Source organism: Glycine max, chromosome 4 (genome assembly GCF_000004515.6).
Source record: "Glycine max cultivar Williams 82 chromosome 4, Glycine_max_v4.0, whole genome shotgun sequence".
Lineage (NCBI taxonomy): Eukaryota > Viridiplantae > Streptophyta > Magnoliopsida > Fabales > Fabaceae > Glycine > Glycine max.
The window spans coordinates 46,215,093-46,286,060 of record NC_016091.4 but is presented as its reverse complement, the minus strand read 5'-3'; the positions used below and the strand labels follow the sequence as shown (position 1 = coordinate 46,286,060).

General features: G+C 31.3%; 7 protein-coding genes across 30 annotated transcripts in view; 1 reads left to right on the top strand and 6 right to left on the bottom strand.

Moving 5' to 3' along the window:
* LOC106798602 (extensin-like) overlaps window positions 1-492 on the bottom strand; it is a 750-nt gene extending 258 nt beyond the window's left edge. Inside the window, exon 1 of the mRNA XM_014775214.1 lies at window positions 1-492. This exon is cut by the window's left edge and continues 258 nt beyond it. Within this exon, the coding sequence (XP_014630700.1) occupies window positions 1-492 (492 nt within the window).
* A 586-nt stretch (window positions 493-1,078) lies between these two features.
* Window positions 1,079-2,134, bottom strand: LOC100798671 (ethylene-responsive transcription factor ERF113). The gene is made up of 2 exons (XM_003522404.4): window positions 1,927-2,134; window positions 1,079-1,629 (listed from the first exon to the last, which is right to left on the bottom strand). Exons 1-2 carry the CDS (start codon window positions 2,132-2,134, stop codon window positions 1,079-1,081), a joined length of 759 nt encoding a protein of 252 aa, XP_003522452.1.
* Window positions 2,135-5,894: 3,760 nt separating this feature from the next.
* LOC102663110 (uncharacterized) lies at window positions 5,895-12,376 on the top strand. 8 transcript variants are annotated; one of them, XR_005891188.1, is made up of 9 exons: window positions 5,895-6,098; window positions 6,223-8,212; window positions 8,347-8,442; window positions 8,877-8,951; window positions 9,051-9,138; window positions 9,238-9,724; window positions 10,182-10,254; window positions 10,371-10,507; window positions 11,043-11,464. XR_005891188.1 is itself a non-coding variant. In XM_026128274.2 (9 exons), the coding sequence occupies exons 5-9, from the start codon at window positions 9,643-9,645 to the stop codon at window positions 12,203-12,205; spliced, it is 600 nt and encodes a 199-aa protein (XP_025984059.1). In that variant the 5' UTR covers window positions 5,900-8,212; window positions 8,347-8,442; window positions 8,877-8,951; window positions 9,051-9,138; window positions 9,238-9,642; the 3' UTR covers window positions 12,206-12,376. The 8 variants fall into 8 exon arrangements, 1 of the variants encoding a protein (XP_025984059.1); XR_003266835.2 differs by having other exon boundaries at window positions 5,900-8,049; window positions 8,147-8,212; XM_026128274.2 differs by adding an exon at window positions 12,025-12,376 and having other exon boundaries at window positions 5,900-8,212; window positions 11,043-11,169.
* A 3,378-nt stretch (window positions 12,377-15,754) lies between these two features.
* Window positions 15,755-24,610, bottom strand: LOC100798141 (protein BONZAI 1). Of its 6 annotated transcripts, none has more exons than XM_014774835.3 (17): window positions 24,227-24,598; window positions 24,026-24,073; window positions 22,965-23,113; window positions 22,814-22,862; window positions 21,209-21,265; window positions 20,714-20,899; window positions 20,497-20,631; window positions 20,149-20,210; window positions 19,948-20,050; window positions 19,754-19,868; window positions 17,804-17,935; window positions 17,525-17,601; window positions 17,306-17,443; window positions 17,060-17,224; window positions 16,637-16,750; window positions 16,402-16,498; window positions 15,755-16,223 (listed from the first exon to the last, which is right to left on the bottom strand). In XM_014774835.3, exons 1-17 carry the CDS (start codon window positions 24,374-24,376, stop codon window positions 16,132-16,134), a joined length of 1,869 nt encoding a protein of 622 aa, XP_014630321.1. In that variant the 5' UTR covers window positions 24,377-24,598; the 3' UTR covers window positions 15,755-16,131. The 6 variants fall into 6 exon arrangements, 5 of the variants coding, with proteins under 5 accessions (XP_014630321.1, XP_014630322.1, XP_014630323.1 ...); XM_014774836.3 differs by having other exon boundaries at window positions 17,804-17,932; XM_014774837.3 differs by lacking the exon at window positions 17,804-17,935 and having other exon boundaries at window positions 24,227-24,596.
* Window positions 24,611-30,289: 5,679 nt separating this feature from the next.
* LOC106798439 (uncharacterized) lies at window positions 30,290-33,490 on the bottom strand. Of its 10 annotated transcripts, none has more exons than XM_041014970.1 (5): window positions 33,394-33,490; window positions 32,600-32,933; window positions 31,855-31,974; window positions 30,802-31,715; window positions 30,290-30,718 (listed from the first exon to the last, which is right to left on the bottom strand). In XM_041014970.1, the coding sequence occupies exons 2-5, from the start codon at window positions 32,924-32,926 to the stop codon at window positions 30,712-30,714; spliced, it is 1,368 nt and encodes a 455-aa protein (XP_040870904.1). In that variant the 5' UTR covers window positions 32,927-32,933; window positions 33,394-33,490; the 3' UTR covers window positions 30,290-30,711. The 10 variants fall into 10 exon arrangements, with proteins under 10 accessions (XP_040870904.1, XP_040870908.1, XP_040870910.1 ...); XM_041014974.1 differs by having other exon boundaries at window positions 32,651-32,933; XM_041014976.1 differs by having other exon boundaries at window positions 30,290-30,557; window positions 32,651-32,933.
* A 2,148-nt stretch (window positions 33,491-35,638) lies between these two features.
* Window positions 35,639-42,301, bottom strand: LOC102662882 (U5 small nuclear ribonucleoprotein 40 kDa protein). Its single transcript, XM_006578671.4, has 7 exons — window positions 41,976-42,301; window positions 40,525-40,936; window positions 40,171-40,327; window positions 38,298-38,342; window positions 37,639-37,804; window positions 37,164-37,531; window positions 35,639-36,191 (listed from the first exon to the last, which is right to left on the bottom strand). Exons 1-7 carry the CDS (start codon window positions 42,105-42,107, stop codon window positions 35,870-35,872), a joined length of 1,602 nt encoding a protein of 533 aa, XP_006578734.1. The 5' UTR covers window positions 42,108-42,301; the 3' UTR covers window positions 35,639-35,869.
* A 9,951-nt stretch (window positions 42,302-52,252) lies between these two features.
* On the bottom strand, window positions 52,253-60,957 carry LOC100797616 (protein MEI2-like 1). 3 transcript variants are annotated; one of them, XM_006578667.4, is made up of 15 exons: window positions 60,457-60,957; window positions 59,486-59,613; window positions 59,181-59,232; window positions 57,899-58,231; window positions 57,158-57,570; window positions 56,894-57,052; window positions 56,592-56,708; window positions 56,353-56,501; window positions 56,005-56,087; window positions 55,521-55,922; window positions 54,406-55,036; window positions 54,004-54,088; window positions 53,840-53,908; window positions 53,536-53,715; window positions 52,253-52,944 (listed from the first exon to the last, which is right to left on the bottom strand). In XM_006578667.4, exons 2-15 carry the CDS (start codon window positions 59,561-59,563, stop codon window positions 52,780-52,782), a joined length of 2,916 nt encoding a protein of 971 aa, XP_006578730.2. In that variant the 5' UTR covers window positions 59,564-59,613; window positions 60,457-60,957; the 3' UTR covers window positions 52,253-52,779. The 3 variants fall into 3 exon arrangements, with proteins under 3 accessions (XP_006578730.2, XP_006578732.2, XP_006578731.2); XM_006578669.4 differs by having other exon boundaries at window positions 59,181-59,229; XM_006578668.4 differs by having other exon boundaries at window positions 55,521-55,919; window positions 60,457-60,956.
* Window positions 60,958-70,968: the final 10,011 nt, after the last annotated feature.

Here is a 70,968-nt window from a genome sequence, read left to right as displayed (position 1 = left end):
TGCGGTGAGCCTGGGTGATGGAGTTGGCTTGAGCGGCAGAGGCAACAACGGAAGTGGTGGAGGCGGTGGCAGAGTCAGCGTCGGAGGCAACGACGGAGGCGACAGCAGAGGCGGTAACGGTGCAGGACTTGGTTGTATGGTTGCGAAGCATGGAGGCCGAGTCGGTATGGAAAGCAAAGGCGACAGTGGTGATTGCGCAAAGGAAGAAGATGGAAGGTGGTGGCTGATTCTCAGAGGCAGTTTAAGGAGAAGGGCGTCCAGTTGAGAGTCGAGGCGGCGTGTAGCGGCATCAAGTTTGGCCAAGGCGGCCTCAAGGCGGTCCTCGATGGCGGACGAAAATTCAAGGTGATGTGGTGGTTGTTGTGGGGGGGTAGTGGAGGGTTCCGTACGACGAGGAGTGTAGGTGGTGGTAAGCAGCCATGGAAGTGGTGTATGGTGAGTGGCAGCCATTGAAGGCAGCCATGGGAGCTCCGTACGGCGAGCGACAGCCATGGAAAGAGGTCATGGGAGGTCAATGAAAGCACCATTGTTACGAGCTTGGAGTTCGAGGACCAAGCAGCCTCCTACGAGAGAAGAAGAGAGCGGGAGAGAGAGAGAACTAAAGAGGAACTTTTCTGCTATATTTTCTCATATATATAGCTGCTATAGAGGGGGCAAGTCCCGACAAGCAAAAACGGAAAAGATAAACGCAATCCGAAATATCCTAACAGCAAATATGCCTTTATTCCACTACTTACGCATCTTCTAGAAGACACGATGCTATCACATGGATTTGCGCTTTTCCTATGTACGGTGCATGTATGCATGATGCATGATGCCAACCATGTTGTACGTTCCTTCCCCTTGGACCTTTGGTGCTTACCTCCTGCAGACCCATATTACTATCCCTATCAATATCATTGTAAACAATACAAAAAAAATGATATCTTTGAAACAGAAGTATTATAGAGAGAGAGAAAAAAAAAATGAACTAAGAGTCAAACAAATATGGGTCCAGGATAATTAGAAACCGTGAGTTGTTGCGGGACAAACATCCATAGAGTTGTTGCGGGACAAACATCCATATATCATATCCTCTTCAATGTCCACCCCTCCAATTCCCAGAATGATTAGAATGAGAAGAACCTCCAAATTGCATCGAAAATTTCAGCAACTCTTCTTGCTGCTGCTGAGACAGTGCAGTAGAAGAAGACGAAGATGCAGACTGCTGAGAAGAAACAAACATGTTGTCTCCCCCATAGAACCGAAGCATATCTTGGTTACTGAAGCTGTTACTCCCACCACTCATGAATTGTTGCTGTGCATATTGAAAGTGACTTGGCGAATAAGTTTCTTGAGTAGTCAAGTGTGGAGCAATAGGGTTAGAATTAGTGCTGCTTGATGACATGTACTGATTTGTGAGGTAACCAAATTCGCTAGCTGTGCCTTGAACCCTTTCAGGGAAATTGAGCTTTGCTTTGCTTCCTTTGAATCTGAGAGCAGCTTCATCATAAGCAAGAGCTGCAGCTTCAGCAGTTTCGAATGTTCCAAGCCATACCCTCGCTGCTTTCTTTGGATCGTGAATCTCTGCAGCCCACTTTCCCCATGGACGCTGCCTCACTCCTCTGTAGTGTCTTCTTCTTACACTCCCTTCACAATTAACAGTTGGATTATTCAGATTTCAGATAAAACTTCTTGATAATAATGTTCTCTTTTTTTTTCCCCCTATTTTCTTCCACAAAGTTTTTTCTCTTCTGTTTTTATAATGTTTCTTGTACAAAAAATTATGAAAAATGTTAAATCATATGAATACATTAATTGGTATAAAGATACATGAATGATAATGTGTTTACTACAAAACTAAATTTGCTTCATCAACCACACTAGTTTCTAAAGTGCATTTGTCCAATTTTGAGAGAAATTCTCACCTTTTTTTTATCACCTTACCCAAGAATCTATTTAAAGTCACTAATAAGAGCTCAAGGGAAGACAATTGAGATCCAAGATCAATCAAGTAACCATAGAATTGATCTCGTAAAGAAATAGTAGGACTGGCATTGAGGCAACTTTGTGCACATCCTCCACCCACCAAGAGGTTAAATGTGATGGAAAGAAAACTCATAACAACAACTAATATCCTTATATTCCTTCCCATTTTCATAAGAACCCAAAGACCACCACCATGTCCTTGTGTAATAGTAACATATTCATATTTTGTTTTTCGCGAAAAGATATCATCCTTCCAAAGGGAATATGGGTTCTCATAAGGATGAGAAAGGTCGACTGGTTTGAATTTCCTCACCAATTCCATCCGATGTCATTTAGCTAGAGCATTATTTGATCCTCTAATATTTCAAGAGAGGAGGAAAAACATCTTTGAAAACATTCATGAGAAAATCATAACAAAAAAAAAAGACTCATCACAACATTCTTTTATGAGATCCTTCCATAACCTCAGTCGCCACAAGTGTTTTTATCACCATCTATCATATTTAAGCTTAATTACACATTTTATCATCTAACTATCACTATTTCGTAAATTTTAAAATCCAAGTCTTCAACATTTGCACACTTCATAAAAAACTTGAATCATAAAATTAGCAAAATGATATAAGTTTGGTGGTAAAATGGACAATTAAACATAATTAAAATTTATTCCTTGAAATTCAATTCATAGTTATCCATTGAAAATGACTAAATACAAATACAGACATAAAACATTATCCTAAAATGAAACACTCAAATATGAAATGAATGGATCGATTTCGAAATAAATATATTCTCTAATTTTTAATTCGTCAAAGCCTACATGTTTGCTACAACTTAAATTTTCAGTTTTTAGCTATTTTTGTTAAAAGTTAGAAAAATAATTTCAGCTTGTTTGGATATTTGGACAATTGTATTGCTAAAAAAAATTTCAGCTTGTTTGGATATTTTAGCTTAAATTTAGAAAAAACTTTTCCTAAAAAAACTAAGTTATTTTTATTAATATGAAAATTTCTAGCTTAACATTATTTTCCAACAATTTTTTTTTCTATTTCAATTATTTTTATACTATTTTATCATAAGAACTTTTTTTTCTCGCAGGGAATACACGCCATTAGAAATATTTTAAAATCAGTTGTATTACGAAAAAAGTTTTATACAAACAATTAGACATTATGTTTTTTTCATATTAGTATAGTCTTTGTTTAATATATACATACATAAGTTAAATTATTGTTATAATTAAATATTGCAAGTCAATACTGAAAATATGATATATTATAGAAATAGATAATTTCGTTAGCATAAAAAAAGATATTAGTACATTACGGTATAAACTGTAAAAAACAAAGAAGTACATTACGGTATATTTGTATAACATACTGTTAATCTAGCAAGATTCATAATAAGTTAACAAATAACAGTTCGAGTTTTTTAATGATATATAAAATGATGATTAGGAGGAAAAAATTACTCAAAATACCAATTAAATTTTTCGGCAAAAATTAATTAGCTTGATGATAGGTTGTTATTGTTATTTTTCGGCAAATATTACTTCCATCATCATAATTGTTATTGTTATGGTTACTATCACCATCAATTGTTGTCATTATGTGTCACCATCATCACCAACTCAATGATGATAGGTTAATGATAGTTAAAATATTTTAAAATATGATTTGTTTGTTAAATCTAGTATCATCATCGTCACCAACTTAATGATGATAGGTTGATGATAGGTTAATAATAGTTAAAATATTTTAAAACATGATTATTGTTTTTAATTTTGATATGATAATTATCATTAATTGTTCTTATTTTTTCAAATAAGAAAATGTTCTCACAGAATTTGTATATTCTATGTATATAATATTTATTTTGCTTGTGTTAATAACTCATTTACAAGATTAATTTTAAATATTTTTTCTCAATTTAAATATTATCGTAGTAAAATGCTATTTTTGTATTTTTTTTAAATTATTTATTGCGTAAGATTTTTTTCCACTTCTATGACTCATGATTTGTAAATACATATTGTTTTAGTTTGCACATTTTTATTTTCTTAGAAAATTTTAAAAAATCGTGTTCCAAATAATATGTCGGTCCAATAAAAAAATATAATGAAAATTTTGTTAGAAATGTAAGTTATTCTTAAAATAACGTTAGTATATAGATGAATACATTTTGTCATCTTTTTCATTAAACTGGTGTAGTTTAATTATTAGTATAACATTGGTAGTGTAAGACAACGCCTAAAAATATCAATGAAGATCAGTTCAATTGGTAAGAATATGCTTAATTGCACATATCCCATATATTCCTCCTTATCGTAATAATTGTTGTAAAAGAAGAAAAAAAAATTAAAATAATTATTATTTTAATTTTTTATTATAACATTAATTATTTTGTATTTATATTTCTTATAATATTAATGATATAAACTAAAAAATTAATTAATTATAAGAAGATTAATTTTGTAAAATTTTTATTATTTTTATCTATTTATTAGTATTTCTTGTAAAATAACATAAGAATATAATTATAACGGGACAAAATAATTAATATTTTTACATGTTTTTTTAACTTTAATACTTTCTTTTATCAATTTAATATGTGTTTAACTTTGATAAGTTTCCGAAACTTAATTTTCTTAAACTTTTATGTAAAAAAAAAAACATTTTCTTTCATGAAACTAGGGGTTAATTACATATATATCCTTAACGTAATAGTTTTGAACTTCGCATTAATTACACGCAAAGCCCATGGAGTGAGTTAAAGTGAATCACGTCTTGTGATTGAAGTCCTTTCTGTTCCTTTTCTTTTATAGGTGATTCTTAGGCACTTTTTCTTTTATATATTCTTTTACTAATTTGCACATAATAGTTTTCACTTTTCACACACACAACGGATTCTTTTAAAGCAAGAATTATACAATATTTTTTCCCACGAGTTTAATTTGTTCTTTAGAATTTGATTTTCAAATGTAAATTTAAAAACAAAAAGTGCTTTGTTAACAATAGAGTGAAAATGATTTTTAACTAATTTTTAAAATACTTTTAGATTTATTTTTAAAACAAAAAATAATAATTTATAAATTAAATTTTTGGTTTTAGGAGAATAAACTTCCATTATTACTATCGTGGTCACCATACCACACAAAAACATAAAGTAATTTTATTAGGATATGAAACTTTTAAAAGTTGAAAATCAAACTAAAATTAAATTTAAAAACTAAAAGCTTCTCATTGTTATTTTTAAAATTTTGTGAAACTCAACTAAAAAAACAACTTTAAATGAGTCTTATATCTTATTTAAAATTGAAAACAAGACTTTAATTTCTACACACATTTAGTGTAAAAACTTTTGTATTTGTCAATTAATAAAGAAATCACTCTTTATATGACTTTTAAAATCATTTTTATAATTAAAAAAATAACAATCGTATTACATATAGATATAGCAATGAATCACAATAGAAAAAAGTTTTACACTCTCAATATATATAAATTAAATCATCAATATCTATATACTAAAATTGAAGTATGACAAATATACTAAAATGTCTATGGTTGAGGTGTTGACATCTGTCCATTTTCTTGGTTTTATGATCATTTTATACCCATCCAGCTTTACTTGATTTTGTGTCACCTCGCTGTCATGTGTCTTCTTTTGAACTTTTTTTTTCTACTACCAACTGCCAACTCCATATCTATATACTAAAACTGAAGTATGACAAATATACTAAAATGTCCATGATTGAGGTGTTGACATCTGTCCATTTTCTTGGTTTTATAATCATTTTACGCCCCTCCAGCTTTGCTTGATTTTGTGCCACCTCGCTGCCATGTGTCTTCCTTTGAACTTTTTTTTTCTGCTGCCAACTCCACATATCATTCTGAAATTGGTGGATTTCAACTTCCGTTTAATTTTGCTTGATAATTTGTCTCAAATCCTAAATCTTTCTCTTTCCTCCGTTTATCTCTTTTTTTTTTTTTCAGAAACTGAAATTTCCCCGGAATGCTGAAGCCACCCGCTTTTCGCAATGCATTCTTTGTTGTTCTTCTCCTTCATTTGCTGCTCGCTTTGGTCTCTGCAACGAGGATCTCACAGAACCACTTGGAACACTCTCACCAGTTTGTGTTGTTTCCTTTCACTCTTCTTTCTATTCCTTTTGTGTTTTTTTCGCTTCTTCACGTTTTGCTTAGAAAATGCACCCCAGAAAAAGAAAAAGCAAAAAATTAATAGGTTTTATTTTAGGAACAGGCTACAGTAACAACAACGGCTTTGGCAAAGGAGTTGTTGGAGAAATTAAGAAGAAGATAGAGGTTCTTTTATTTTGATTTTATTAAAACGGTGTTTATGTTTTTTTGTCTGATTTTTTGTGATTTTTTTGGATGCTTCGTTGCTATTTTTTCCTTAAACTCATATTTATGATATTATTTAGAGTTTTACGGGATAATCTACGAGGTAAGCTATAATTTTTATGTATTTTCTTCGGTGCTTAATTATCTGGATTTGCATGCAAGTTCTACACCTCACAGTATCTTTTTGCGATTTTTATTTTTGTGATTTTTATTTGGATTAGGGTATTTATGGCTCAGTGGTATTTTTAGTGCTCACAGTTATGCATTTTCTTATCATGTTCATTAGGACATTTATTGGTTGCATGTTATGTGTTTGATCAAATGTCAATATGATATTTTTGGGTATGTTTTCTTATTTCTTATTTTAATTTTAAATTTGTGGCACTTTTAAAATTATTTATTTGTGATGCATTAGTACTGTTTAGAACTTTTAATTTTCCATGTTTAAAAATTTATCTTTTGGTCTCGATGTGTTTTGGAAGGGGATTGACGCATTGATTTGGTTTAATATCCTGGGTGAAATATGCATGTCGCCTACGCTTCATAAGATGATAAAAAGAGTAATGTCTGCATACTTCCACTCTGGATCAAACTGTAACTGCATCATCTTTGTCATCATTGTAAATTTGTTTCACTTGAAACTGTATTTAAGTTAAGTGGTTTAAATTATTCTCTTCCGCATATGAATAAGGTGTACGTATTACTTTTCCTAATAAAAATTGAAAGGACGGTGGTTTGCATCTTGATTTAAGTTTTAATTTCATGTCGTATTTGATTTGTAAATGGGATGAAAGATAAAACCACAACAATAATGTACTGTATAATACTCTCATGAGAAGGAATTATATGTATTCAAATAGGAGAGACATAAATGATTTCCATTGAGTGCTACTTTTATCTGAGTCTGCAGTTTGCACCATACCTTTCACAAATCTTTAAAGAGTTAACAATTTATTTATTGATGGTGTAAAGGATTTTTATAATGTCATCTATTCATAAATTCCTATATTTGATAAGTTTATTGACTTTTTGATAAAAAAAAAAAAACACACCTATCAGGATTTCTGATTAATTAATTATATAGACAATTTTACAGGTGCCTATAATTTAAACTAATATTCAAATGTCTCATTTTTAATTGTTTTCCCCATCTAGCCAGTATGGATAAAAATGATCTTACGTCAATTTTGGTAGATGTGAGCAATCTCTGCTGTTTTTTTTTTAAAAAAAAATATTGGTGTTTCAATTATTATCTAGGATTTTCAAGGGAAAGAAAAACCATGTGTGAAATGTTCTGTTTCTGTGTCACAAGCCTCTTTCTCTAATCCATAACTTTAACTTTTCTGAAGACATCCAAGAAGCTTTCAAACAGTTGGCACCTGCATGGTGATGGTACAACAACTATTTTACTGATAATATTAGCTCAAAAAAAAATTTACTTCTCACCAGCATTTCTTTGGTTAACATCAATTATATTTTCATTCCAGCATTTTAATATATTTGTATTTAGAATTGTGTATTTATATTGATTGGAACATATATAGTGTTCCTTTTGTTTTTCTTCGTTGAGTTTGTGTTAATTAACTCCACGTTGTTATTGATTTTTCTTTATTATATTCTCGAAATTTCTTAGATTTGGTTCTATCTAATTATCCTAGACCCATTGATTGCATAAAGATATTCATAGGGGTAGGGGATTTAGCGAGAGAAACGCCGATTGGTGAGTGTTTTCTATTTGTATTGCATTGGTTTGTTTTCTTTTCGAGTTTACCAATGAGCATTTGTATAATTAACTATTTTTTTAAAATTTTGTGTAGCACAATTCATCAAGCACTTTGGTATATATAGTGATTGAGGACACTCACATTATCAATGGCAAGCAGGTGATAATTGACACGCGTTTGAATTTTGAATCTTTTTTAGTATTGATTATTAAAGAGTTAAAGGAGGGAACATAACGAAAGGGAAATGAAAGCTGATGCATTGAATGGTTTTGTTTGTATGGTTTTGTTTGTAGGTGAAGATTAAGCGGACGAGACCAAGGGGGGCTGCTGGCTGGAACTCAAAAGACTGAAGATTTTTGTGGGTGGAATTCCTTCGACTGTGACTGAAGGTAGTGTTTCAATTGAGTTAAGTTTTCACCTGTTGACAATGAGGTGTTGATGTTGTAGATGCCTTAGTGTTATAAAATTTAAAATTTGAGCATGAATATATATATATATATATATATATATATATATATATATATATATATATATATATAATTCAAAACAGAGTACCACAACCAGATAGTTTCATAGGGAAATCTCCGTCTCCACTACCCATATATAGGTTAGATGTTTGTCAAGCAATTTTCAGTTTTAGATTTATAATATTGTATTAGAGTCTTATTTGAGGTAGTGTAGTTTGAAAAATATGTTTAAAGATGCAGCTTCTAAGGGTACTACCGAGTAAGTCAAGTTTTGTTGAAATTCCACCCAAATAATTTTTTTTTCTTAGTTTGTGTTCCATAGCAACGATTATTAATTTCTTATAAATCATTTGCAGAAGGAAAGCTTAGTGCAGGTGTAAACCATGGAGTAAACTACTACAACAACCTCATCAATGAGCTCATGGCTAATGGTCATAATTCATTAATATCTATTTCTATAACTCTTTACATTGGATTAGTATCTTGTCCATATGGTTGTTAACCATATATAATCACCATAAATCATGCAGGTCTGCAACCGTATGTGATCGTTTTCCATTGCGACGTTCCCCAAGCCTTAAAGGATGAGTATGGTGGTTTTTTAAGTCCTCACAATGTGTAAGTGAAATCAGTTTCCTTCCATTGTACGAATATTGAGAGAAATTTTTAGTAAATCTAAGGATATGATAAACATATATAATTCATATGAACATGCAGAGATGATTTTAGGGACTATGCTAAACTTTGCTTCAAGGAATTTGGCAATAGAGTGAAACATTGGATTACTTTGAATGAACCGAGGAGTGTGAGTAAGAATGGCTATGCAAATGGCAGGTTTGCACCTGGTCGGTGTTCTGATTGCCTGTGGTAAATGCAATGTGATTGTCGGTTGAGAGTTTAGCATTTTGTTCTTTTTTTTGTTTTGATGTTTTTGATTTTGTTTTTGCTTATATGAATGTGATATTTAAGATGGTTTCTTATTTTCTGTAGCCAACAATAATGTTCATAGGATTATCCCTTCATGGGCTTTATGCCATCTTATTATTCTTGCTGATCCTCTTTTTCTTTTCCTCCTCACTTCGGAAGGGCAGGATGAATATGAAAATGACGGGTTTATAGTGGATGAGGACGAAGAGGAGGATGAAGAAGAAGATAGAACAGAATCTGATGATAAGCCACAGAAGAAAAAGAAGAGCAAGGAAAAGTCAGTTTTTATCACTAATGTATTTTTTACCTCTGTTTGTGGTTGAAGTTGATGAATTTATATGTTTAGAGAAGAAAGCACAATGATTGGTAATATATAAATATTTTTTTATTAATTTAGATATATTTGTATGTGTGTATGTGTATTTATTTGATAATCACTTGCATGCATCAAGTAGCTGATAGGTTTTTTCCTTAAAACTATTCACATGTTGTGTGAATGACATACTTACACATATAAATCTTTTTTTTTTTTTTTTAAGTTCAAAAATGCGCATGGCTAGCTTCTGCCCTTCCTTTTTTCTTTGGTACCCCTTGGTTCATTCTGTGTCCCTTTGGAGGGAGATCGACATTTGATTGAATTTTTTTTATTATTTGCTTTTGTCTATACTTGGTTGAAATTTTAAACATCAATGATGTTAACATTCATATTTGACAAATTAATCTCACTATTTTAGGGAGGAGTATGTCCTTGATGAAGATGATTATGAATTGTTGGAGGACAATAATATCAATATTCATCGTTGGAAGGTTTTGAATTTTTTGTATATGTGTTTCAAATTTTTTTTTATTAATGTTGGCTTTCAGTGGATAAATACCATCCTTTATATACAAATTTATTGACAATCATTTTTATGATTCATAAGGAGAGCAAAAAGTTTAAGGAGGGATACCGAGGAAGAGCCCTTTGGGCTGTCTGATGAGGAGGAGTTTGTTGGGAGTGGTAAAGTTGGGCGAACTACTGAGGAGAAGCTTAAACACAGTTTATTTGGTGATGATGAAGGTATGCTCAGTGTCAGTCATTAGCATTTTAAGATCACAATTCACAAACAAGTAGAACTAATGGTGTCAGTCATTAGCATTCTAAGAAACAACAAATGAAGCCTAAATAAGAATATAGTAATATTCAAATGAAAGGTAAATATTATTATATAGCATATGTACCAAGTGTCTGATCAGTATGAGTAGCTCCAATCTCCAATTCCATGGAGCAGTTAGAAGACAAGTTGTTGAGGTGTGAGTGTGACATAGCGGGAAAAGCCTTCTCTTCCTGCAAGACAATTGAATTTGGTTTTAAAATTCATATATAATATATATAGTATCTCTTTTTTTTAAAAATAAAAATAGAATTTAAAAGAAGTTAAGATTAAAGTATGGTTGTTAAAAATTGAAAAGGATGATGTACATAATTAAATTTTAAAAATTGAGTTTTTTTTAATGCCAGTTTAGTGAACATGACAATCCATTATTTTAAGAATATCTTATCACTTTCTCCTATTTTCTGCTGTTAGTAATTAAATTGACAAAATATTTAAAAGTGTGTATGCAGGCATCTCAAAAGGGTTTAATAGGGATTACCTTGAATTCTGACTGGTATGTGCCGGTTTCTAAAGAGAAATCTGATCAAGATGTTGCATGTAGGGGCCTTGACTTCATGTTTGGATGGTAAGTTTATACTCAACATTCATAGCTTGAAGGGAAGGAAAATTGACAGAGACGATATTTATTTTTGAAAATATGATCATGTAGTATCTGCTGGTATACTACATTTAGTAAGAAAAATGTGTGCAGGCCGTGATTGACAGGGTTACCAACTTGAGGAAGGACATTATCGAAGGTCACACAGGCAAGAACTTCATTGAGGAGAACAGTTGGAAGTATGCATTGTTGGATGAGCGACAGCGTGAAAAAAAATTGATTTCCTTTGTTAGGGAAAAAAACTGAGTACGGGATGATCCAAGAAATTAAGCAAAGTAATTTTTGAAGTATTGAGTACTATATATATATATATATATATATATATATATATATAAAAGATAAAATATAAATCAATATCAATAAATAAATATACTATAAGTTTAATCTTGGAAGTTGTCATTTGTTTTATTTCTCTTTTGACATGTGACTTTTTTTTGGTGCAATTCCATTGTTTCATGTTTACTACTTATGTTCATGAGAGGGTCATCAAAACAAAGGAGATAGGAAGGCATGCATTTAGTGGCAATGAAGGGACCAACCTCTCTGTAGACAAATAGTGGAGAACCTTTGGATAATTAAGGGGATAGATCTAGAATATGTGAACAAAGAGGAAGGGGGGTCTTCGGCGTTGGACAAGGATATTAAAGCCCAAGTATATGTGTTAATAGTTAATGATGTTCTCAATTCTCAGTCTTGTGCTTCATCCTTTCTTTTTCTTTTCTCCTTCCAATTTTGAGTGTTTTGAGGTTGTTTGTGAAATCTGGTGCAATAATTTGATAGATGTGATCCTATTTTTTGTTTTATTTTACTTTTGTTTTGAAGGTATGGCAATATTACTAAGACAGATAAGAGATATGGCTCTTACATTTCTTGGGTTCCTGATTCTTTGTTGAAGAAAGTGTTAAATGGAGAGAAATATCTGAAGCTCTATAGCTACCATTACCTGATAAAATTCTATTCATTGCACTCTGTATTTCAGCTTCTAATCACAGTCCATTCTTGATTTTGCTAGACCAAATCATGATGGTCTGTACAGAGCTATAGACATCTACTTGAAGGTAGGATTTTGTTAATTCTTCATGGTTTTTGTGGCTATTCCTGCTTAGTTCATAACTTTTGGTTGTTGTGTGTCTCAAGGAAAAAAATTAATCATAGAGTTGAAATATTAGATTTATAATTTATTTTCTTCTCTAATCCTTTTTATTTGCTTTCTGATTAAAAAACAAACTAAGAAATTACAGTAGAACAGAGACTACATAATAATAATAATAATAATAATAATAATAATGAAACAAAATCAAAATAATTTCCAAATTTTTTTTCCTAATCTTTTTTATTTTTTCCCTAATTAGAAAACAAATTAAAAAATTATAGAAGAACAAAACCTATATAATAATAATAATGAAATAAAGCCAAAAATTATTTCCTATATCTTATTATTATTATTTAGTCTTTATTCTTCTATAGTTTTTTAGTTTGTTTTCTAATCAGAAAATAAATTGTTGCTTTTTTGAGTGAATGTGCAACGGGAGATGCAATATCACTAAAAGATAATTATTTTTTCTTTCATTTTATGTTATTTTTATCATGTTTTTCTTTCTTTTATATGTTACAAATGATAAACATACATGACATTATCTCTTTTGTGATCCCTTCTTTCCACCATGCATATGTCAGGACAGCCACGGGATTTTAAGACGTTAGTATTCCTCTCATTTTTTTGCTTGAATTTAATTTTTTAAAATTTTTTCATGAATTATTATTATTATTATGTAGTCTTTATTCTTCTATAGTTTCTTAGTTTGAATGGCAATGAGAAAAATGCCATAGGGATGGTGGTGAGTCCTATTCTTTTGCATTCTCTTTTAAATTTAAGTTGTTTAACTATAAATTAATAATCAACTTATTATTATGTAACCTGACAAATGTAAATATGGAGTAATTTGTATTATAATTGACATGATGTCATGTGTTTATAAAAAAAAATATTTGACTTATTTAAAATTTCAATTCTCAATTTGACTACACTTTCTTTTTTCTTTTTAACCCCTTTTAGTTTTAAACATTTATTTTCTTTATTATGTTTGAACTTTATGATTAAATCATGAAACATAGATAAATAATGTTTTTGTTCCTAAACTTACAAGATAGATTTTCATTCATTCCATTAGTTACCTCACTAATCTTTCCCGGAGACCAAGAATTCACTCATTGTTATATTGGCATCACCAGAATTTGTTTCTTGGAGCAGCTGCATGATAGCTATAAAAGAACCCTTTTATAATTACATTGTTGTCTAGAAAGTGAAACTACTATCAAATTAACTTTATTTCATGAGTTTTTATCAAGCTGGACAAGTTAATTAATTGTAGATGATAGTATATAAGTAGTTAGCCTTTCTTCAGTGCTTCATATCGATGCCAAATTAATTTGCATTACAGTTTGAGTAACTCTGGTCATATTATCTCTTATGAGATGAATATCTTTGAAATTTGCGTTAATCAAGCGACCGTGCGTATGCAAGTTGCATACTAGTTTTAAAAATAAATCAAGTCCCTCGTTAAGGATATGAGTTTTTTCAAACCAGGTCATTGTATTCGCAAACAAAAGGAATTTATTCATCAAGAACATTAGGACAAATCAAGAAATACATATTTATGCTATGAATAGAAAATCCCCGAAAAAATTCCGCCGTCATTACAACCAAAACTCTCTCACCTAACTGACCTAAGTAATAAGACTACTTTACATATAATTTGATTAATTTCTCCTAACGAAATAAGACACATAAAGCTTTGTCTCAAACCCAATCACTACTCATCATAAAGAAAATATATATATAAAAAAAATCACTACCACGCCAACCTGCTTCAACCAAAAGTAGCAGTTAAAGTATTTTTGTTGATCATTTTAAAAAATATAATTTCAAATTCTCTTACAAATTTCAGTTAAAAATCTTATTGATTACTATTAAATTAAGAAAATATTGAGTATTGTTATATTTTTAAAATGTTAAATATATTTATATTTTATTGAATAATTTTTTTGTTAAAAAATAGAGTTTTAGAATATCTTAAGAAAATATAACATCATTCATTTTGTTACGTAACAACAAAGCCAAATACATACATCTTAGTCAAGCCACGTTTACTATATAAACCAGATTACGACTTTTTAATTTCAAAGGTTGGATTTTAAATCATTCAAAAAGCTTTTTTATATCTAATATGCCAACTTATTTAAATTTCAGTAAATCATAATAGCATATATTGAATTTTTCAAAATCGTTAATCTACTCATTTACATATAAGTTTATACATTAATTTATTTAGAAGTAATATTTTTAAATATTTAAAATGTCTTATTATATACTAGGATTTTAAATAGACTTTAAAAATAAATTTAAGTTTAAAAGTCCGAATTACACCTTAATAGAATCTTTATTAGGTGAATTAAAAAAGTCAGACTTGTCAAGTCTAAAATTTTGAAAATAAACCAACAACCTCAAATATTATAAAGTTCAACTGTACTTTCTTAAATTATAAAATTAAGCATGCTCATCAAAGTCAACATGATATTTTTGTATTATTTCTGTCCTCTAAATTCTTAAATTATAAAATTGTGCATGTTCTTTAAAGTCAACATGATATTTTGTATTAGTTCCGTCCTCTAAATTAATAATCAATTTTCAAAAATTCTATATACGATTTATTTTCTATAACTTTACGAGTATTATGTTTAATGATACATTTTTCTTATTTACATATTATTTTAAATAATATACTAACGATTTATACGGTAAAATACAGCTAACTTCGTGTATAAAGAGAAATAGGCACAAAAATGAATTGTATATTTTTTTTAAATTGTGAATTTCTCCTGCTTTCTTCTCTATCCTTTAAAAAAGTGTGCCTCCAATTTCACATATTTAAATAAATGATTTAAACTAAGCCCGAGGCAAATGTGGAAAAAAAAAACACTAATCAAAGTCTCGTGCATTTAATAACAACAAAAAGAAAGCCTTATCACATTAGAAATTATACTTGTTTATAATCTATTACTAAAACGTATCATGTGGTGCTGATGTTACAGTTTTACTTCTCTTTAATGCTCTTTCTTACTTGCTTTTCTTTTAAATTGATATGTTGGATTCTTTTTTTTTTCTTGTAAAAAAAATACAACGGTGGTGGGGAAGAAATATGAACTTATAACCTCCTTAAATTACCCAAATCTCTTACCGAACCCAATACTACTTGCTTATATGTTAGACTTGTATACTTTTCAATCTGTTTTTTTGAGGACGTATATCATAACTATCAAATAAAGTGATTCTTCAAAAGAGAGGGGAAATCCCGAGATAGATATGCTATTTAACATTCATTATATCAAACTAATTTCCAATTTTCAAATTCCGTCTTATTCATTTTCCTTTAAAATGAGCCTTAACAGCCATAAGACAAAATGGGTATAATGATTAATGAACTAAAAAAATAATAGACTTCAGCGGTGCTGAAGTTCTTTTTGGATACATATGTAATGCTATCTAAAGACATCCCCAAATTATTGGATCTCCATTAAAATCATATCATAAAGTGTAGACATAAGGACTAAGATTTGTCCTCATTTGGAAGAAATCATTGATTTCAATCTGTAGTGTTACTATTTTCAGACAAACCAAAACCAATCATCTAGGAAAACCCAAAAGGACACGTGCACAAAAAAGAAAAGGAAATGTCAATCATAAGGCTCGATCAAACATATCCTTTGGATAAGACAGCTCGAGGGCGAACCTTTCATGAGCCGTTTATTAGCACAAAGCAACAGTTCCTCAGCTCTTTAGCCGAATTCGTTGATTGAAACACTGAAAAGGACCTCCAAATTGCACAATGACCAATGGAATAGAAAACTTTATGTACAGTTTTTACATGTCTAGAGGTTCGGCTGGATATTTCTGCTCCTCACGTAAGTTAAAAATTGAGCCGGTAATTCTGCTAGAAATGCTTGAACAACTGAAAGTCCACCTGCAAGAGAAAGAAGTTTGCAAGTATTTGATATGTTAGGCATCATTCGCCAAAACCTCATTCTCTCAAAGAAGTACTCAGTTTTTCTTTCTTGGTACAACGATGGTAATGTGATTTCATGCAAAGTGCTGAAATCCTCATCACTATCTCAATTCTAATATTTTAAATTGATACTTACTTTGAACCTCCCGAAATGGAATAAATTGGACTATATCACGTGAAGCAACGCGTCCATATGAACTTTCTAGCCTCTCTCCCTTGTCTGCATCCAAAACCTAAGAGACAAGAAATTGGACGACAAAATTACAAAAGGCCTTATGGGGCAGTATACCAGTCACACGCACAGCTCATCGCCTTAGACAGCTAATAATCACAAGTCTACGTGCAAACAGTATACCAATTGGATTTATTACCTCCATTTCTTTGAAATCAGCTCCTCCTACCCCAACAATAAGGATTGACAATGGCAGGTCAGATGCTTTGACAATAGCATCTTTTGTTTCTTGGAGATCTGTCACTACTCCATCCTTTTGGGCATACCAATTAAAACTCAGCAGCAGTGCAAAAACAAGGGGATTGAAAACTCTTTATAAAATTCTTAGGAGTCAGAAGGATAGGTGATTTTTTGTTACATGTAAGACAAAATACACCATGCTTACTATGCATAGTATGAAATTATGGATGCATTAAGGCAAACTACAGAGAAACATAAATGACAAACAACCAAAGAACCATTTAGCTACAATAAACTTATGAACTACGTTTAATGAGGCAAAATTACAATTTACTTTCAGAGCTAAATATGATATCGAACATTGCTAAATATGTCAACTTACTGTGATTATTAATAAAACAAAGTACTTTCTTCCACCATTTGCTACAGATTGGCTGGCAATCAGTGCAGCAGTGCTTATGACCGGTCCAAAAAGTGTAGGTCCTGCAAGAGATACATTAAGCAGGGCACTTGTGTAAGCCATCAGAATTCCTTGGATCCCTTCCACCTACAACAGACAGCAACTTCTAACTAATAAAGAACTGTTTCAATATGACAATATGAGCTAGATCAGGCATAGCAGTTCTACTTCACAGTAATGACTACTTCCGTTCAAGTTGAAACAATGGCAAACAGGACCATCAATTGGTCGTGCTCCAAATCCCCAAGTAGGAAATCGTTTGTCTGAATCATACAACTGTAACACTTCCCCAACCTCGACAATTGCCTAGAAAAAGCATTCATAGCACATCAACTATGGATCAATAGCAAATAAAGTTTTGAATTTACACCAAGAATCATTTCTCACCCTCTGGTATGCATTTGGTCGTCCTGAAGGATCAATATAATGCAAAGAATCTGGAAGGCGTGGATTTCCATTTGAAGCTGGTAAACAAGAGAAGGGTAACCATAAGAATGTATATCTTCCCCGTCATCCCATGTATAACCAGAAGCATGTTAGATCAAAGTGTAACATGAATTCTTGAGTTTATATTAAGTGTATCTTCTTTTATCTTCCTAATGAAAAGAGTGTCAGCTGTGGGGAGGAAAATAGAGAGGATAAGGAGAGGGAAGGGCAATCTCATACCAGCTGTTGAGCCTGACAACAATGGCCTTAGAGGATTAGCATTTTGTGGAACCCACAAATGGTTCCTCAAGGTAAACAGGACACATCCAGACTCCTCCACTAGTGCAGCAATTGTGAATTTATGTTGAACTTCTACCATTACAGTAAACCTCTGTCAAAAGAATGCTTTGCAAGGCTAATCCACATGATGCAAGTACTGATGATATTGGAAAAATGGAAGAGGCAAGAAATTGGAACAGATATGGCCATAAAAAGACGAGTTCTCTGGGATAGAAACTTCAATGGCAGAAAGAGGATGCTCCCAGAAATATTGGTAGATAGATCCACAACTGAATGAACCAAAGACAGCCTGGTGCTGTCTTCACATATTCACCTACCTTCAGCTGATCCAACAAGGTGAGGAACACCAATAAATAAGAGATTGAATGCCACATGGCAGTCAGAGGTGATGGTGGAGACAAAATGGGTGCACTCAAGACACAACAGCCACAGAATTGGTGCAAATGATGTATCTGCAGAACCAGTTGGTAACCTAGAAAGGGAGTTAGAAATGAAAAAATGACAGTTTTTCCCTTAGGTAACAGTTTGAAATGTGAAAATCCTAAACCATTGCAGAAAGACAAGCATTTGACCAAGTAAACAGAGGAGGGAACCATTGAATTAATGTCCCCTATAATTTGGAGATGACGATAAGAGTTGAAGCAGATAGTTTTCTCATTATCAACGGTCAAGATTGAGCCTTGCACTTCAAGATTGACAAGCAAAACCAGGCCCAAGCAAGAGAACATTTGGATACTTCTATCCATATGAATTAGCATGATCAATATTAAGTCGAGCCAGGAGGTATAGAATCACTACCTGCAAGCTCAGCCTCTAGCAAATCAGCAGAATCACTATGTGTTGAGTCAGTCCATAGCCAAGACCTTGTCTATCTCAGTCAAGCCACTTGAAGAGCATTGGAGGAAATTATTAAAAGGGATCTTATGGTGAATAATATCCCTGAGAATTTGGTTTTTAACTGAACCTTATGATGATCTGTGATTCATGTAGCCAACCTCACCTAATGGGATAAGGTCATTGTTGTTGAAGATTATGTTCAAATGTTTGAGATATTATTGGCATTACTTCTAGAAATTCTTGAAGAACAAGCATTGAAATAGTTTATCAATGGCTTGAGCAAGACAATTGGAAGGAGGACCCATACTCATGACCCACATTAACTGTCGAAAGCCATTATCTTGGTAAGAGTGGTATGGAGAGATATAGGGTTTGAATCAGATCTTGCAATGAAACCCAATTTTGTTTAGCCAAATCGCGTATTTCAGGAAGCAGTTACTAAGTCTAGCGAGTTAATTATTTTAAGTCAGGGCACTTATAGTATAATTCAACCACAATAGGTTCAAGCCAAATGGGAAATACCTACTCGAATCAAACCCAATTAGGCAAACAATCTTCTGCTACAAATTAGAATAACAACAAGGGTGGAAATAACCAAACAAGGACCCAATTCAAAAACAAAGGCATTCGACATTTGCCATACCAAGATCCAAGAGTATGTTCATAGAAGGGAAGGACACTGCTTCCAATGAGGCCAACCATTTGGTCCTCTCCATATATATCCTGAGAGAAATATTTTTTCATATTTTGGGACATGGTGACAGAAATGGAATACTAGGAGAAATTGACAATGTAGATTTGGTGAAGCCTTTGATGTCAACTGATTCAATTAGTGAAGCCTTTGGTGAAGCCTTTAATCAATTGGTGTTTTATCATAATCTGGAATAGGATGTACAATTTTCGGCAATTAATAACACAAGACTCAACAAGTGAGCACAAATTCCAAAATTACAAATACAATAATCATAATATTAACGTGTCATTCTCCGTCGCTTGATCTTTATATTTATACCCAGAGACCAGTACAAGAAGTTTGAGGATATTGTTCTATACCTGTAAAGTCAACAGCCACCATGAAATTCAATTCAAATCCCCCCGCCAAGTAATCCAAGAAAGTATATTGGACACTTTCAGTAAATTTTTCCACAAATAGTTGGCTCTTCAACACCTGTATTATAGTCACATAAGCTTTTAGGGAAAGACGGGAATTCATGATAGAAATTAATTTAATAAAAATATAATAAGACCTTGTTATCATGGTTTTGTCCATCAGCAGAAGGCAAAAATAAATTTTCTCCTTGGCCATTATTATGAATGTTCTCCAACTCCACCAAAGATCTCTGCACTTTTCTGATAACTCAAGAATAAACAACCCTATATGTATTTCAGCATAGACGTAGACATAATGGAAACATAGACAGATACATGAAAAAGGAACTGCTGTTTACCCCATTAAATCATGTTTTCCATTGCTATTAAAGTTATAGCACTCTATTATCAAAGGACTGTCCTGTACATTATAAAAATGACAAATTAGATAGCTTCAATTCAACTATATGTAGAACATCAGATCAAAATGAATTTTTTTAGTTAGGATCCTTGTAATTATAGGCATATCTTATTAGAATCTGATTTATAAGCATATCATATCATATCATGTATATAGGAATAAAATCTCTAATAATTTTTTGTATTTATGGCAATTAGCCTATAAAAAATGGGCTCTGTTGTTTAGTTTATACACACGGTTTCATCATCTACTGAATCTATTTTTCTCTGTTTCAACAGTTATATACCTTGCTTCCCACTTGTTGAATATTCACAAACACCGATTTCCATATTGGGTTGAGATCATTCCTTATAACTTCTGTTTTGCAAATTGGAATTTGGGCACCAGCCTCCACAACTTTTGATATCAATAAAAAGGGGTCCTACAAGACAAACATAAACATGTCTTATAGCAGAGCTGGCACTCTTCATAATGTGAAAATGAAAAAGAAAATAGGTACTTACAGTTCTTGAGAAGAGATACTTGTATTCCAAATCTGAACACCTGAATACCATCTCTATTGCAGTCTTTGAGCTAATACATTCCTCACCATGCACCATGAGTTTCCCACAGTTTTTGGAAAGGGTAGATCCGACAGAATCTTCTGTGTATAGATCTATAGTCAATGACTTATCAGGTTGTGTGATTATCTGCAGAAGCCACTTTGTTAACATTGGGTATAATTATTGGGATATAATTTTAATTGCAGTAATGCCAAGGGAAGCATAATTTGAGTAAGCATTTCTTTCTTGGTTTAAAAAACTTTTAATATGCTTGGCAGTTACCAAATGAACTATAACTTTATATCTTAACACATCTTCAAGCATCATATATTAGATAATTACATTGTGAGATAGTTAGGAGGACTGGATTATAAAGATCCAGTTTCATTTGTAGTGCAATGAATTTCTTTCCATTGTCAGATTTATGTCGACATAAAATTTTACATTCTCTGTTACCTGAGATAGTGCACAGGTTGCCTCGCCAAGAAATTGCTGTTCATCTAGATCAAGCATCTGCACAAATCAACCAAATAGTTATAATCTGGACCTTTTTATGTTGATATTCTCTCTGAACATGTTATACATCTAATTAACAAGAAGACAAGATGGCCAACATGGAAAACAAATATTTTGTTATGGAAAGAGTTGGGAGCATTGCCCAACCTTATGAGGAGTTGTGCAGAATCTAAGTCATTCAGAAAAAAAATATAAGCTGGGTCAAGTTGTTATCTAGTGGTCCACAAGAAGGCTGTAAGGAAACCATTTATGCAAATAATAGTACCAAAATTGTCAAATATATGCTCCAAAGGTCCATGTTTATCAAGTACACTGTTTTATTTTTCACCGAACAGGCTACAATTACTTTTCAAATTTAAAATATCCACACAGAAATTTAAGAATATAACCTGAAAATTATCTTCACTCCAAAAAGAAGGAAAGAAGCCAATGCAATGGTCTAGAAGGTAAATATAATCACATGGAACACTAACTTCAACATGCAACACAAATATATAAAGACTTGAAATGTTGTAAGTAAAGAGATCAATATACAATAGGATGTTGGAAAAAAACATACGGCATGAGATTGAAATAGAGTTACTTTTCATGCAATACAATTAAATAGAAAAATGCAATTTAAACACCCCAACTTAACCATTTTTCAAGAATAATATTTGATAAGTTCATATTGTCAAAATATATTGGTAACATTATTATAACTTGAAGAACTGCAGAAAACAGTAAACTATTTAACAATAATAATGTAATACAAACACTTTCTAACCCTGATATTCTTTTATATGAACTCCTAAACCTCAGATTATCATATCCAAGAGATAATTCTCAAATCCAAGAGACAATGCTCAAAAAGAAGGATTGTTATTCCTATAATGGTTACATCTACACTGCTAAGTAAGATAAGTGATCATTAATTTATCACACAGCTAGTTGGTACTTGTATATTTTCCCTCCTCACGTATCTTAATGAAAATTACAAGATACTCAGAAGTCAAAATCATTGGCACACATTTCTCAGTAAAATCTAGAAAATTGGGGAAAAAAGTATCTAAGCTTTCTGATTTTCTATAAATTTGTATTTGAAAGGAAAATAAAAAATTGTACAGAAAGTATGAATAATCAATAAAACAATATAGATAGCATTACTAGTACAAAAGCATTAAAAAAAAACTTCGTACCCCATTGCCCAGAGGCTCTTCGCTATGCGAAGGTATGGGGGAGGGATGTTGTACGCAGCCTTACCCTTGCATATACAAAGAGGCTGTTTCCGGATTCGAACCCATGACCAACAAGTCACCAAGGCACAACTTTACCGCTGCACCAGGGCTCGCCCTCACTAGTACAAAAGCATTGACAGAAAAAATTGTCATTCAGGTACAAACTAATAACCACTGTATGCATAAATTTGTTAACAGTTTAACATTTATAAAATTCTCAAAAATAAGAAATGGTAGACTAGAATTTAATTTGATGAGGAAATTATATATTGGAACTACACCTGACTGAAAAAAGAACCGAGCATACAAGCCATTGTAAACACTATACCTTTATATCTACATTGTGAAACTGAGTATCAACATCATACACACGAAACCTGTGATGAAAGAATTTTTACAGAAAAGATTTTGGTAAAAATAAAAATAAAAAAATGCTCATCTGCCTTGTTAGAAGTATAAAAGATCAGATTCAAACTTACACTAAAACCTGAACAACCTCAAAATGATAAATGAGGGTGTGTTTAGTAATCCATCTTGGACTTGATGAATTCAGAACTACTTCCGTGCGGCAAAGCTCCTCAAGTGCTCCATTTTTTCCTCTTGCATAAAGAACCATCATTGGATTACTCTACATCAAAGAAAGTTAGATATAAAACATCCTAACTTTTTTCTCATAGAAGCAAGATTCATTTGACTGAATGATGAGAATATTAGCTATTAAAAGCATTATTTTATTCAAAAGAGTGGCAATCTTATATCCAAAGGGACACTTCAAGTTAAGAGAACCTTGACTTAAATCGCAAAAAAAAAAATAATCATTATGTAGATACAAGTGCCCAATTGGTCCATGTGGTTTATTTGCTCAACTATGTTAATGCGGTCTATTTCTGATATTCCTTGATCTCTTATGTCAATGTAAGGATCTAGCATAGTCTAAAACATGATGGCAGCTAAGCAAGCTATTATTCAGAAGTTTTACATTATCTGTTTCATTTTTTTTTTTGCACTAAGACATTATTTTATGAAATAAATCATTTGTCTGTATATTAAATAACAATTAGGAAATGAATTGTTATGCTTTCTTCTTTTACTTAAGAAACTCTGTTTGCACTTGGCCAGGATTAGTGTAGGACTATAGGTATTTTCTTTTGTTCGTGTATTTCACTTTTCAGTGCTTGGTGAAAAACTTCTTATCAGAGATTTTAGTCGATGAATTCATGACCCCAGGTTACATGCTCCTGAATTCTAGAAGTAAAATACAACTAGCACTGATTGAAATGATCATAAGTTTCCCTAATATTTTTTTTCTTCCTAAATTTGCATTCTGGTAGTTTGCCAAAGAGAAGAAACCAATACAAGCAATAATTGAGCTGGTACAAAACAGAGATTAATCACTAATCAGATAATTAACCAAAAGTTCTATTCGAATTTCGAACCAAACAGAACTGAAACAAGTTTATCTATAAATAACTAAATTAAATAGGTAGGATAGGACGCAAGAGTTTTAGATTCATGAAAAGTTTAACCGACAGAAACGAACCTTGAAGAGCACATCACGATCACGCAAGCCAGAAGCGGAAAACGATAACTGCAGCACAACAAGAGGCAACTGTAATGTAAAAGCTTTTTCCACAAAAACCAGGCACGAACGAAGTTGAAGATCGATCAATGAAAGCGAGTGAGAAGGTGCAAAAAAAAAACACACTGAGAAACTCGTTAAGAAGCAGAGGAAGAAAAGAACCTCGATCTGAGAGAAGAGGCCGTGGTGGCCGCGGGACCTGAGGAAGTTCTCGACAGCGTCGATTGGAGCGGCGGCCAGATTGAGAAAATCGGCGGCGGTGCCGCCGATGGCGGCGCGGCCTGCGGCGACTTCGGATAAGCGGTTTCCCATGGAAAAAAATGCGCGCCAAGTGTAGTGTGTGTTAGTGGCTTGACCTCAGTCTTTGCGTCAACCTCACAGCGAAGTGAAAAGAAAAGAAACAGAAAACTGAAAGGAAAAAAAGTAGGAAACCTGATACGAAAGTACCCAATTATATGTTTTAACTTGATTGCAATTTGCCAAATTTTCATGTTACTTTTCCTGGTTGGTTCATACACTCATGCTCATTGGTCATTTGCTACTCTTTGGAAGAAACGGGTCTTGCCTCTACTTTCATGAAACATATTTTTTTAGACTTAAATACGTTGTTAATGCATGTAATATATTTCTTTTTTGCTTACTAATTAAAAAAACATTTGACTACCATTAAAAAAATTTACTTTTTGATACTTATGGTTAGTTTAAGTGTTTGTTAAGTGATAATATGTGACTTTATAAATTTATTATGTTATTATTTAATAAATCAAGAGTAAAGATAAATATTAAAATTAAAAATTTAAAAATATCATATATAAAATATATATATATATATATATATATATATGAATTTTTTATTTATCTTCAAATACAATTAGTAAGAGATTTATAGCAATTTTTATGTATGTTTAACTAACTATTTAGACTCTCCAAATAATAAATATAAATAATTTACTCTTGTAATATAATATATATACAATTATGCCTCTTTTATTTTATCATGTTGGTGGATCATTAATAATCTATATATTTATACATATAATTACGTTGAAATATATTTTAAATGAAAATATTTTTGGAATTTTTTTTGTAACTGTCTTTTTTATCAATAATCTTTGTTTAAGTAATGAAAGAGGTTTACAATAAATTATATAACTTATATGTTTTTCTCCGCTCATTGAGTTACACTCCCTTCCCTTAGCTGTGATTGTGTCATTTTATCTTTCTTTCCTGTTTGAATTAAAATCTCCCTATCAAGAAAAACAAAAGAAGGTAATTAATAAGAAAAATATATACACCAAGCAGTAAGCGCTAATTTTGCATGCATATTATAATGTCATTGTTCTGGTGTGAAGTACTTCATAGGTGGTTCACTATACACCATTATTCTTAGCTCTCAGATCAATCAAATTAAGTTTTATTATATACCCTCCCATATTATAATTTTTCCCTTTTTCATCTTCTTTGTAATCCTCTCTCTCCCTTCCTACAACCTCCAATGGAATCTCCAAGTACCGTTCACACTTTCACTTTCTCTCTCGGTGAAAATCAAATTGCAATTCTTATTCTTTGCATTGATTGATCTAAGACTAAGGGAGAGGATTTCAGAGAAGATGAAGATGAGAAATGTTATAATATGAAAGAGTATATATATAATAAAACTTTGCATTGATTGATATACTTATTCAACGTGTCATAATATACTTAATTGTTACTTGATTCACTCTTAAGGGTTTTTAAGAAAATAGTTGAATCCTCTAAAACAAAAAAGTAGGTTAAATTGCTCAATTAATCTTAAATTATTTTAAAAAAATTAACCTAAATTGTTTTTTTATTTGGTACCTAAACTAACAAAATAAATCCCTAATGTTAGTTTTTGCAGTAAAAAAAACAGCTTGAAAGTTGGAACTGCATGAAAATATGATAATTCGTGACAGCTTTATAAACTCTTTAAACGATAAAAAAAAATGCCCTGTTAAAATATGAAGTTTTTATCATTGAAAATTTACTTTACTACTTTGAAAATAACATTAATCTATTTTATCAGTTTCTTTAAAATGTTTTAAAGTAAATCAATAAGGTTGTATAAGAAAAATTTCAAACATTTCTACCAGAATGTAAGATTCTCACCTCTTTACATGAAAATATAAAAATGAAAAAACATATATAATATGGATTCTTGGAAATAAAGTATGCTTAAAAAAATTAATTACTTTTTAACAAATATAAGAAAATATATTTCTATCTCCTCCCCATTTTTGAAAATCTTATAAGATTTTATAAAATAAATGTCCTTAAATAAATGAGTAAGTGTAAGTGTGGAAAAAAAAAGAGTAACATTTTATAAATGTGAACTATTTTTTATCAATATAGTCCAACTGCTAGTATATTTAGATATCGTTTAAAATCATAATAACTATTTTAAAATCATGGTGTGATCATAATTTTTTTGAAAAATAATTATATATTACTTTACATTTAATATGATTTCATAATTAATTTTGATTTTGACTCAGGTCACCCCATCCCAAACAAGTTGGAAAATGAGAATTGAGGTATTCTTTTGGTCTCTACTGCCGCCAAAAGTGGCCAACCAGTCACGAGTTATATCATATGATCAACTTTAAAAGGGGCAACAGACATGATGGGTGCAACGTTGGAGCATGCTTTACGCTCAAATGCTTGACGTGCTTATTTTAACTACCTAAAAGTACAACAGGACCCATTATGGAAAATTGAGAGCTGCTCTAAATAACTGTGTTTGCATGGCGAAATATTCAAAAAATTGTCATAGTTATGATTATGTCAGTTTGTTACATAATTACAAAAATTGTTCTGCTGTACAATAATTTACTGATTATTTTTTTCAGATTTTTCAGAAAAATTAATATGTTACAACTTTCATATTTACTGATTGTAATTTATACTAGTTATAATTGCTCGTACTTAAAAGTATATTTATTAATTAATATTTTTTATGTTACATTTTTAATAGAATCTGTAATCTGTAATATCTTAACCGTTTTTGCAAAAATAAGAAGAAATTGTGTCGTTAGTTGCCAGCATATGCGTGTTTCGACTTTGGAGTCATGGAACGCAATATGCAACATAACTTTTTAATTTTCAAAGCCTACAATTCTTTGAGCATTTTTTCTGGAAAAACCTTTGGGCACACCCAAAAAATTATGCAGTGTTTTGTTATGAAATTAGAGCATAAAAAGTTTGTATAAAACCAAGATACTAATCCATTTCTATCTAAAATCTATCTATAACTTCTGCAAGATAGAGAAGTTATGATATGAGACTTATATTATTCATAAAAAATAAATGTCTAGTTTTTTATTTAATTGTGATTTATATTGAAGTTTTTTTAAATATTAAAATTATTATTTATTTATTTATTAGACACTTAATGTTATATCTATTAAAATAAGTTTATCAATTGAAAATGTTAGAAATTTTATCTGTGATTATTTATGTCAGGTAGATTAAATAATTTTGTTTTATTTAAAAAAATGCAGATTAATAACTATTTATGTTATCATTAATAACAACTTATAAAATAGTATTAACTATTGATTTTATTGTTGCTTTAAATAATTTTAATTATGAATGGATTATTAATGATTTTTGCAAAAAAAAATTACAAGAGACAATATTTAAATAATTATGAGGGGCATTTTTGTTTGTTTATCATGGCACAAAAAATCTTAGGACTGACGTGTCAAATTATGCCCCAAAAATTTGTAATCTATCATGTTATAAGAAGATTAAATGATTTTGCTTTGCTTTAAAAAAATTATAGGAACTATTAATTATTCATATTATTGTTAATAATAACTTATAAAATAATATTAATTATTCATGTTATTGTTGCTTTAAATAATTTTGATTATTGATAAATTATTAAAGAGTTTTGCAACAAAAACTATAAGACAGACAATATTTAAATAACTATGAAGGCTTAATTTTTTTTTTCCAACCGAAGTTTTTTTTATGTCCTAATTAGCTTTCCCACACATCCTTTTTAGGTACGATTTCAAGATTATTAGCCAATAACTTCAATATACCAGCATGTGCAGTGGATTGTCTCCACATGTTCTCCTAAGTGTTGTAACCATTTGTTTGAATACATTCAATGATTAAAAGTGCCGATGTACTGGAGTCTTGGAAGGATCGATTCAGTTGGAAAGTGAGGATATCCACACTAGTTTTGTTAAAGATGATTTGATGTTTATAATCACTGTGATCTTGTTGTGACTCCATATTCCACAGAAATGAGCTTTAGTACATTGTAGATCCTTGGAATAAAAAATTGGGCTCAACAAAGGAAGTCACTGTGAATAAGACTGAGGTTCTTAATATGCTTTTGTTGATTATTAATTTTTGTTAATTACTTTCCACTTATTATATGCACTTTTTTAATTGTTTTTTACACAGATATTTGATTTGTTGAAGTAGCTTTATTCTCAAAGTCGGCTTTTAACAGATTTTTATTGCAACAAAGAATTGTCTGACTTCACAACTTTTTCTCCTTGTGATGCACCGAAGAATATGAACATTCACATAAAGCTTGGCATAAGAGAATTAGATGGTGTGCGCTACTATGTGCTCTAGGAAATGAAATTTTGATGGATTTTATTTTCAACTTCCTTATATTTCCTCTGGGAAACGTGATACGTATCTTAAGAGGGAACTATTCACATAAAGAATTTTCATTTCATAATGGGTTGTTTCGATGGTGTGATCTGAGTCTGGGTAGCTACAAGAAACTATTTGATTCTTTCTTTGTTATTTAATCTTTTTTTTCTCTTTTTTCTTTCATAAGGCTTGGAGGGGATCAGGATGTGTCAATTTTCTTTGTTCTGCAATTGTGGGTAAGCAGAATAAGTATTTCATTGGGTCTAAAATATGTTATTTTTGTAAAAAAGAACAATTTTTTTTGGTATATTGGTTTATCTGAAACCCTTTTATTTTGTATTGAGTTCTTTCCTTCTCTGAATCCATTCTATTGCTACTCCTAAGGTAACCTTCCTTTCCGTTTTCATGACAAATATTTGAATAATTGGCTTCGTTTTCATACCTACACAGTTTTAAACTTTTGCGAAAATTTGTAACAATAATTTCTATTTTGAAAGGATGAGTATTCAACATTGATCTGGAACTTTGATGAAGAGGAATGTTATGATGTGGTCACTTTTGTATGAGCTCTATGAAGAGTTATTTGTTCTATGAACTATGGTTTACATGAAAATGCCTTTTCTCAAACCGAGCATGCATGTATATATAAGCAAATCAGTTAATTCTGGTTTATTTACACAATCAATAGTTGAATTTTTCATGGCTTTCTGTTAAGTGAAGAGACCAAACTTGCTAGAGATTTTGTTACTTGTATTGTATATATCTCTGATATTTTCTTCAGTGCCAAGCTTCATACTGTATTGGTTGGAAGAATAAAACAAAAAAAGGGGCATAAAGACCAGTGACCTTGAAATATAAAGAAGAATAGAGACATACCATACGATATCCCTTGCAGTTGCAGTGAGTCAGTGACTGCATCTAAATAAGTTTTTACGGTTGTTTGGGGTTTATAAATATAACTTATATATACAGCTTGTTACTCAAAGCTCTCAGATGAATATCAATGCTGTAAACAGTGCATTTACTTCGCAAATAGTCATCTGAGTGTTTATATGTTGAATTATGGTATCTACTACTTACCTTTTTGTCTAAAATTGAATAATAATATAAAAAAATTTTGAAATTTTAATCTGATCTAATAATTGGATCTGAATTGGATCAATTTTCAACTCTAATCTTACTTTATTTTTTTTTTGGAATATACTAAATAAATAATAAAATATATAATAAAAGATTATTTAAAACATTAAATATTTCATTTATCTATTATTATATAACTTATAATAATATAAATTTCTAAATATATACATTACAAAAAAAAATTTACATAACTTGACAACTAAATTATGCATCTAAACTCAAATAGTTATTAAAAATTTATCTTTAAATATATTTTTCATAAATAGGTATATAAAAATAAATGTATAAGAATAATATAAACGTGAGTGACATAAATTTGTGAAAACACACACACACACACATATATATATATATATATATATATATATATATATATATGTATATAATTTCGATTTGGATTGAATTAGACCAATTTTTTAAATCAAATCTAATCCAACCAAATTAAAATTTTCGGTCTATTCAATTTTTTATTTTCAATTTTTTGGATCAATTTTTTCAGTTCTCAATAGATCGAATCAGTTTATAAACACCCCTACCAAAAAGGGTAATTGAACATCACTAATTAAACAGTATATATGGCGCCTTTATATACTCAGAAGGCAGCAAAATGCAATATTTAAGTGAAAAAATGATTAGGTACTAAGAGTTTGAATTTGCTGAGTTCAGGTCTATCCCATTCCAGTTTGTTGACCACTTGCCTTGTGTGGCTCCAGATCTGGGCGACAGCGGAGGCATGAGATATTGACAAAATGCCAAGCAGTAAGCACATGACCAAGTATGCTTGTTCAGCAAACAATTATAAATATAAAAATTTATAATGGAGCAATTTCTCCTCTGGAATCTTGAACATCATAGCTTCAGTCAATGAATCATCTCCTTGTTGAAGTCATGACAATTAATAAGAATCCCTATGCCAAACAAAGGATGCTGAATTAAATTAGAATGAAGTTGAAACATACCATTGCGATGAATACATGGAAGGTGCAACTTCTTGAGGAACATATGGATGATATAAAGATGACACAGTATGCAATTGCATCGTGACAGTGGCATGGCTCATATTCACCAAGGAAGAATTGGAATCAGGCTGAGGATTTTGGGCATTCTGATGTGTGTGTTGGGGATCTGGCAATAATTGAGCATAACTACTGCCTGTATTCGCCATGGTGGAATAAGCATCAGGTTGCAAGTTTAGGATATTCTGGTGTGTATAGTGAGTATCCCGTGACAACTGGGGTTGACTGCTGCCTGCATTTGCCACTGGGGTATAAAACTCGTGTGATGGGTTTGGGATACTCTGATATGGATATTGAGGACCTTGCAGTGATTGAGTATGACTGCTACCCATAGCCATCAGTGAAGAATGAAATTCAGATTGGGGATGTATGATGTTATGATGTGCATCTTGAGACTCTTGCAATTGCTGAGCATGACCGCTGTTCATCAGGGAAGAATGAAATTCAGGTTGTGGGTTAAGGATAGTTTGATGTGAATATTGAGGATCTGGTAGTGGTTGAGTATGACTGCTGCCTATCCCAGGTGCATAAGTACCCTCCAGAGCAAGTGTACTTGCAGGGTAATAAAGCTGATTCGTTGAACCTTGGGATGCCACAAGCTGTGCTGCAGCTGAATAAGGCATAACATTATGAACAGGATAGGCACAACCAGTAGGCTTCCTGAGTTCATTTACATGTTTATAGTTCAACAGCCTTGGAGCTTGATTGGGTGACATCCTAGACAAAAATGCACCCTCCGAAATGGGTGGCTCTGATATCTGATGATAAACAATATTCATTGGTTTCTGTATAAAAGGACGTCCAGGTGCAATTGGCAATTCATGTAATGGGCGAAACAATTCTATTAGACTTCTTACCTGCAACATAACAATAAATTCCAAATAAAGAAATCTAGTATTCATGAGTTTCTTTCACACAAGAGGCAAAGAAGAAAAGAAAAGAAGACTGAACAATTGAAACTAAAATCACTTTGTGATTGATCAAAATGAAACATACTTGTCTAATATTGAGTTCAGGATTAAATTTGTTGGAGCCTTTCTGGTAATTATCTCGAATGGCATGTTTAAAGCAATTCACTGGCAAGGGTAAACAGTCTTTGTAAATTTTGAATTGCACCTGAACAAAATCGAAAAAATTAAAGAGGCAAATGATAAAAGAAAAATAAAGCATCAACAGATACAGTGCATTTGATGTCAGTGTAATTTTGAGTACAGCAAGTTATCAGAGACGCCTACTGGTCTCATGCCAAAAACTTAAAGCCTCAACTAACTATATGACTTGCAAAATGAATAAGCATTGACCAAAACAAGGAAAAATTAGAAAATCAATAAAAACAACCAGCATCAATAATTCCTCCATATGATTTCCAAACACACCAGAAGAACCATTCAGAACCAATTTATATTCCTCCATATGTATCCACCTCCACAAGCAAATTAAGAAATTAACACCCAGCAGGCAAGTTATACACCTCCTGAAGCATCAATAATTCTTTCAACTGGCTAAATTAAGAAATAGCCAAATTAATAGGTTAGAGAAAAAGGAAATTTTATCATAATCAGGCAATGGTAAAACTGTTAAAGAGTGGATAGTTTGGGAAGAAAATAACTCCATAGATGACATATTACATATGCATTGAAAAATAACTACTTTGTTTCTTTGTGCCATTTACAGGAAACATCATTGATGCTAACAATATTCCCTCAAAACTACCAATCATGACAGAAGATGTGATTTTTACAGCGTGGTCAGGTTTCTTTCTGTGTGCATCATCGACGATGTAAAGGTTCACCTGAGCAGGGAATTTCTGACAAAAAGCTAATGGTTCTATGTTTAGCTTCCCAGTCGAGGTTGCCATGTATATGCCATAGAGAAGCTTGACATCAGTGTCAAACAGAAAAAGGTATGTCCCAGGATTGATCTTCTCAACAACATCCTTTCTCCCAGCAGGAAGCCCGAAAACTCGGTAACAGTAGCACTCCGGTTTTGTAATTCTATTACACATGAAAATAAAGCCAGAAAGCTTCTCCTCCTGAATGTCCACATCCAACACCTCTTCACCTTCCATTGAGTCACTACATAACTTATCAGCAGATTGTGAATATTTGATTATTCAAATCACGAAATGATATGCAGTGATTGCATGCCAACAAAAGAATAAATTCATTATTTCATGATCCTAGCCGTAAAAGTAAGAGCATGATTATTCATTTATATGTGCAGGTTGGTTAAATTTGCTTGTGTGTCACAGTAGCGTAAGAAAGATGCATTAGGGGTAAAGAAACCCTTATATGAATTTCAAAATCAAACTGCAAATGTTTCAAATAAATAAAACGTAGAGAATAGAGAAGTAGGGTATGAGGAAGAACGCATATACATAACAATTACAGTGAATAAGCGAAAATAAAAATGGCATTTTTCACGCAAAGCTATGAAAGAGAGAAAATGAGAGGGGGTTGCTTAAATAAAACGGGGAAGCCAACCCAACTGAACTCAGTGAGTGTAGAGAGAATAGTAAGAATATGAATATCTTACAGTGACAGTAGTAGTAGTTACTCGCTAACCCTTCCCTTCTTCTTCTATGGGTTAAAACAAAACTTGGGTCTCATACTCGCTTCAGCTTCAAAGAGCAGTAGAAAATAGGAATGCAGTGAGTTTATAATACTTTTTTTTTTATTAAAATATGTTTTTATTATTCATTAAAATTCTAGTAAAAAATTATTCATTAAAAATTATAAAATTGTAATTTGTGATTGAAACTCGTCTAATAAAAAAATCTTGTGATTTAGAGTATACTAAAAAATTGCATTAAAAAATAAATTACTAACATTTCTAAGTCTTACTCTTTTTTTTTTTTCTAACCTTAACGGTGCCTGTATTGTGTGATGTTCCTCTAATCATGCTTCTAATGTGTGATTATTACTAGTACAGGGGAATTAAATATTATTTTCTTAGTAAATAAATTATTCTTTGACATATATAATTAGCTGTTATCCATAGAAATATGTATCACGGGAATTAATAAGAATTTAAATAAAATAGATTTAATTTAATACTAATTTTTGAATACTTAATATAGAAAATCATGCAAAAGGAAACATACGTTACCAATAACAAATCTTTATAATTTGTTGTGTTATAGTTTGAAAATAGGATGTTAAAACTTTTAAATGTACTGGTAAAAAAAAATTAAATATAATGAAAATATTATATATGAAATTTACCTAAATTTAAATATCAAGAGACAAACCAACCTTAATTCCAAGCTAAATTGTAGATGAGTAGATTTATGATATTGACTGGACTGTATATTTATATAGTGTATTTCCAAATTGGTGTTTATTAATTTATCGATATTACTAATTTTGTAAATTGTTCAGAGTTGGGCTTGGGATCGAAAAAAATATTGCTTTAGAGATTATTAATTTGTAGAGGTTTAGCTATACACAAAGTTAAATTAGAGAATTTACTTAACGGATACGTGTTAATATAAAGACACTAATACTCGTCCCACAATTGGGTTCTTTCTAGTGACATTGTCATGGATAAGATTTCATTCCTTCAATTAATAATTAATTAGAGTTAACTGGATTTGACTTCACTGAGAATACACTATACTATTCCCACGTTTTATATTGATTGTTATTTTAGTATTAAAAAGAAATATCTAATGTTGACATAGTGGGGAAAAGTTTGGATATATATATATATATATATGGGTTCAAATGGTATGATGATTATACACCATAAAAAGAAATCATATATTATCAATGAAATATTAAAACTTAAATTTGAGTGTTGCTTAATTATGCATTTATAGAAATTAAGAATAAAGGAAACAAATATTTTAATAAAATTGACCCTTATAAATACTATTGTCTTAAATTAATTATTTTTCTTAATTTGTGTAAAGAAAAATATTTTAAAAAAATAAATATTTTTTTGGTTAAATTAATATACTGGTATTTGTTTATTTAATTAGGTCCCTACTTAAAATAAATGAATACAAGTTCAAAAATTCAATTAAAACAAAAAAAAGTTTATAAACCTAATTAAAAATTTACTAAAAGTTCAAAGACACAGTAATTAAACCTTCAAATTTTCTATCATGTTTATAAGTTTTAGTAGGTTGAATAATATTTCTGAAATTTTAATTTTTAATCCAATTAAATGACGATGTGTGATTTATATAAACTGCCACCACATGAAATAAGATCGTTATTATTGTTTGTATGTTTTGAAAAACGTTCACCGCTGTACAACCAGTCCGATACCATTTTCAGAAATCTGCTACAAATATATTTAATCCTTCAAATTTTCTATGACGTAGATATGTTTGGAAAAGAGAATTATAACAAAAACTAATAAATGACTGAAACATATGGTAAAATGGTAAATAGTCAATTGAAATTTATTCTCCATTTAGTGATTGAATTCCAACTTCTCTGGAGACCCTATTTGTAGAAAGGATAAAACAAATCAATTAAATACAATCAAAGTTGAAAGAATGTATTTGTAAAAAAGATCGTATTTAAAGATCAATTGAAACAATTAAAATGCATTGTTTATTTGTAAAAAAAAGTCAAATTTAAATACTAATCACAGGACTTATTAAGGTTCTTGTTTAGTTCTAAATAAATTGACTATAAAAAATACAAATAATGCTTCTTAATATTTTAGCATTTTAAAAAATTAATAAAACCACAAAACAACTTATACTTTCCCTTGCTTTAAAAAACAAAGGGAAAGTATATACTTAACCTTAAAAACAACAATAAAATACACCATGCCAGCAACTGAGCAGGCTTTTACCAACCAAAATTTTCTTGCTTCTTCGGCATTTTTCAGATAAATTCCTTCCTTTACTCGTTTCAAGTTGCCACAAAACTCCACACATAAAAAAAATAATATTATCTCCTAAAAATCCCAGGTGAAAAAAAAAAAAAAACTACATACTCAGCACCAACAAATGTGTGGAGAGCAGTGATGGTCTGAGTCATTGGCAAGAGGTTCAAGAGTAAACCTTGTGCAGTCCAATGTTGAGATCAGATGATATGGAAATGACAAGAGGAATAGACTGAAGCCACATGGCTCTGAAGACTCGTTTCTGATGCGCTCTTATAGATTGGGAAGGCTTGTGAGCAGTATACCTTATATCAAATATGTGAATCACAGGATCTGCAGACCCAGATGTTATATAATGTCCATCAGGAGACCAAGCCTGATTTATCAGAGCTGATTGAGAATCACTGCTTTCTTGCTTCCATCCAAAAGCATGAAGTTCTGTATTCCTCAATCTGATATCAAACAACCGAAGCTGCCTCTCGTGCGTCCTGATAGAATGAAAAGTAGTTAATATACTATAGACGAACATGCAGCCAAAGGATACCAAGGAATAGCAATAGAAGAACAATTTTGGCCTCAAACGGAAACAAAGTATTATATTATTATTATGTTCCCATCTTGAAGGCAGATTCTTGTACTGAATTTAATGTCCAAAATATCAATCAAAACTATTTATCAAGTTAGTAGCTTATGACTTTACAATATTCCAACGCAGACTATGAATAGCAGAAGGGAATTTCCATTTCTTAACTAGAACAGTTAAAATGTGCACTCATCCTCACATTCAACTTTGAGTGGATTTATCATTCTCTAGATTAAAAAGTCCGAGAGATGCACCTGCCGAATTATTGGTAATTATCTTAATTTTCTATCGTTGCTCACAAAGCAGAAAAAAGGCCTAAATGTCTGTCTCACTGGTGCATTGAAGTTTCCTACATCCTAATATTTCAAGCATATTTCATGAATAGAACCAAGTCCATACTCCATAGGCCAAGGACGTGCATCACTAACCACAAAATCCTTCCTCACATTCTGTAACAATATTTCTGTCTTTCATAAAGATTTCATTGCTTTCAATTAAGAGATATAAAAAGGCAAAATATTACAGAATGGTGGTTGTGAACCATCAGTTGTGTGGGAGTTTCAGGTTGGGGGTACCAAACACAATCCTTTTTGCTTTCATTTCCATAAAGTGCACTGACTGAGACATAACAATGAGAATCTTTTTATTGAACTTTAGCAAACAAAGTAATAATGCAAGCAATTTCATCTAGGGTTCAAACTTTCAGACCATATCTTATATTACTGTTTTCAAATAAACATAATTAATTTTCCCCAAAACCAAACATTCAAGGCTCAAGACAGACAAAAACTTGAAAAATCAGGATGTTATAAACTCTGTACAAAGCTAAGCTTGTGGAAACTAAAGAAACACATTTAACAAAGAGGACTTAATTTACCCTGTTTGAACCATGAATAAATTGAAGTCAGATGGATTGGGCAGGACACTCATGCATTTACTATCAACCTGATGCTTGAAATCTGCTCTTCCTACACGTACATCATACCCAAATATTCTCCTGTCTGCACCAACCGACAACACCATCTGCTTCTGCTGCATACCAGCAACTCCCATTACAGCAGATGAGTGAAGATTCCTGTGCAATGCCTTTGGCTTCCACTTCTCATCATCCTGCTCATTCCAAAGAATAACAGCATGGTCACTTCCACCAGTTACAAAACATGTATTTTCCCAGGGCATAAAAACAATGCCATTGATAATTCCCTTAACATGCGGCTTGTCCTCTAAGAATTTTACACGTTCTCCCTGCCAATGACATACAAGTAATTTGCATACATCAATACCAATAAAAAATAAAAGAAACCCAAACACAGTTTTTTTTTATGCCAGGATATTTGTGTCAAAAACCTTACCCCTTGTCCTTTATTCAAATTTGTAATCGATACTTGAGAGTCTCCACCATCAGCACTGTATACTGAAAATAGGCTGTTTCCCTCTGGATGCCAAGCTAAATCTTCTGGCCATCTCCTCTGCTTTTGGGATGCACAATCGGTAGTGCTAAGACGAGAGGCTCCTGCTCTACAAAATTAAAGATGGGGGAAAAGAAAATGTAAATTAGATAACATGGTTAGGTCATCTTTAAAACATTTTGAAGTTTAGGTATAATGTTTTCCACTCCAATATATTACAAAAACTGAGGCAGAGTGCCAATGGTAATGGAAAGAATCATCAAAAAGTCAAGTTTACATTTAAATGGGAAAAAAGAAAAACAAGATAACAGAGGAGAATGAATTTAAGAAATATTTTGAAGTTCAAAGTCATAAAGTTTTCTACTCCAAAACTTGAGTGGAAGCCCGATGCAGATAATAGACTATGAGTAAATGGAACGAGCCACCATAGGAGCATAGATATATTTATGCTTGTTCAAAAACCAAATAAGTATTAGCCAAACTGCACCTTTTAAATTATATATTTCGATTAAGCCTATTTATAATCAACATCATCAGAAAATGACAAAATATAAGAATAGAAACTCGCCAAAGTGCCACCAGAAAGACAAATTAGAGCATACCCCTTAGCCTGAACTTGCCAAAAGTTGACCACTCCATCCAGAGCACTGCATGAATCCCCAAAAGATAGCATGTGTCAGGCTCAAAAGAATATATCAATGTTGTATTACCAGCAACATACCTTACGTAAGAGAGAAATTCAAACTGAAGACAAAAGCTGACTAAAGTTACACGGTTGTTATATTTACATAGTCAAATATCTAACCATTAAATAAGAGTTCTTGTCTTGAACCACTAAAGATCATGTCAGGAAAAAACAAGAACAGCCTTTTACCAGTGTTTTAAATCCTATTTAGCGGCTGGTTCCAAAATCTCTACAGTGGGATAGCCAGTATCTGAATTTCTTTTTATAAAGTTTATATAATGTACACCATATGCATAAAAATTCTCAAAAATGATAAAAATTACTCAATTCATGACATTCATTCATAATTGCCGCAATGACCACCATGACTATGGCGGCCGCCATGACGCCGCCATTCGAAACCCGCCACGCCACCGCTATTCGGTGGCATTTTTTCAAAAAACCACCACGCCTTTCCGCCATGGCACCACCATGGCCGCTTTTTAACAACACTGCCTGATAGAAACTAAAGGTGGTTCACTAGAGACGCCTCATGTGTCATGTGCATGAACTTCACACGCCAAGGCCTTGCATGGGGCCGCGTGTGGCGGTATTTTGAGTTGACTATGCACTTCACCGATGAAAAAAGCAAAAAGATCCACCGGGGATGCCTTGAGGCGGAGGGAGAGAAGATCAGTGTGACGTTGGCCGGAGATGTGTCATGTGACGTGTGCGTGAACTTCACACATCAGGGCCTTGCGTGGGGCCGTGTACGGCGGTGTTTTGAGTTGGTTGCACACGTGAATGGTGTGATGATCTTCAGCGATAGGCGACAGTGGTCGAAGGTGTCAAGAAGTCTGCCAAAAGAGGGCAAAGCAGCCGTGCAGTATTATTCACTGCAAAGAGGGCAAGAACCAACAGATGTCATCTTAAATGAAAACAGAAACACGAAACGTGATTAAAACAAAGTGTGGAAAATAAGACCTGGCAAATGAAACAACCCAGAATGGCCCGAAACTAACTGGCCTTTGTCCACCTCAGTCACTGGACGGAAAGGTCGCCAAAGCTCTGGCGGAGGGCGGCTACAGCTGCCGGAAAAGGAGAAAAATCGCTGGAAAGAGGGACAGTGAGCATAAAAGTCCACTGGAATGCAGAAACATGTCACTGGAAGACAAGAGACAAGTAGAAAGGTCCACCAGAATGTGGAAATAGGTCGTCGGATATAGGACAAGAAGCAGAGAGGTCCCCCAGAAGTCAGAACTGTGGGCCGTAGAATAATTGACAGTGGATGGTGGTTGCCGAAAAGTTGTCGGGAAAGGAGAAAAGGTCGCTGGCCGATGGCCAAAGCAGAAAGGTCCACTAAGAACAGTAGGTCCTCAATGGAGAACGACTTTTGTTATTCCCGTGTCACGAATAGCCTAAGCTCTAATACCATATAACAATGTTTTACTGTGTAATGTTGTGTGTCTTAGATGATCATGCCTCATCTTTATTTATAATGAAGAAATCAGAATTAGTATTGATTACATATCAATCAATTACTGATTATTAGGTAATTAAATATCAATCAGAATAATAAGTTTCTATGTAATAACAAATACAAGATAATGTAAAGACAAATGTAATCTAACATATTCCTATGAATTAAAAAAAAAGAGTAGATTTATGCGCGTTTTAAGTTGATCATTCCCTAACATTATAAGCAATTTAACAATTTACCTGTTGTGGCCAAAAGCTGGGAAAAGAAAAGTGATAGGTGAAGCATACTGCTAAAAGCAAAAAAAAAAATAGAAATGAAATGATTCTATTACCTAGTCACAAAAAGCTGATCATTCACAGGACACAAAGCAATACTCCGCAATTTCCTCTTGTGTTGACTTGAGATGTGGTTGCTTGTTTGACAGGTTACCAAGCTTGGTGAAGAACTCTTGCGTACTAAAGGAATCAATTCCTTGTGTCCTTTTTGTTCTGGAAAGCACAGAAAAATCTTATGAATCTTATTACAAGCAAAAGCAGTCTTCAAATGAAAAGACAGCAATAAGCCAATAACTGACAAAGTGACAATAGACCCAGACAGAAGCACATGACCTTTAGATATGATAAATGGATTAGCCAAACCTACATAAAATCAATAATGAAGGTTATCCTAGAGATGAGTTTCTTACCAAATTTCCTTTTTGTCCCTTTCTCCTTGACTTCAGTTTTTTGCTGCTCAGAAGAAAGTCTATTACTCTGAGACTTGTCAGATTTTCCCCTAGAGCTACCACCCGTGATAGGAGAATTATGGACTCCAGGAGTGGCTTCAGAACTGGAAGTTATTGAAGCTTTTGAAGAAGACTTTGGCAACAATACAGGTTGTGATATTTTTGGATTCAGTGAAGGAATAAGAAGTTCTGGTTTAGATTGATGTTGGCTTTTGGTAGAAACTTCGTTTCTATCAATGGGACTGCTTGATCTGCTCTTTGTCTTCAAAGTTTCGATTCCATCATCTAAGGTACTTCTAGATGACACTGTTTGACCTCGAAGGCGGGCCAATTTGGATTCAGAATCTTGCAACCTTTTCTCCGCTTCATCAAGCTGCACATGATTCCCAAACTTAAAATCAGCTTATAATTATCCATGTGAAGATTAAAAAAAAATAGCTAGGTACAGGTTATATGTTTGACATATTACAAGGAAAACAAAGAAAAAAAAATTATCACAGGAACACCAACAACTAGGAATAAAAGAATAAGGCACCACATTAAAGCCAGGTGTCATTCTATGAATAATGAAAATTCATCAAGGTTCATAACTAGGGATCCAGTGTCAAGATTACAGTGAAAAAGAGGAACCAAAATACAATCTCCAAAACAAACGGAAAACAAATATGCAATGCAATCACATTGAGGAACATTGGAAAATACATAACTGCTTACAAAGCAAACGTTGGTTTCTTTGGTAATTAATGTGAAAGAAAATTTGGAATCAAGTCACGACAAGATTACAATGACCGCACACCAAAGTAGTTACTAGAAACAAATATAAAAGGTTCACCTTTCATGAGGTAAATAATACTACTAGGCATATCTAAAACGGTATTAAATTGCACACGGCTGTCTTTGACATTGCAGGAAATTGCGTACAAATGCAGCCCCAACTGCAGTCATGATACAGTTGTGGAGATCCCAAAAAATCTTGACGTTGCACTGGAAATAACATTGTGAACCGTTTTTTAAAACGTTTTTAAACTGAAATGAACTTCATTTAACAGACAAAAGTAGTTAAGTTCAAAGATGGCATAAAAACAATACTTTTCCGCTTTTCTCCCATTTAAAAAAAGCTAAAACTCAATTTGATTCCATCAATTTAAAAAAAATAACAAAATTTAATATCCAGTCCATTATACATAAACAACCACATTCTTTGGTGGAAGGAACAAAACTAGTCAAACTTGAACCTAAGGCTAGAACAAACACACTATTTTCTGGTTCGAACACTTCGAAGTCACAATAACACACATAATAAACCCAAATATGGAAGAATAACATTGGAAGACAAGTAGTGGTATTAGCACGGAGTGACGAAACGACGAAAGAAAAAAGGCAAAACGACTGGGGAGGGTTAAGGGGAAAACCTGGGTTTTATAATAAGCGATGCGGTGACGGAGGTTTTTGACTTCGTGGGTTCGGTGTTCGATCAAAGCCACCAATGCCTCTTCCTGTTCCTCCCTGCTCGTACTGCCTCCGTTCTCCTCGTTTGGCTCCATTCGAACATCACCTCGTACGTTCCAATTTTTTTAAGAATCCGAAAATATCGATTGGGTTGTGTTGTTTTGTGTGTTGTCTCTCTTGCTCCTTCTCGCACGGGTTTGTTGTTGTTGTTGAGGCTTTAGGAATGAAGACCTGTGTGCTTTGTGTGGGACGAATGGAGGGACAGCTATGTGTGTATTTAGTGGTTTTTATTTTTATTTTTTGATGAATAAATAAGGGGAGGGTGCCTAATGGGTGGGTAAAGACCCCAAATCAAATCCAACCTGAAAAATATGAATAGAGAAGAAAAAAAAGAAATAAATTTTGGATGGTCCTCAAGGTTAGGACTAATCGGATAAAGGTCATCTTAAAAGAATTATCACAAGCGGATCATTTTAGTCATTTTATTTTATCGAAAACTAATCCGACTGACAGCAGCGCATGAGACATAATTTTTAACGGCACAAAATTCAATTGTGAATTGAATGTTGTTTAATGAATTTTTCTAATCTAGTTCAACTTTAAACATGTAATCTCAAAAGGATTATCACAAGCGGGTCATTTTAGTCATTTTATTTTATCGAAAACTAACCCGACCGACAGTGCATGAGACATAATTTTTAACGTTACAAAATTCAATTGTGAATTGAATGTTGTTTAATGATTTTTTCTAATCTAGTTCAGCTTTAAACATGTAATCTCAAAAGGATTATCACAAGCGGGTCATTTTAGTCATTTTATTTTATCGAAAACTAATCAGACTGACAGCGCATGAGACATAATTTTTAACGTTACAAAATTCAATTGTGAATTGAATGTTATTTAATGAATTTTTCTAATCTAGTTCAGCTTGTAATCTCAAAAGGATTATCACAAGCGGGTCATTTTAGTCATTTTATTTTATCGAAAACTAATCCGACTGACAGCAGCGCATGAGACATATTTTTTAACGGCACAAAATTCAATTGTGAATTGAATGTTGTTTAATGACTTTTTCTAATCTAGTTCGGCTTTAAACATGTAATCTCAAAAGGATTATCACAAGCGGGTCATTTTAGTCATTTTATTTTATCGAAAACTAACCCGACTGACAGTGCATGAGACATAATTTTTAACGTTACAAAATTCAATTGTGAATTGAATGTTGTTTAATGACTTTTTCTAATCTAGTTCAGCTTTAAACATGTAATCTCAAAAGGATTATCACAAGCGGGTCATTTTAGTCATTTTATTTTATCGAAAACTAACCCGACTGACAGCGCATGAGACATAATTTTTAACGTTACAAAATTCAATTGTGAATTGAATGTTATTTAATGAATTTTTCTAATCTAGTTCAGCTTCTAATCTCAAAAGGATTATCACAAGCGGGTCATTTTGGTCATTTTATTTTATCGAAAACTAACCCGACTGAGCATGAGACATAATTTTTAACGTTACAAAATTCAATTGTGAATTGAATGTTATTTAATGAATTTTTCTAATCTAGTTCAGCTTGTAATCTCAAAAGGATTATCACAAGCGGGTCATTTTAGTCATTTTATTTTATCGAAAACTAACCCTACTGACCGCGCATGAGACATATTTTTTAACGGTACAAAATTCAATTGTAAATTGAATGTTGTTTAATGACTTTTTCTAATCTAGTTCAGCTTTAAACATGTAATCTCAAAAGGATTATCACAAGCGGGTCATTTTAGTCATTTTATTTTATCGAAAACTAACCCGACTGACAGCGCATGAGACATAATTTTTAACGGTACAAAATTCAATTATGAATTGAATGTTGTTTAATGACTTTTTCTAATCTAGTTCAGCCTTAAACATATAGTCGTTCTAGTGTTAAAAAATAAGACAACTAAAGCGCTCCACAATCAAAATGAAATTTCAAATTTCATTTTTGAAATTTGAAAAAACAAAAAAAGGAACCAAAAAATGAACATATGAAGACTGGAGGAGGAAACCCTAATCTCTAAAACTCTCTTTCAAAGCCTTTTCTAACTTCATACTCTTAGTCTCTCATGCCTATGTTGGAACTAAAGATGTGTGAGATGTCATGCCGCTAAAAATCTCATAGGTTTGATTATAACAAAAGTTGTTCTATTTTGATATCTAACAAAATTATTGAGCTATGCATACATGTTAATTGTTGAAAAAGTGAAAATGGATATTGTTTTATCTTAGACAAGCTAAAAACGTGTCTTTTATAAATAGTGTCCAAATAGTTATTAAGTAATAATAGCATCTAATGTCTTTTGTAAATATGGCATTCAACACACGCTTGATAATGGAAGCATCCAACGTTTTAGACAACACAATCCAATGTGCTTTGTACATAACCAACAAACTCATGTTTTTAAAAAGTGTCCAACTCTGAATATAGCACCTAAAAGTTCTTGATCCTAGGCACAAGCTAGCATGGGAAAGCCTTTCAAGTCTCACACCATGTGAAAGTAAGTTGGTGCATCCAATATAGGCTGGTTTCGAGATATCTGAGAGGGTACCGTGGACATGCTTATACTGGAGTAAATTTTAAAAAATAGTAAGTAGCACCACATACATCCCTCTTGAACTAAATCGTGCCCACCATCTTCGCCACCGCATCCCTCTCGCACTTACTCCCTCCCTGACAACAAACCATGTCGTCGTCAACCTTTAGAGGTTGATTGCCTGTAATCACCAGTGAACGAAATGAACTTGCCTTTTCATCCTTATGTTTGTGTTTTTCTTCTTCTCTACCATTAAGGATCACTGCAGTGACGGTGGAGCCGCGTTGACAGTGGAGTCGCATTTACAGTTGTGGTGTGTTGATAATGGTGCAGTCACATTAAGATTCCTTACAATGCGATTCTAGCTTTGGCCTTATCTTTTTTAGATCTAAAATTGTTGATGATGGAAATTGTCTTTGAAAAATAATTATTTTGTTTGTGGTGTGGAATGTTTTTGAAGTTTTCATATCTAAGTTACCAAATAAAAGTGTAAAAAATATATTTTTGTTTGTTGATGGCATTGGTGTTAAGGTTGTTGGCAAAAGGTTTGTTGGGGCCTTTTTCATGGAGAAGGGGATTGTAGTTGATGCAAGCAAGGGGCAGGTAGTAGAGGTGTTGGGTTTTGGTGCGATAACGTCTACAAAGTTTTTTCATGTTGTGGCAGCACTAGAAGGTGGTTTTTGTTGTTGGGGTGGCATTGGAGCACCTGCGCTATAACAATGTCAATGACATCATGGAGATTTGGTGGTAGAGGCCGAAACCAATTTTTCATTTTTATTTTTTAATTTAATCCAATGTGGAGATCCACACAATAGTCCTACATTTATATCAAGAACATTATTAATTGTAAGCATCAAATTTCCTATGGTGGGAGATTTGTTAAGGTCCCCTACCCTAGACGTGGTCATTATTCCTTGTGTTAAGGTTTCTTGTTCTAAAGACTATACATGTATGGTTCAAAACCTCTATGAAGGTCCTTTTTATATATGTTGCAACAATGCCACCATTGCATAATGAAACAAAAAAACAAGACTTCTAAATGTTGGTTGTTTCCTTTGGAAGTAAAGTGGTCACTAGTTGTTACGATACAAAGATGGAAAGCTTTTCATTTTGAGTACCCTTTCTTTAAATTAGCAAATGGTTCGACATTTTATTATTGTAATCAAAATACTCTTTTGCTCAAACTTTCCCGTAGGACCAATAAAACGAGATTGTGCTAGAGCAAATTTTATGTTATGTGGCAATTCTAGTTGTAAAATTACTGGAATATCTAATTTATGTTGTTATGCTACTTGTATATGTAACCTTTGAATTAACCTTGAGCCTAAATATATATTTTCTTTTAAAAAAATGTTTTTTCAATATAGGAACTTAATAAAGAAGAACCTTATATTATGGGTGGATCCTTAGGGAGTGTTATGTTCTTGATTCACAAATAGATTTAAAAATTTCAATAAAGGAAAATATCAACGAATTAAAACATGATTATGATTGGCATTTAGGCCATAACAATACAATTAAACGTCAAATCCAAAATCATTATCCATTTAAAAATTAAAATTGTGAGAAAGAATAAAAAATTACCTAGAAACTTAGTAAGACCAAAAATTAATGGTCAAATGCTTAGTTACTTTAAAAAAATGGTTAGAAGTTCAAAAAAGCCGGAAAAAAAAGTTTGGTCCTAAAAGTTGGCCCAAACATTATACCTTTTTTGGGCCTAAATGCTGGATAAAAAATTACCTAGAAGCTTAGTAAGACCAAAAATTAATGGTCAAATGCTTAGTTACTTAAAAAAATGGTTAGAAGTTCAAAAAAGCCGAAAAAAAAGTTTGGTCCTAAAAGTTGGCCCAAACATTATACTTTTTTGAGCCTAAATGCTGGCTTGAATGGATAATACCTATCCATTCAAAGGCATTTGAATCACGCACCTCCCATTTTGAATCTTACACCTCCTAAAGGAAACTAAATGGATAAAAATGTCTTGTCCTCTATCTTTAGTCTTCTTCCTCTAGTAATGTGCACCATCCAACACGTCACCTACCATTGCACCACACACCACCCATCATCACAAAAACAACAAATCAAAACAGCACCACCTCACACACAATAGCACCACACACCACTGAGTCACATGACACCTAGAAAAAAAATCGTTGATCTAAAGCTTTTTTTTATGAAAGTATATATGTATTATGGAACAACTATTTCATAATAGAAAAAAATCATATGTTAAAATAATTTTTCCAAAAATATTTTTTTCTATCATGAAATAGTTGTTCAAGAAGTGTATTATTATTACGGAACAACTATTTCATAATAGAAAAAATCCTATTCTGGAATATTTTTTTCATAAAGAATTTTTTTTATTCTAGAATAGCGATGATGCACAATAAAGAGGAATAAAAAAGGGTGGATGGACCTCGTGGAGAAGCATGCCCGGGAAGAGGAAGCAAAATGCCTCAAGCAAAGGAATGCAGTCTTGCACGATAGCTCAGGGATATTATAAAATTGGTAGGTGCAGGATTTAAAATGAGAGGTGTAGGATTCAAATGCCATGTTGAAATCGTGGTCGCACAACACCAACTCACCCAAACCAAGCCCATTTGGTAAAAACATTTCAATTTGGTTCAGATTTAACTTTTTGGGCCTAAATTTCACCGAACCAACCTAATATCCAACAATGTGAAATAATTTAGTAACCATTCTTAAGAAATTTAAAAAGATCTATTTTTTATAATTATAAAAAATCAAATAAATAGTTGATTTATAAGATATTCAAAAAAAATTCTAATTTTAATTAAATTTATATTATTTTCAGCTTTTAGTTATTTTGAAAAGTCGAAACAAATACCTAAAAAACTAAAAAAAAGTCATTATTAAGAAAAAGTGAATCTTTTGCAAAAAGAAGTTCTAATTCCTTCTTTGCTCCTCAGCCTACGAAGTATTAACATTCGTTTCTAGTTGTTGTTTCCCTCCCAATGACAAGTTTTTACGAGTTACTCACCTATCCACGACAGGAAACACTACCTTCCCAACTTGCATAATGGCTTGTTTTGGTTTTTTTTTTTTTTTTTTGCCTCAATTTTTCATTTGAAATATTTTTAGATCTTTACAGCACCATCATATCCATACTGTACCAGGAGTTTGCCATAGGAATGTCAAACCTCAAAATCTATTAGTAACTAAGTTATAATCATTTGCTATTTTCCTCAGTGACCTGCACCTTCTAAACCTATTGTTTGCTTGCTGCATAGGTTGACTCTCTCACTCCCCAAGTTTAAGCTTTGCAATTTAATTTGCAAATGCAAAAAATTTCGTATGTTTGTATATATTGTGCATGTACGTTATTCATGTATCTGTGCTACTATATGTTAATGGTGGAATACTAAAGTCCTATGCTACTTACCTACCGGTTACAAGTGCAAATTTAAAGAATATAAGCATGGATATGACATTTCTATTAATAGTCATTAAAATGTTAATATTGCTATCAATTTGGGAACACTTCATTCTTTTTTGTATTATGAGAGGTATAAATATTAAGAATATTGATTGGAACATTGGTGAAAATGCTCCAAATATACAAAGATACGACTGTAACTTAATATATTGGGCTATATTAATTTATGTAATTTTTAAACATCCCTACAAACTTTACAATCGCCGCTGGGATAGTACTAGTGCTGCACTAATCAATAATCAATAATATAACAAAAACTACTCAATCATCACCACGTGTTGGCTAAATAGTTTTTTTAAGTTATTTTTTTTTTCTTTTACCCCCTTTCTTGCCTTTTATTCTTTGTTTTTTTTTAATGAAAAAAGTGCAATGTAGGGTCTCACTGCTAGTTTGAATATAAATATATTATCATATTAAAAGTGTTTCGCGAATAATATGTGAATATTGAATAATTTATTTAACATCAGACCAATTGCTTTAAAGTAAATTGTTAATATTCTTGTTCCGTATAAATGGTTAAATCTTACGTGACAAGACGTGAATAAGATATCAAATATATCTCGATGTTGTAATTATCACATAGAAGAATTTGGTTGGTAAAATGAAATTGGAGATTCGTCAAAGAAAGAAATACACTGATTCGTCAAAGAAAGATAATTGACCACAAACTCATAAAAGTATATGCACCTTTTCATATTCAGCAGATGCCCTTTAAATATTTCACGCCATAGCCATTTTATTTCTTTCGTGCAATGGCTAGGGATAAAATAAAGCTCTTTCCCCGCATGACGCATATATTTCAAAATTGCACTAAATTCACAGAGTAAAGTTGAGTTTGTAACGATAAGTTTATTTGAGTTTGTAACGATAAGTTTATTCGTAAAATAATGCTTTTCTAAAGAAGGTTTCGAACAATTTTTTTCAATGTTTTTTTAGAGATTATGTGAAGTTATATTATCCATGTCTAATTATATGACCCATATAAAATTCTCTCATTTTATATAAAGATGGTTTTTTTCTACTATATTTATTCTCGTGATTGGCAATTTTGTTGAGGCTTTCGTTTTTAAGACAATAACTAATACACTTCACAAGAATGGCATGCATTAGAGGGTTGCGTGTGGTGACAGAGGAATGATATTCAACCACCTTATTGGAGTGGAATGAGGTAGAAAGAAAAGAGAAACGGAAAAATATTAGATGATGCGATGAAAATAGTGTATAACCGTATAAATGAGATGCAGGAGAAACGAGTTAATTAAGTTTTTATTCTTTTAGCTTTTTCATATTATAATTTTTAGTTTTTCAAAGTTTTTTTTGGGCAACTTTTAATTATTTATTAATTTTTTGTTAGCATTTTAGTTTCTTTTAAAAAAATTGTTCATTTTTAGTCCATCATTTTTTTATTATTCAAAATTTTTCCTAAATATAAAATAAATAAGGGACTAAAAATTGATAAAATAAAAACAAATTTTGAGTGATAAAAAATAAACGAAAGACTAAAAATAGAATATCAAAATAAAAAGAACTAAAAATCATGACAGAAAATTAAAGGAGGATTAAAAATTGGATAAAAGATTGAGGAATAAAAATTGAAATCTTAAAAATTGAGAAACTGAAAAATTAATTAACCCAAGAGAAAATCACTTGAAAATTGTTAACTCTTTATTGTATTGTTATGTTGTGTGTTTAAGATATTTGAATCTGAACCTTGTAAATAAAAAAACATAATTAAAAAGAAAATAATCCGTCAGATTTTTTTACAAAATTTAATTATCAAGAAAGTTTGCAAATACTCTCATGATAAACAAAATGAGCCTCAGTATAATGCATCACCTTTTTCTTTTACTTTTTTTTATTTGAATAATTATTCTCTCTATTCGTATAACTTTGAAAAGTGTATTAAACATACTATAAGTTATCTCATATCTTTATTTTATTTTATTTTTTGCTGATGATCTCATATCTTTAAATGTCATAAACATTATTTTTGTTTTACGTTTTAATTTTTCTTATACACAGACATTGTAAGAAAATATACTCCCAATCAATTAAAAATAATCTCATATAATTTTTAAAATAATTATTATAAAAACTAATAAACTTATCAGACTTGGTAATATTTAATTGGATGGCAATATAACTAATCTTTACACACGGAGTGTATTCTAATTAAATTTAAATTGTTAAACGTTTCTATTTTATTTTTGAGACAATAAAAAAATATCTACAACATATTAAAATATGCAATAAATTTATTTGAAATAATTTTAACTCTTTGAAACAATAAAAACATGATGTATTAACGGTCAATTTTGATAGTTCATGCTTTTATTTTATACAATGGTCACATTAAAATTAAAATTTATAACCTCATTCATACTATTACTAGTCATTAAATCGATCCTAATAGCAGTTTCCTTTGTTCTTTATTGTTCTACAATTTGAGGAAAATTTGTTTGGTATTAATAGTTCATTAACTTCATTTTATTGCAATTTTGCTGCTAGAATTTAGGCTTTCTGTTCCATAATCTTGCTTTGTATTGTGGTGCCTTTTCAATTTCGGATAAGGTTGGGCTCACTTTTCTGCTTTAACGATCGTAATTACTTAGTTTAAATGTCACGCCTCTCCAAATCCAATAGTGGAATCGACATTTATTAGTTATATATTACGGTAAGAGACTTAAAACTTAAAGAACACCGTTAAATACTCTTTAACATCTACTAGTATTTACCATAAGGGTTAGGAAACTTCATGCTTGTTTACTTCTATCTTTTTCTGTTTAGCACTTGACAATTTCATATTTTAAAAACAAAAATACAAACATAGTACGTCTTACTCTTCATAACAGGTTATCCTTTTGTGGTGTACGCTTTGTAGTTTTATTTCATCTCTGGAATGTTTTTATAATGAGAGGTTGAAACCCTTCATTATATAAAAAAAGAGGCTGTAACCCTTCAACATTTTTTACTATCTTTTTTACGCAGTAGTTTTATATTATATTTGAAGAATTTGGTTCATAATATCTATTTTATCTCATGTTGAATAGGCCTAAATTTTTTATAATTGGTTCATTTAAGATGCATAATGTATTTTAAAAATTAAAGTGTGAAATTAGAATCATTGATTAAGAAATTAACAACTAAATTTTAATAATTCATAATTTATTTTACAAGCACATATGTTTTATTTCAATTTCAACTATTATTATTGTACTTTCATCCTAAAAGTTGCAATCCAGATTTTTGTTTCAACTTTGTTTTCTCAAATCAGTATATATATATTAGTATTTATGAAATCAAAATAAGAGGCGTTATTCTCTATAATATACAACATTTTGTGCTAATCAATGAAAGGTCCTCGTGGTTAGTAGTCTTGACTCTTGAAACCAAAAGGCAAAAGTGCAAAATCATGTCTCACTGGTTAGTTTTGTAAAGTTTGTGCGCACTGCGCAGACACATATATTGGAATTGTAGATACCATTGCACTACTTTTTCAACAGATTTCACTTTATGGTCAAAAAATTAAAATGAAAAAAAAATACATGTTGAGACTTGAAACTTCGGAAAATGATGAGTCACTATCATGATAAGAAAAGCCAGATATCTATGGACAGAAAACAAATCTCATTTCATCAGGTCTGGTTGCAGCAAATGTACCACTGCTAGTCATGCCATAAAGCTCACCAGTCACTTGCGTACAAATAAATGCCAACGTATGTGATTGTGAACAGAAAATTTGTACCATTAGTTTTCTTCGTCTAAACAGTCATTTGAAATATACATACATATATAAAATAAAACTTTATGATCATCAAACTTCAAAGAAAATATATATAACTTCATAGTAATCAAACTTACTGCATATGCACTTAACTTTTATAGAAACTCTTTTCATTTAACTTCTCCAAAAGTTAAATGGATAAACTGAATTTAGTTTATTAAGAAACTGAATATTTTTACCTTCTTGTTTTCTTTTAAATGTTTATAGAGAAATCTATCTAACCAATTGCTATATATACTCAATTTTTTTCTCTGTCAAAGAATATAGTCATGACTCAGGAACCTTTATTATCAAACAGCATTTGCTAGTGGCATGTAACTAAGGCTGAATTAAGCATTTTTCTAATCAATGACTAGAACCCTGACATGCATAACAGGTGTATAAGCACTGATAAAAGAATACAGAAATAACAAGCGAAGCAGAAATATCTGAATACTACCACCACCGAAGAAAATGTTTCATTTAAATGTTTTTCCTCAAAAATCCATTATATAGACAACAAAACCCATAAGGATACCAATGCCCGGGAATATAAGGGAACAAAATTACATATGAACAACAAAGATGACCATGAAAACAAAATCAGCAAAGAACCCTTGAAACCCACAATGATGCACATTATCACAAGGAAACTGCAAAGTGTCACATTGTCCATTCACAGCTAGCCAAAATTTTAAGCTTCAGTTAGGCCATTCTCTAAAGTTGTAGGATGGTAGCAGTACTCCATGCAAAATTTTAGGAAAATAACGGAAAACAATAGAATCAGTGACTTCATTCGGGTTATGTACCTCAACTTCCAAAAACTCTTGCAAGGCTCCTCTATAGGAAAAAATTTTGAGCCCCCTTTCCTACCAGCTCCAACTCCTCTTGCTCGATCGAACAAAAAGATAATGTAAATATACAGTCTTGGAGTTGATATCACATGCAACATTGAACTGTTAGATCATGATGCTAAATCAGTCAGAATTTTTTGAAGAGCTCGATGTAGATTCTATTGCATTCCCGGACTCTTCTCCACTTGCCAAAGATGAAGGATTCCCTTGGCTGCGATTCTCCTCATTACCATTAATGCGAATTTTTCCAGGCCTCACTCTAATATTGTTACCCAAGGGGAAAGGCTCCTGCAGAGACAGATTAGGTTAATTTTGTCTCGGTATATAATATCAGTGGAAGAACCAGGTACCAATAGTACAATTAGGTTGCAAGCCAATATATATTCTTTTAATGGAAAGCCCAGTTTGTTAAATGCATATAATGCTAGAAACAGTTAAAATCACACTAATAGATTGCATTTTGTAGCCATTAAAACCAACTCAAGTCAGAAACATAATGCTTTAGTTGTTATGTGTAAGTCAAATAATCATCGGGGAAATATTCCTTCAAGAAACTCTTTCTTGCCACACCCAATGGATGTTAATATTAGACATCAGGCAAAAAAGTTTTGAAGTGAGAAAGCCTATAATTAGCTCCCACTTTACTTGCATCAGCCCAAAACATTAATGTATCATCAGTAAAACCAGATCTACGGAATAAAATATCAGTGAGAGGAATATTAGTAGTCTGGTCCTATAGTAGTTCCATAATACATTGTAGTAATGTAGTTAGCAAAAGGAAAACAATTACAACTGAAGAACAAGCTGATATAGTAGTTCCATAATACATTGTAGTTAGCAAAAGGAAAATAGTTACAACTAAAGAACAAGCTGATTTACCGGATCACCAGCATTTGGGCCATCTGTATGGAAGAGAATAGGACGGCACCGTTTATCTTCATTCATCAGGCTTGAATTCTGGAAATGAGCAATAAGAGCAGATTTTCCTTGAATTCGGGCATAGGCGAGTACTGCTACCTTTTCACTGTTGAACTTCTCCCATTTTTTCCCATGAAAAGCCTGTACAATATTCCTTATCTATTAGATATATCAACTCTTAGAAACAAAAAGAATCAGATGAACTCAGAATTCAAATCACAGATAATTATATCAAATTAGTATTACATAAGGGTTTCCAAATAACCTTGTGGAATGGAATAATTTGTCCAGGATCGATCATATTGATGAATGCATAGCCAACATTACATTTGTTCTGCAACCATTTGTAGAATTGACTTAGAAACATATTTATGATTACTTCATTTAAGTAAAGAATCAATCAACTAGCAAGTCCAAATAAATACTTGCCTTGAAATCAATTGGCAAATACAGAAAATCATAAGTTCCTCGACATTGCTCATCTATGGCAACAAGAAGCATCTTTGAAGTATACCTGCCAAAAATATTTAAACAAATATAAATGAAAGAGACAAACTGAAAGACCAGTGCAAAAGAATTTGCTTGTTTTTAAAAATTGTTATTCAAATTTTGTAAAATCTGTTATGTAAAAAGTATATGCTATTTAGGCATGTAAGCAAGCAAAAGAGAGAGGGCACTTGTATGGTTAATGCACCAACATGAAAAGCGGACAAGCCAAATAAGCAATTGCTTATTTAACTAATAATCACATTCTTTGGTGAAGTAAGGATGAGAAGATAACAGCATAAGCAGCAAAAATGCACAAAAAAGATATGGAGATAATTGGCATACTTATTGGGAATATTTTTTATCATGAGTGTTGTCCGGTTGTCATCCCCACGTAAAATGCGGCCTAGGTCAAGTTCATATTGTTTTTTATCAGCATTGTTGTTAGTGTTTGGTTCACTTCTACGAGAATAGAGGTTTCTCATTCGTTCATTGGTAGTATCAAATTTAGAAACCAAAGTCATGGGAAGTTTCCCAGGGAAAACATGTGACAACTGCTTAGGAGAGCCCTGCCCAGCATTTGACGTCAATTCTGTACCATTCCCACCAACATGAGGAAACATATTGTGAGAAGCAGGAGGATGCAACTGCCAGCTACCATTAAAGCCTGGACTTCCAACAGAACCCAATCTAAAACCAGAAGCATCAGGTGACTCTCCCAAGAAAGAATGTTGTCTATCCCAGGGTGAGGCTGTAACAACTGGTGCTGATCCCACTTGGTGGTCTATATGTGATGCTCTAAGAACATGAGGTGGTGTTCTAGGAAAGCTGGGTATCTGTGGAAGACCTGGAGAACATGCACCATTAACAAAGGATGGTGTTTTTTGCCAAAGCATGGCATTTGAAGAAGGTTGCTGATGCAAGTTGGACCCATTCCACATATGATAAAGTCCATGATGGGGGTGGTTTCCGTTTCCTGAAGGTCCAAAATCAAACAAAAAGGTTACATACCAGCATTCAAATATAGAACTATTAAATCCATATTAGATATCGCTTCAGCCTAAAATTTCCCAGCACCTTCTACCACTTACAAGCTTGTAGGAAAAATGACCTCGACCAATTTACAATTTGGAATGCTTAAATCTCATATACTCGGACAGGCAAGTCTAGATTCATATAGATCAATAGTCTGGCTCTTAAACAACAATTATTATTTTTGGGTGTTATTAGAAGAATGAAAATATTGAAAACCCTAGGCTGGCATCATCATTAAAATTAACAATCAAGCTCTTCATTATAAGGTTTCAAACTCCTAGGATGCCATTTAAAGTGAACAATAAGTTCAACCTTTGCAACAAATTGATTCCTTATCAGAATTTTCTATAGACAAGGAAACATTTCAAAACTGCTGCAAATAAAGGAAGCATATACATGAGGCTTTCTTAGCACATTAAACTTACCTCCTGCATTAAACTCAGCTAGGTTCCCAGTTGAACTCATTCCCTGAATGTGCCTGCTTTCAGATGATTCCGTCGATCCAGTTCCAATATTGGAAGCCGTGTTAATGGTACTTGAAAAGTTGTAAGGACTGCCAGTAGCTAAACTTTCACGATATTCAGGTAAAGAATGAGGATGGAACCTCGAAATGGATGCAAATTTCATAGCATCAAAAGCATTACTGGCCTCAAAAACACCAGATACTTTTCCCGCAGATGCCCCTCTTGTGATCTTGTGAATGCTAGAATTCACATGAAACGGTGAGTTATCAATAAAAGCAGGTAGCTGTGTCGCAGAATGAAATCCCTGATTATATCCATTTTCCAAGCTGCTACCAGATGCAATAAATCCAGATGACACTCCTGCTGTAAGTTATGTCTAGTGAGACCAAGAACATTTTAGCTTTATGAGGGAAAAAAGACAAGTGAAAGCAGACAAAAATTATACCTTTATGTCTTAAGGATATGTTGTCACTCAGACTATGACCAACATCAGGTTCATCTTTTCCTTTGTGTGACTGATGCATCATACTACAAAAGCAAGGTTTGCATAATTGTCAAGATGTAATTTTTCCATCAAGGTGGTTGATAACAACTTTACACTCTATCAAACTCTACAAAGTGAGGATACTATTAAAGGTGGTGAGCATAAATATGAAGATCCAAAATAAAAGACTTCATTTACAAAACAATGTTTTAAGATTCGCACATTTAAAAAAGTAGAAAACAGTTGAAAAAGTTGATATAAAAAGAGAAAAAAATAAATTGAAAATAAAAAAGAAGCGGTAACAGCAACCATGTTGCAATCTTGGGAAGACCAGGCTCAAGCTTAATGTGCTTCCCAGCAAAGCAGATCCCGTTTAATGCACGAAGAGAAGCTTCTGCAGCCCGGACATCATAAAATTCAATAAATTTGACATGATTCAATTGTGGATATTCATAGATCTGCAATTACAGAGACAATATTTAAGAATGCTTGTATCATTTTAAAACACAAACACCAAAAATGGATGAAAACCAACAAGAACGACTTACTTCTCTAATTTCTCCATAAAACCCAAAAATCTGTTTTAGTTCATCATCCAAAACAGATGAATCAAGATTGGATATCATCAGTGTACCATGGCCAATATCCTTCTCTGGAGAATTGCCCTGACATGTCATCAAATCAAGATATATCTATAAGCAAACCATAAAAACAGGCATGCAAGCAATTGAACAAGCAAAACATATGGCGGTAATAATAAATGATATGATGAAGAATAAAAATAACAACTTTATCAAAATGACAAGGAAAAAGGAATTATGCATGCATGAGAAGTTATTAATAATGATACCTTTGGAATTGAATAATGTATATCAAGTTTCCTAGATCTCAATGACCTATTTTGAAGTGCTTTCATTGCATTTTGTGCTGCCCTTATATCATAATAAGAAATCATAACAAATCCACGATGCTTGCAGGCAGTATATATGGTTCGGATATCTCCATATTGCTGGAACAAACAAAATAGTCCATTTACATGCCATTATTAGTGGTATGAAATGTTTCATGAAAATTCTAAGATAGCATCCGCCAGAATAAAAGAATAAAGGTTCACCTCAAAGAGAGCCTTTAGCTCAGAATCTTCTACATTGCTATTGATGTTTCTAACAAAAAGTGTTCTAGAAGATTGTTCACCAAAAGGAATTTTTCCTTTAGAAACTCCAAAGTAATCAGGATCTTCATCCCCGCAACTGGTTCTTTTTCCAGAAATTAGATGTTCATCTCCTTCCAATTCCATGCCTCCACTGCTGCTGAACAAGTCAAAATCTTCAAAATCATCATTCATTCTAGTGCGAGTACTGCATCCTAACTCATCATTGACTCCAGAAAACAGGTCATCTTCATCAGGAAGGAGATTTCCAATAGTTTCAGCCTCAATTTCTTCGAGAGATTTATATGGTTCTTCCTCAGGAAGGGAACCAACAGTAATGGGTTGACCAGACAGCACTCCATTCCCCAATAACCTCACTGCATTAAGATATACATATATACACACAGTGACACATGAGCAGAACTAAAGTATAATCACAAAACCTAAAACAAATAGATAACTTTACTTAGTTTTATATTTTTGGTGGTGGGTTTGGTGAGGGTATTGTCCTTCTACATTACAAAAGATAGCAAGCATATATTCTTCTATGCTAAATTGCTAATGACAAATACACAAGCAAATGAATGCAACAGAAACTCATATCTAAAATATTACGAAGTGTAAAAGCAACCAGAATTTGATTATGCTACAATACCCATAACACATGCATGCAACTATATTAACATCCATGAAACAAATTCTTACACTTTTGGCTAAACATGTCAGACAATGAGCTTGAAAATAGACTGCTTTCCCGTGAGGCAGCATTGGTGACAATCTTGCTCCCAACTAAACCATATGAGCTAGATGCTGGCTGCCGATGCACATTAGACCATGATCTCTTGTGATAATTCAATGATTCTGTGGTAGAATCCTTCAGCATCTCTATATTGCCTGCTTCTCTGCCAAAATGTAGGTCTTCTGTAATTTCACGAGATAGAGTAGTTTGAGACATTAACAAGCCTGTTTTTGCATTGGTTTCATGGGGTGACGAAGTATTAAAAATGATGCCAGGTGATGCAGCCATTTCACTCTTCCCTGAAAATTTGAATATAGAAATTACTTTATCCAGAAATTAGTTACATGTTCAGCAGATGAACTGCTTATTAATGGAACATAGGTAAACAAACATAAATATGGATACATGCAGATATTACATTATTACTACATTCAAAATTAGCACAATTAAAATAAAAGCAAATTCTTAATAATATTTATACCAAAATCATAAATAAGCTTCAGTCCAGCAGAGCACAGCATCTAAATTCATGAAATCATCATTAATTATCCCAGCTATACCACAATCAAAATGTTGTGAGAACAAGGTATTGAATTTATACATTCACTATAAAACATTAATTTATATAGGTTTTTTTTTTTTTATCAGCAATTTATATAGGTTTGCAGCAATTACATTGTCACCACAAACAGAAAAATACATTAATTTTAGATGATGTCAATTTGCAACGTTGATTAGTGATATTCATTATTCCAGAAGCAAAATAAAAATTACATATTGATTTCAGCATAAAGTGAGAAGTGTATGGGCTAAAAAAGACAAATCAACAAGTATTATCACCAATCACCATAAAGTGAAATAAATATACCAGTTTTAGAATTTAAGATAATTACTCGTATGAAGGATACTAGTTAGCAACATTGACAATCATTAATTCTAAAAGCAAACAAAACATTGATAAAAAATTGAAACAAAAATTGAGAGAAATATTGCTTTGAAATATACAAAAATAAGGTATACAGAAACATATATGGAAAGATTCTTCAAAAAGTTCACACGTTCAAACTCAATGATAGCTACTAGCCAATTTCTAAACTGGAGTGTAAACAGTTCACTCAAAAGGTCTGAATCTTAACTATCTGTTAGTGAATCTATTTGGGGCATTAAGGATGCAATTGATACACAGGTAAATCAGCACAAGATATACAAACCATTTTGAACAAATAATAATTAGTTGATTGAACTCACCTTGTAGAAAATGGTCATGAATAAATTTTGGCTTCCGTAATCCTGTATTCTTCTGCCCATAAAAGTTTAACGCATGTTTAGAAAACCAATTGTCGAAAAGGCAATAGCATTGAGGCCATGCATACAGGTCAAATTGATTAACAAAATGACAAAGAAAACCGAAGTCTTAGGCTGTAAAATGTTCTTGGAACTGATAATCATTATAAAAAAAAACATTATAAGACAGTTAGAATAACAATTAGCTTGTTGAGGGTCACATTATAAATTAGAACAAACCATTCTTAGACAGTTACATTAATAATTACCTCAGAAACATAGGAAATGTCATCCAAAAAGCGAGATGAGGCAGAAACACCCCTCTTCTCCATTATTTCAGAAGGCATCCTGAAAACCTCCTTCCTTGTTAGTTTTCGTCAAGCTCTATGTGCGACATCTGCGAGAAATTCAAGGTCATTCCCTTGTCATAGGAAAGGACTGATAACAATGAACATCGCATTTCATATCATACATAACTGCTACAGGCAGAAAGAAAAATTCAGACCCAGAAAAATATCATCTATCATAACAATTGGAACTTTACTAACATCACCACCACAAAAAAAAGTGACAAAAAAATGGACTAATGAAAACCCTACCAAAGCACTTCAAATATTCAATTGCAAATTTTAAAAAGAGCAGTGGAAAACAAAGCCACAAATAGTTGCATCTTCAACTATACATTACCAGAAGGAAGGATGTATTAGGAGAAGAAAGAAGCTCGATGCTTACCTACTAACAACCTAATGCGGTTATTAGGCCATTTGCTTAACAAAAAACTTAAAAAATTAAAAACAAAAACTATCCATGGAAATTAAAACAAAACAAAAATAAAATCCCATTCAACTGTAACCACAACTCTCCCTTTTTTTCCCAAACCAAAAAAAAAAAAAAAAACAAGCATTTAACTTAAATTTATATCACTACACCTTGGTTCTATCACAAAATTACACATATGGAGAGGGAATTTCACAGGGAAAGCCTCAAACACTAACAGATCCAGAGAAAAAATAAAAACAAAAGAACAAAATTTCAGAGAGGCCATAATCTGAAAACACCAGCAGATCAAAAACATGAACACCAAAGAGATTCTCATCTCTCCATAAACTCATAAAAACCACTTCCACTAAAGAGAAAAAACCATTTAACCAGAAAAAAAAAAAAAGCAAAAAGAAACACACATAAACACAAACCATAATTAGCACTTTTTTTTTCTCAAGCTAACAAAACAAATTCACACCTTCTGAATTTCAACACGCCCTCGCTAGCACAAAAACTTCTCCTCCACAAAATTCAGCGCGCTCCTCATCCAGAAACTCGAGAACAAAGAGAAAGAGACAAAAAAAAGAAGAAGAAAAAAACGAATCTCTCAAACGCTCCACATCATAGGAATTTCAGAAACGAGAGATCCCACGCTTCTTGCCGCGACAGGAACCTCCTTCCCTCTGCATTGCAATCTCAGGCGCTCAGAAAACGAAAAAAAAAAAGAAGCAACAAAACTATTGCACGGAAACGGCTCCTCTTGAAGGAGCCGGTGGGAAGAAAAAGCAAGCGCAATAGGAAAGGGAAAAATGGAGGTTCCGGCGAGGAAGAGCGAATTTCCGGCGAGGTGAGACTCGCCGGCGGTCGCTCTCTGGTTTGGAGAGAAAATAAACGGACAAGGCAACAACAGAGGTGTTTTTTTAGTCTTCTGACAGAGAAAGTGAAAGGAAAAGGGTGTTAGTTGGCTTTGAAAACAAAAACAAAAAAAATAAAAATAATAATAATTAAAAAATGAAAACTAGAAATGAGGAGGGAGAATAAATAGGCGCAGAAATAGTGTGTTTTAATAATAAGCAGCTTCAAACTAAACTTGTTTTTTTTTTTTTTTTACAGTGGAAAATAACAAGATAAGCTTCTCTCTTTATTGGATGCAAGTCTGTGTGTTCTTAACATGGAAACTTGGAAAGTGGGGCTTTCTAAATTCTTGTAAAATTCTGTTTGGGAATTTTTTATGCAAATTTATTCACTAATGGATACTTTTATTACAGTTACTTTTTCAGTATTTTTTTTAAAACTCTTTTCCATAAATGTTTCCTCTAAGATAATGGTTTCAAATAAATTTAATATATTCACAAAAAAATAATATTTGTATTTTAAAAATATAATTTAATGTGTTGTTATTATTATAATATCAGGTGTCAGGTTTGTTACATTCAAATAATGAAACCGTTTCGTTTTGTTTTTTGATTTTATCCAACATGAATCTGTTTCTTTTTTTTTTTAGTGTTGCTTGAATACCAGCTTAATGTAATAATTCATCTATACACATATCTATGTTTTATTGTGAATTACTGGTGATTTTATTATACTTTTTAATTTTTTGGTTTTCCAAATGTGTTATTTGTATGAAAAATATTTTGTTTAAAGAGGTAAAATCACTTTGATAATCTTTAAGCTTTGAGAGTCGGTGTCAAAGTTGTCTTTTTAGTTTCAAAGTTTTTAGTTTCCGACAATGAAAATATATTGATTTCAAAAAACACATGCAAGAGATGCACTTGCTTGAATAAAAATATTTAATACAATTATATACTTTTAGATTTTAATTCAAGATTAATGGATAAATTGAAATAACCCACACTAATTAATCTAAGTACTTGCTATTTTATTTTCCTAGTTTTAAATACACATTTAGCATTTTAAGGTATAACTGAAAAACATTTGTTATTTAATTTTTAAAATTCCATAGTTATTTAATTTTGTAGTTATAGTTATTGTGCATCATAAAATCCCAGGATACATAATGGTATATGCATGCGACAAAATAATGGTTATATAAATGTTTTAAATGGATTCTCATAACGTACCCGTATTCAAAAGAAAAAAAATTTGTCTTTAAAATAAATTGTTCATGTATTTACTCACATGTGATTTATTATTGTTTTCAGCATATAAGCATGTATATAATAAGTTAATTTAATTTAATTTACTACTAAAGATGGCTTAAATTATTAGTCTAATTCACTAGGGTCATCTGATAGCAAGGGTTTTATAGTAGATGGATGGTTTCGATCCTCATTACTACCAATGTACATAAGAAAAACTATTAGTCCATGAACAAATAGAAAAATATTAAGTGAATTTTTTTTACCATATTAGGAATTTAGTAAAAATAACATCATTAAAAATTAAACAAATATTTATTTTTAAGTAATTACTAGATACATTTACTTTATTGGTGTCCTTAAAATATTTGGTAATGAAATTACTATTTAAGTGAAAATTTTAATTATTTTTAAAATTGTAATTTATTAATACCTTGAATTTTAATTCATTAAATTATATTTAACAAATTTATTAATTACATTCTTATCTCGAAGAAAAATGATAATTAATTACTAACTTTTAATTCATTAAATTCTATTTAACAAATTTATTAATTACAATCTTATCTTAAAAAAATGATAATAAATAGGTGCAGGGAGTAGTGTGGATTATAATAATAATATGCTTAAAACTTTTTTTTTTACAGTGAAAAACAACAAGTTGAAACCCCTCTTTATATTGGATGCAGGCATGTGTATTGAGCTTAAGATGGGAAGTTGGGTTTCTATATTCTTGTAAAATTTCATTTAGGAAAATTTTATACAATTCTATTGATTAATGGCTACTTTCAATATTTTCTCTAAAAAAAATTTCCATAAATGCTTTCTTCTAAGATAATGTTTTGTGAACAATAAGAAAGTATTTACTCTATTTTTAAATATATTCCAATCATTATATATATATATATATATATATATATATATATATATATATATATCAAATTTGTTATATTCAAATGATGAAACTGTTTTTTTCACAATGGAACTGTTTTTCTTTTGCATATCTACTAACCAATGAAATAATTTAATTGCACACATTCATATGTTTTATGGTTTGGTGATTTTATTTTTATAGCCTTTTGGTATTGAACGTGTGTATTCAATTCGATATATTATCTTATATTATCTTGTTGAAGTCTAGGCATGTCAAACATTTATAATTTAATGAATATATATATATATATATATATATATATATATAATATATTTTTTTAAATTATTACTTAATTTCAATTAAATGACTAGACAAGGAATAAAATAGAAAAATATCATGTCAAAATAATGTTAACATATTAGAAATTTAGGAAGAGAATTATGTTTGTTTTTCTAAAAAATATTTGTTTGATTTTTTGTAAAATTATCTTGGATCAATGACAATCGTGTACCATAAATGAGATTAGTTTTTTATTTAATAAGTTGAGAAACATTTATAATTTTTGACCTAAAAAAATATTAGAAATTTAGTGAAAAATATTGTTGAAAATTAAACAAATATTTATTAGTTTTTAAGTAATTACTAGATACGTTTACTTCATTGGCGCCTTTAAATATTTGGCAATGAAATTACTATTAAAATAAAAATGCATTTAATTATTTTGAAAGTTTTAATTTTTTAAATTCTATTTGAATTTATTAGTTACAATCTTATCTCAAAGAAAATCATAATAAATTGCTAACCTTTTAAAAAAAATATTTTTTCCTGAATAGTTGTGTAATTAATATATTAATGATTTTTCCTACTTAATTAAAAGGAAAATATTAAATATTTTTATTTTCATTCAAAATGTATCTCGCATGATATAATGAAAAAAAAAGATATACTTTCCTTTTTTTATACGGTATTTGTTAAAATAAAATTTATATCTTTAAAAAATTCCCGGTGAAGTTTAATATTCAGCTATATTTATCTTAATGTAATTTTTCCTTCTGATTTATTGCCCATTAGCTGTAGATTTTTCTGAGATAAAAATTTCCTATTTTTTTAGAAAATATATATTTTCTTAAAAAATTAGTTTTGTATATTTTAATCTTAGTCTTAAAAAAAAGTAGCAGTTATTTTTGTAACCAGTGCAATTTGCTATGTACAAGAATTTTAATGAAGCAATTAAAGGAAATAATCCGAAAAGTATACGCATTTAATTATTTGGATATGGTTGGGATTTAAATTATTATTCGTAAATGGTTAGGATTTAAATTATTGTTATTAGAAAAATACTATTAAATTAAACGTATATTAATTGTCTATTAATATATTAAGATTTGATCCAACAAATCATATAGAGTTAATGATAAGGGGAGAAAAAACACTCAAAATTTTGGAATGGTAACAAAAACTTTTACAGCTTGCAAGAACTAAAAATTAGACTGATTTATATGTACAAGGACTTAAAATACATTTAATCTTAAATATAAAAAGAACAATTAGTCTATGTAAAGATAATACAAAACAATTCACTTAAAACATAATAATTTTATATTATCATTTAATTATTAATTATCATATATATTAAATTTTACTAACTTTTAACTTTTTATTTTTTGTTGATGGATGATGTAAAAACAATTAGAAGTATAATTTATAAACATTAAATTCATACGTGTGTGAAATAATGACCACTTACCTTTTTTTTAATATAATGTTTCATAAAATTGTTTTAGACTAGGCATAGAACGACAACGGCACTTCCTTACATCATTAAATGAATTCGATAATTCATATAATTATTAAAAAATTTATCAACTATCAATATAGGACTAAATAATTATATTGGACCTAAAATCTTTAAAATTAAAATAATTAGCATTTCAGTCTACTTTTCTGTTTCTTTTAACTCAGGGTTTAAGGTAAATATGTGGAAACTCTATTTTTCCCTTTTTTTTTCAAGTTATCACAATCATTTCGATTTTTTCTAATAAACTAATCAAACCATGGAATTGAAATATTTTTTATATTAACTTTTTTGGTATATTTAGAAATAAGTATTATTAAAAATGATGAATTATTTTTTAGATTTAAATATCTTTTTAATCTCTTAAATTTGTGCTTAAGTTATTTTTTATCTCTCGAATTTAAATATAATTTTATAGTCCCCTATTACCCTTTTTTTGTTTTTATGAAGGACTAAAAGTAATCACAAAATGGGAATTAAAAATGGGTTATTTCCAAGTTTTGGGAATTTTATTACGGGCTTCAGCATAGATATTGAAGTTGATTTTGTCATCTAGACAGAACTTTGGGTCATTTATCATGACTTAGGATAGCATTAGCACGAGGATTTCTCAAAATTATCATTGAATCAGATTCAACAGTTGCTATAGCTGCTATTTTGCATGGTTCATCTGATTCTAGAGAGGAGTCTCTTATTATTTCTTCCATCTTGGAGTTGGGTCGTCAAGCACAAGATCTCTCTTGGTGTGCTGTCCTTCGAGAAACTAATGTTGTAGCAGATCTTTTTGCTAAATTTGGTTTATCTCTCAGTTGTTTCTTGGGCTTTTAGCCTCTTTTGATCATAAAAAAATAATGGTTAAATGAGCAAAAGTCATTGGATAGTCTATCAAAACGAGTGCTCCCCAGTAAATTGTTTAGAATAAGTAAAATAAATTGTAAATGTTCTATGTATTTTAAGTGTAAAGAACTTTAATACTATTTTTAAATTATAAATATTTATGTGTGATGAATTTGTTAATTTTTCTAATAATTATTATCAATGATACTTCATGAATAGTTAGTAACTTAAATAAATTACCATTCTTATTTTTTTTTAGTAAAATGTAAGGAATGCATGTCCTCATGGTAGCAACTAGACCAAAACTTATAGATAGGCAAAAGATTCCTATTATCGAAAAAATCTCTCCTAACAAAAGCTAGGACAAAATCCCACCAAATAAAAGTGTGTTAGTTTGCTCCAAAAGTAACTAACTTATCCGCACAAGAATTACCTTTCCTATATACATTCGTGAGAATAAACAAAAATCATGTCCTTACAAAGAATCAAGCGATTTCTCTACTTGCCACGGATTTCCCAAGGCACAATATTTGGATTTTCGAAAGCAGCTATAACCAATTGTGAATCTGATTCCAGCCACAAATTATGCCATCCCCTCTGGTGGGCAATTTCAATATCCAAAATAACCGCGTGAAGTTTAGCAACAAATGCATTTTGTATCCCAACATAAACAGAGAAACCACCTAAGAAATCACTTATGGTCCCTGAAAATTTCTCCACTACCAACATATCCCGGAGATCCCTTGGTGGAACCATCAATAATACATTTTTAAGTCCCTTACTTGGGAGCATGCCATTGAACCTGCTTGATATGTTGTTGTTTAGAAGGTTGAATGCTAACAAGGAAAAACTTTAGAATCTGAAATTCTATCATGGAATTAGCCATGTGGCCCTTGAGAAAAGGCAAGCCAAATTAGCCACGAAAATGATGAGATTAATAGCTACGTGGAGAGAAATTGTGACATAATTAAATCACCTCTAATTTCTAGCAAGCCAAAAGGCCCAAGAGGAAAGAATAATGGTCAATGTGCCCACATTAGTGAGTTGGTTTCTCCATGGACTTTATAATGGAAGAAACATATGGTAAATTAAAGAGGAACCTTATTAAGGCAGATTGCAGCCAGCTCCAGATCGAGGAAGCAAAGTGGCATGAAAGGAATAGATGGTTAGAAGTCCATTCTCACAAAGACTACACATGGAGACAACCAAGCAACCTCTACAATTTAGATTTTCATTCGTTGGTCGATCAAGGAAGCAAAAATTAATTAATATGGTGACCATAACCCACCACCCAGCTTTGTATTCTCTTTGACCGAATTGAGGTGTTCCTTTAAGGTTGGCCAAATGGAGCAAACAAAAATTGAGCCCTAACGAAAACTGCCATTCAACAAATGAGTGAACGAAATGCCAGCAAAGCTTTAAAGTTGTAATTTTATTAAGATCAAAGAGAGAAACATGTTCAAGACCTCCTTTAACTTGCTTCCATTCAATTGTTATCATTTTCTTGGTGAAAATGTCTCCTGACCAAAGAAATTTTCTAATCCACCTTTCACTTATTTAAGGAGCCCCCACGACCAAAGGTATATATATATGTGTGTGTGTGTGTGTGTGAAAGTTATAGATGAGCATCCCATTGATGACTCAATTGATCAATTGCGCTTGACCATGATGAAAAGCAAGGTCCGATCAAAAATTGCCTCTGATCATTCTTATTGTTTTGAAAGAAATAGTAATATAAAGAAAAATAATATTCTAATTTATATGATAAATTAGCACAATTAATTTAAATTGAAATGCAGAATAAATTAAGAGGAAATGATGCATTTTAAAAATGAATTTAATTTACATGTATAAAAAACTACATTGTCTACATTGTCAACTAATTAAAAACTATTATTTATATGATTTTAAGATAATAACTTATCAGACTACTCTTTATTTTTTTAAAAATTATATTGATTTGAGAATACAAATAATTCATATTTGAAATTAGTGATTCTAAACTTTGCCTTCTTGTATTCCTTGGCTGAAGAGTAGTGGCGTAGTGCTGTTACTTTTTACAGGCTTTCACGTTCAAATTAATATGTATTCCAACATAATAATAGCTAGGAAAATAGCTAGCATACTTAAGGCAATTATGAGCGTCTTATTTATTGGCTATAGATCAATAGACAGGTTGTGCATTTTAACTTTTAATTATATCCTTTAAACACATGTTCATAAACTATTAGAGTAGATCTAGTGGTAGGAGATTTAAGATAGAATGCAGATCGAGGTTACAGATTAGAACCTCGATGTGACTCATAAAAGAAAAAAGGCTCTTAAGGAGAGATTTGTCTGTTGGCATATTGGAATCATAACATAGAAAGCATGCCCCTCAAGTGTAGTCAAGTGATCCTGAATCACAATTGACCAAAAAATACTATAAAAGATAATTTTAAACGTAATTAATAGTGTTATTTAGAGAATTTTAAAAAAATTAAAGTTTAATGCTGTCAAAAAGAATTTAAAGTTATATTAAATAATACAAAATTCGTGTTTTTTTAACAGACAAAGTTCGTGTTTTTAACTCAAGAATTGATTTTCATTGTATAGGATAAGATAACTAATTAAAGATTAACGGTTTTGTATGCTACATTTAGAGTCAATGTATAATTCATATAGTTGATAAAAATGATAAAAAGGAACTGTTTTAAGTAAATTAATCGGAGATTTAAATCCTATTGGACAATATTAGTGAATCATTTACAAATACTTCCACAAGTGTTTAGTGAGTCTGAAAATTTATCAGAAGTTTGAGAACACACACCGTTAATTTCAATTTTAAATATATAAATTATTTGAGATAAGATCCTTCCTCAGCTCCATTCCAAAAATTATTGGTTTCATTATCTATCTTTAAATATGTTTTGTTATACTCCAATCAAGGGACACATTTAATTCTGCGATGTTGCCTCTCTCCTTCCTTTGGGTGGAGTATGTGGCTAGTCTCACTCTCAGCTCATGTACTTGCCATTTTCCCAAATCAATCAGTTGCAACATTTTGCTCCAATAACCAACCACATGACCAATCATTTATTCTGAACCTCTCATTCATTCATCAGTTTATTAGTATTTTTTTTGGGTTTCGTACACATCATTTTATGATCAGTCAGTACGTAGTATTATAAATAAATGGAGACATCCATGTTCGTTTACAATTTAATATCGATTTGTCCTAATACATGTGGTTTTTACTAATAAATATTCTACAAACTTTAGTTGTATTCAATTAAAAAAAAATCAAAAATAAGTTGAACTTAAATTAATTTTAAATTTTGATATATTATCATTGTGAAAATGTATTATAATATTGCACCTAATAATATATTGTCATATAATTTAATAAGTTTGACTATCACAAAAACTGCAAACAATATTATAAATATTAAATGAGATTACAATATGTCTTTGTATGATAGTAATACAAAAGTATTTTCTATAAACTATGTACTAAAATTAAAATATTTTTAATATGTGTAAATGTATCATCAAATTATCTTCTAAAAATTACAAAATAGGAAGATTAATTGACATGTGGTTATTCCAATTTAATCAAATATCTTGTATTTGAGTCTTAAATATACAACCACATTAAATATTTGGATAGATAATTTTCACTAATAATAATTATATTTGATTCGAACTAGATTGTCTTCATTAAAGAATAATTGTGATATAAAAATATCTTCAAGAAAAAAAATCACATTCACATTTTTTAATCATCTTCAAAATCTATTTCACTTGACTTACTGAATTAATGTATTTGTTTGTGCTATCCCTACACCCTTTTTTCTTGCTTGAAATATTCTTATGTGTAATATGCTTAGAGTCATAAAAATGAAATTAACAAAAGAATGGGGATTGAAACGTTTGGATTATTTGTTGTTTTTTTATGCAATATGGATTATTTGTTAATCAATTCTCATGATAAGGATAAAAGACAATTATTTCAACTATCAACACAAACAACTAAGGTAATATGGTAGCTTAGACCTCACCGCCCTTGACTTCTTTCCACGTTTATTCTTGATCTTGTCCTCTCGATAAAAGAGTACCAAACATTGCTTAGGGATTTCAAGAAAAAATGTTTCCTTCATCCCTTTCTTTTGCCTAATCTGAGCTAGGTAGGAAAATTTACCTTTGTCCATATTATATATATATATATATATATATATATGTGTGTGTGTGTGTGTGTGTGTGTGTGTGTGTGTGTGTGTGTGTGTGTGTGTGTTTTCAAACAATTTCTCATCAAGATCTTTCTTTCTCTTCTTGAGCTCAATGTACTTTGAGATGAGAACATTAAAATCATTGAACAGAAAATCATAAGTGTTTTGTTAGTCAATATATTCAATTTTTATCCCCAATTGTTTGTCATCTATGTCAATATTGTTGATCATCAAACACAAGTTTACCATTTTTTGTTGTCTTCTCATAAGATAAACCAAAAGTGTCTTGCATTTTCTGGTTGTCTTGCAATCAAATACTTCATTGCATACTTATATAGATAGAGAACACATGATAAATTATCTTGGCTTTTACAACAACAAATTATTAATTGGTAAGTGGTAATAACAATCAATTACAATGATGATGAAAGTAGTGACATTGACTTGATAAGACCAATTTATTGATTTTATGAAATTCTTTATAATTAATTACAATTGAATAAAATTATCACATTTTTAGATAGATAGAGAGAAATGACAATTATTATGAGAATGTATATTTTATGTGAAAATTAAAATTATTACTCTTAATTATTAGATTAAAATTAAAGACTTAAATTCAAATACTTAAAAATTTTCATTTTAATTTAATAATTGAGATTCATAATTCTCTTTCTCATATACGAAAGACATTCTTCTAATAGTTATTATTTCTCCATATATTAAACCTGTTATATATTATTATATTATATTATCGAGAGTAATTAATTTTGATACAAACTAAATATAGTTCAAATCAATTTAAAAAGCATGTAAACTTAATATACCAATATTAACATAAATAAGTTTTGACATGCATATTTAAAATTTGGGATGTTTCAATGATATGTGATTTTCTCAATTTTTTATTTTTTATGATGTTACATTTTTTTAGTGAAACATTGGGATATTGTTCAAAATTGAGTTGGATATCATTATTGGTTAAAATTTATTAAAATAATTATAAAATCATGGAAGATTTATTAAATAACATGTGGAATCAATAAAATTTTATGATTGCAATAAAATTTAATTATTAAATGAAGATGTCTAAAAGAATGTGCTAGTATGAGATGTCTTCTTAGCATTTTCTAATGAAATTTATTTCATCTTAACTCAAACCTCCTTTTACCTC

What these genes read in the sequence shown, in the direction of transcription:
- LOC102662882 (XM_006578671.4), bottom strand. Translation starts at nt 42,107, where the DNA reads ATGGAGCCAAACGAGGAGAACGGAGGCAGTACGAGCAGGGAGGAACAG. An exon ending in ATTTGAATAAAGGACAAGGG is followed by an intron (nt 37,532 to 37,638) that starts GTAAGGTTTTTG and finishes TGTCATTGGCAG; the next exon opens with GGAGAACGTGTAAAATTCTT. An exon ending in TTATTCATGGTTCAAACAGG is followed by an intron (nt 36,192 to 37,163) that starts GTAAATTAAGTC and finishes TCATTCTATCAG; the next exon opens with GACGCACGAGAGGCAGCTTC.
- LOC106798439 (XM_014774842.2), bottom strand. Translation starts at nt 32,926, where the DNA reads ATGGAAGGTGAAGAGGTGTTGGATGTGGACATTCAGGAGGAGAAGCTT. An exon ending in GAAAGAAACCTGACCACGCT is followed by an intron (nt 31,975 to 32,599) that starts GTAAAAATCACA and finishes GATTTTGTTCAG; the next exon opens with GTGCAATTCAAAATTTACAA. An exon ending in CTGAACTCAATATTAGACAA is followed by an intron (nt 31,716 to 31,854) that starts GTATGTTTCATT and finishes GTTATGTTGCAG; the next exon opens with GTAAGAAGTCTAATAGAATT.
- LOC100798141 (XM_014774835.3), bottom strand. Translation starts at nt 24,376, where the DNA reads ATGGGAAACCGCTTATCCGAAGTCGCCGCAGGCCGCGCCGCCATCGGC. An exon ending in GAGGTTGTTCAGGTTTTAGT is followed by an intron (nt 22,863 to 22,964) that starts GTAAGTTTGAAT and finishes CTTTCATCACAG; the next exon opens with GTTTCGTGTGTATGATGTTG. An exon ending in GGAAAACATGATTTAATGGG is followed by an intron (nt 20,051 to 20,148) that starts GTAAACAGCAGT and finishes TTGAGTTATCAG; the next exon opens with AAAAGTGCAGAGATCTTTGG.
- LOC102663110 (XM_026128274.2), top strand. Translation starts at nt 9,643, where the DNA reads ATGAGGACGAAGAGGAGGATGAAGAAGAAGATAGAACAGAATCTGATG. An exon ending in TCAATATTCATCGTTGGAAG is followed by an intron (nt 10,255 to 10,370) that starts GTTTTGAATTTT and finishes ATGATTCATAAG; the next exon opens with GAGAGCAAAAAGTTTAAGGA. An exon ending in CTTGACTTCATGTTTGGATG is followed by an intron (nt 11,170 to 12,024) that starts GTAAGTTTATAC and finishes TTTGTTTTGAAG; the next exon opens with GTATGGCAATATTACTAAGA.
- LOC100797616 (XM_006578667.4), bottom strand. Translation starts at nt 59,563, where the DNA reads ATGCCTTCTGAAATAATGGAGAAGAGGGGTGTTTCTGCCTCATCTCGC. An exon ending in AGCTAAAGGCTCTCTTTGAG is followed by an intron (nt 57,053 to 57,157) that starts GTGAACCTTTAT and finishes TGTTTGTTCCAG; the next exon opens with CAATATGGAGATATCCGAAC. An exon ending in AGCTGAGTTTAATGCAGGAG is followed by an intron (nt 55,037 to 55,520) that starts GTAAGTTTAATG and finishes TTGGACCTTCAG; the next exon opens with GAAACGGAAACCACCCCCAT.
- LOC100798671 (XM_003522404.4), bottom strand. Translation starts at nt 2,134, where the DNA reads ATGGGAAGGAATATAAGGATATTAGTTGTTGTTATGAGTTTTCTTTCC. An exon ending in GACTTTAAATAGATTCTTGG is followed by an intron (nt 1,630 to 1,926) that starts GTAAGGTGATAA and finishes TTAATTGTGAAG; the next exon opens with GGAGTGTAAGAAGAAGACAC.